This window comes from Ictidomys tridecemlineatus, chromosome 6 (assembly GCF_052094955.1).
Source record: "Ictidomys tridecemlineatus isolate mIctTri1 chromosome 6, mIctTri1.hap1, whole genome shotgun sequence".
Classification (NCBI taxonomy): domain Eukaryota; kingdom Metazoa; phylum Chordata; class Mammalia; order Rodentia; family Sciuridae; genus Ictidomys; species Ictidomys tridecemlineatus.
In genome coordinates, this window is record NC_135482.1 from 94,124,150 (window position 1) to 94,196,238 (window position 72,089).

The 72,089-nt window shown below is 40.1% G+C and overlaps 1 long non-coding RNA gene across 1 annotated transcript; it reads right to left on the reverse strand.

Annotated features, from left to right (window-relative positions):
* Window positions 1–12,814: 12,814 nt before the first annotated feature.
* Window positions 12,815–44,655, reverse strand: LOC144364923 (uncharacterized). Its single transcript, XR_013423069.1, has 4 exons — window positions 44,396–44,655; window positions 15,501–15,576; window positions 13,418–13,916; window positions 12,815–13,328 (listed from the first exon to the last, which is right to left on the reverse strand). It is a non-coding gene; the product is annotated as an uncharacterized LOC144364923 (long non-coding RNA).
* Window positions 44,656–72,089: the final 27,434 nt, after the last annotated feature.

Consider the following 72,089-nt stretch of genomic DNA (forward strand, 5'->3'; position numbering starts at 1 on the left):
ATATAATAAATTAAAATTTAAAAAAATAAAAAAACAGAAAATTAAAACAATGACTTAAGTCATTTCCAGGTATTAAATTGTTCTCTCTTTAAAAAAAATTTCAATTCCAGTGCCTGGAATTATAAAAATTGGAGGGTATAAAATGCATTTCCTGGGCTGGAGTTGTGGCTCAGTGGCAGAACAATTGCCTCGCACATGTGAGGCACTGGGTTCAATTCTCAGCACCACATGAAAATAAATAAACAAAATAAAGATATTGTGTCTATCTATAACTAAAAATCTAAAAAAGTTTTGTAAAGTTTCAAAAAAATGCATTTCTTAAAGGATATGGATTGCCAATATATAGTTACAAAGTGTGGGTGTGGACATAGGTGGGGAAAAAAAGAATTAGCTCTCTCCAAAATAATTACCACAATGGGACATTACTGGGAATGCTGCCTTGGTTCAAATCCCAGCTTCGTCACTTTGAAGAACTCTGGTCAAGTGCTTAGCATTTCTGACCTGTACTATTACTACTACTACTACTACTGCTACTACTACTACTGCTACTACTACTACTGCTACTGCTACTACTACTGCTACTACTACTGCTACTACTACTACTGCTACTTCTTCTGCTGCTTCTTCTTCCTCTTTTTTCAATTTAAAAAACTTTCTTTACTGCAAGTTTACATAGGTGTACAGATACTTTATAAGCACAATATTTTAAGAAAAAAGTGGATGGTCTACTAAGCAGCCTTTGTGCCACTTCAGTCTAGAAAGTTAAAGAAAAAAACGCTTTGGTGATTTAATGATACTATTTCTGTGGAATTATACAAGTATGACCTTTTAAAATCAGTCTTATGTGGATGCATCTGAACGAGCAGAGTGTGTTCTATTTTCTCTCTTTGCTAGAACTTCATCATGGAAGGAGGATTATTACCTCAAAAGTGGTTACAATTCACACTGAAGCAGTTTCTCCAAAAGCAGCAGCAAAACTCCCGCACACGTCTGTGTGCACACATGCCCTTGATTTGGAAGCCCAGTCTGGGCCTCCTCTGCTCCCAGACTTCCTAAATCCATCTTTGTATTTGACCAACCGGGAGCGCCTGTCTGCTGAGGTGCTTTACTTCACATCTTTGGTTTTCCATCCTGAGGTGACCTACGAATTTAGAGAAATTCCAACCCAGACCCCACACCTACCTGCAGAGGCTGCCCAGCCTTTCAGGTCTGGCTCACATTTGGTGATTTTAAAATGTCAGCACACCACCTGGCCAGGCTGCTCTCCACCTGGGATGGCATGCCCGCTGTGCTCAGTGCCAGAACGCAAGGCAGGAGGCCTGCTGGCTCCTGTGGCAGCAGGGCAGGTGACAACAGCAGCTCTGATCTTCGAGCTGCTGGTCAGAAGCAAGCTCCCTGATAGCTTCGAGGACTGAGATCAGTTTTATCTTCCCACTGACTTATCCTAGAAAGTAGTAGCACCTCTCAGATCTGCTCTGACCCACAAAACAAACTCCTGTGGCCAAGATGAATCGGTCTCTAGCTCACCACTGAGCTACAGAAAGCAATAGTCCCTCCTTCAAATTGGCACCCACAGTTCTCCCCTTTTGGGACATGTCAGGACCAGGCTCTATCCTGGGACAAACTTAAATTACTCATATAATGATCATGTTAATAGTACTGCAGGTTTTCAGATCAACTTTTGTTACATAATCTAATGTAAACAAACTGCATTTACATGCACAGTTTCTATAATACTGTATATTCAAACCAAAATCTCTCAAGATATAAATTATGTATACCTGCCAAGATACCTTCCCCAGAGTGTCTATGCTCATTTTAGGTTAATCCACATAATAGAAAAATAACTCTATGTGATTGTTGATTTCCTGAATTTACACATCTCAAAAGGAATTATATGTGGTACTTAAGTTAATAGAATGATGATTTTTTTTCTTAGTGAACAAGAAAACATTATCCAGTTGGTCTGGCAATGACTTTTCTGTGTGTAGGTCACCAATACTGATTTTCTCATTAGCAATTTTTGTTTTGTTTTGTTAAGCATAGAATTAATGGCTCATTGTTTATTCACAGTATTTAAGTACCCAACATGAGAACAATACAGTTAACATCAAGTAACATTTAAGAAGACTATATTATAAATTCCAGATTATAATTTTTAAATATACTATTTGAATTTTTGCTACTTTAGTTTTCTGATACTCAAACAAGATCTGCTTTATTTCATGGAATCTGCATGGTTCCAAGAAATGTGATCATACTTAATCTCTTGTAACATTTGAACTGGCAATATTTAATATTTAATAGTGGTATAAATGCTCGCTTCAGCAGCACATATAATAATAGTGGTATAAATGAAAACACTTATACGTAAAGTCTTTCTTTTTAATCAGTTTCACTTTTATAATTCAATTAAAATATCTATTAAACAAACAGACTCCCAACTTATATCTAAGCTGAATTCTAAAGGAGTTTCTGCATTTTTCTAAGCTTTGAATGCATTTTTCTACAGAAATCATTTTTTACATGATGGTAAATTACTAGATCAGTCCACAAAATTCACTGGATTATAAATATATTAGAGCTGAGCAGGACCTATTTTTGTTTTCTAAATGCAATGTTTCACACTACAGTCTGTATGACTATACACATTCACATCATCTATGTTGTTCTTCCTTTTGTGCTTTCCTTTTAGACTTTATTAAAAACAACAAAACAAAAAAGTTCCTGTGATTTGCACTTTCACCCAATCCTTCAATTTCTTGTACAACTACCAAAATTACTATAAAAAATAAATATACTGGGGCTGGGGTGGTGGCTCCGTGGTAGAGTGCTCTCGCCTAGCATGCGTGGGGCACTGGGTTCGATCTTCAGCACCACATTTTAAAAAGTAGAGGGCTGGGGATGTGGCTCAAGCGGTAGCGAGCTTGCCTGGCATGCATGCGGCCCAGGTTCGATCCTCAGCACCACATACAAACAAAAACGTTGTGTCTGCCAAATACTAAAAAATAAATATTAAAATTCTCTCTCTCTCATTCTCTCTTTTTTAAAAAAAGTAAAGATATTGTGTCCGCCTAAAACTAAAAAATAAATTTAAAAAATAAATAAACACACTATTGCACTAAGGTTGTGGTTCTGATTATGAACACTGAAAACTGAATGAACTGAACAAAAAGTTGCCAAAATTAATCTAACAGAGGTTATTTAAGACACCATAGCCAGATTTACCTCTATAAAATGGACCAGGTAATATCTGTCACCAGAGAGGATAAATGCTCCTTTCACTGAGCTCATTTGGCTTGGTTCCATTTCCCTAAAGTATTTTCAGTATCTCAGTAGAAACATGTGTATCATTTCAGAATTGTGCCAAGTGTCCCAGCTGGCTGCCATGAGCATGCCTATGAGCCTGGAGTGGAGGCCTGAGCTCTGCTTGTGTGTCGTTGGGAGCAGGAACCCTGGGGGCTGAGCCAGGGAGGACAGGGGCCCCACACCCCATCTGGCCGTCTTGTGGCCATAGGCCTGGGGATCCTCTCTGGTACCCCAACAGTGTATTGACAAGCAAACAGCATACTAAGTCCTAGAGCAGGAGGGAATTTGGGTTTGGATAAAGAACTGAGCCAGGAAACCTAAGCTATCCCTTCTGCTTTGGGAAAGCAGATTTAAACTTCAGCGCTGAGCCCCCTTTGGTCTCTCCAGTGGAAACTGGCCCTGGTTCCTAGAAGGCTCCTGTGTTGGCTCACCCTGCATCTGAACAGCACCACACTTCCATCCACCAAGTCCATCCACCAGCCATTGTAGTTGCCTCTTCCCTTCCTCCTCACCCAAGAGTCCTCCCGAGCCTTTGCCCCCCAAGGGCACTGACCTGAGGTTTCTTTTGGGCCTCTTTCATGGATGACTATTAGTTTGTTTTGTTAGGGGAAAACAAAAGTCATTGGAAGACTTTTCCTTTTGTTTGATCTTGCTTTGAGGCATTTTAGTAGCCAGAGAGCTGGATGTGCTTGTGTCTATAGCCATGGTGGACATCTGCTGGTGGGTATGCACAGGGGCTGCCTGAGCTCTGTGGGGACTTCAACAGATCTGATCACTTCAGCTCTCAAACCACTGTGTCTTGCTCCTTCGTGGTCCCTGTTCTGCATCTCCCAATCCTCATTGTTTGATGTTTCAAACTATAACAGTCACTGTTCAATGCTTCTGCTCTGGAACTCTCGGTTCAGAGCAATTCTGAAACTTTAATATGAGTCTTCAAATAAATACAGAAAAGAAAAGCAACAACAAAGTGTGTGCCTTGGGAGTTTTGAAACTGATCTGCATAAAACTATATTGTACTCAAACACTGTGTATTTTTTTTTTGGTAGATGGGCACAATACATTTATTTATTTGTTTGTTTGTTTATGTGGTGCTGAGAATTGAACCCAGTGCCTCACACATGCTAGGCAAGCACTCTACCAGTGAGCCACAACCCCAGCCCCAAACGCTGTGTATTTATTTTTTTTTTTAAGAGAGAGAGAGAGAGAGAATTTTTAATATTTATTTTTCAGTTCTCGGCGGACACAACATCTTTGTTGGTATGTGGTGCCGAGGATCGAACCCGGGTCGCACGCATGCCAGGCGAGTGCGCTACCGCTTGAGCCACATCCCCAGCCCCGAAACGCTGTGTATTTAATGAAAGAATAAACGTACCTTCGATGTGTCGATGTAGCCGATAAATGGTCCTAGTGTCTTGTTTTCTGAACTGAGAAGCACATATCAATGCACAACGTAAAGACAAAGGCGATTCAAGCAGTGAAACGTTGAGAAGACCTAGCCCCATGATTTGGATCCTGTCTCAGCCTAAGACTGTGGATGCCCACAGTCGCTTAAGCTCTCAGCACCTAGCACACAGGCAGGGACAGCTCCTCTTCACTGGCCTCAACCTTGGCCTGGCTGGTACCACTGCAGACTCCAGCCGCTGACCAAGAGGCCCGTGCACAGGCCAATGGTCCAGCGGTTCAAGGTATGCAAGGTGTGCGCCAGCAGGAGGAGCCTAGGCCTGGCCATGCTTCAGCATTTCCCTGCTGGTCGTCCCTTCGCCCTCCCAGCCTGGCGCTACCTCTACTTCTTTATCTATGAGAGGATGACAATAAGATCTATCCAGAAGGTTGATAGGAAGATGACATGAGATGACACCCCCAGAGATCTTGAACAGTACCTGCCACTAAAGCCTAGATGTAACGTCTGTAGACTATTAGTTATAATCCATAGGCATTAGGTATCAGAAAGAAATATCAACTTACTTTAAATGTCACATTGCTAATATTAAGATAAAGGCATAATATGTATTTCCTGATGGGGGATGAAGAGTGGCTTGGTGTTGAAAGCACTCTACCCAAATCAAAATGCTCTGCAGTCCTGCCCCTTGGTCTCTCCAGGATCCCTGTAGTTGCTTCCTCTCTGGTTTCCCTGACGCCAGACACCTCTTCTAATTCTTCTCTGCGATTCTCAGAGCCGTTTTCTAAAACTACTGCATCTCTCCTCGATGGAAAGCATTTCAATGGCACCCCATTGTTTTTACCCACTTGGCCAGCATGCAAGACCCTTCCACTTTCAGACCTTCATATTCTTCCAATCCCACCTCTTACCCTTTCCTCATCTCCAATTCATGTCTTCTAGCCCATCCATATAGAACTCTGTGCCAAGTCTGAAACCTCCAAGTCTTCCATTTCCTGCCCTGGTGAAATGTCACTCTTCCTGGTGTGGTCTTCTTGGCCTGGCCTGGTCTTCAACACTCAGCTTGGACATCGACTTTTCCAGGAACACCCACTTAGTCCTTTTTGTCCCTCCATGGGTGCTCCCATGGCCTTTGAGAACATCTTTAAGGTCATCACAAGAATATCTCAATATTCATTTACTTGTTTGTCTCTCCTTTTCTATTAGATCTTAAGATCCTGGAAAGCAGGGATGGTTGTATGTCTCTGAATTCAAATTACCAACCATGCTTAAGCATACCTAAGCAGGATTAGTGCTCTAGTATTGAATGAAATGTGTTTATAAGTGAAGGAAAGATGGTAAAAATGTATTTGTATTATATGAATGTACTACAAATAGGTTGATCTCCCTACCCCATTCCCCTAGTAAATCACTTGTCTCCAATCTTTAGAAACCCACTTTTACAGACATAAACTAGTCAAGACTTAAACAGTAGTGGACACTGAGGCCATAAGGCTTGGTGTTCAAATGCACAGATGTTGGTGTCGGGCAGAACCTGAGTCTGAATTTTGGCCCTACTTCTTACTAACTGTGAAGGGCATATTACCTAACCTCCCCCAAGGCTAAATCTCCTCCTCTGCAAAACAGATATGAGTACATGCATCATTAAATGTTTATGAGAAAAAGGTAAGATGATGCAGGTAAAGCCAAGTGCCTAGCATGTCATTCATGTTTAATAAACACTAAAAATAGATTCAGATTTAAGAAGTCCTAGTAAATGCCTTGCTGATCAGTGAATCAGCAAGTATTTGAAGGCCTGTTTATGAAACCTGTAGGAAGACAAAGAGAATCCTGGGTCACCATCTTGATAGAGAATCTAGACTGTGGATGGGAGGAACCATGTAGAAAACCAGAAGCATCCCAACTCTGTGCTGAAAGGGAGACCAGAGCTTGGAGTTGGGCAGCCCAATGGACAAGGACATCGACATTCAAGAACCTGTGGCCTTTGCAGCAGGTCTTGGCCTTCCCACCACCCAGAGGGTGTCAGCTTCTGTTGCACTCTCTGGACTTCTAATTTGCTCTGATACACTCAGTGTGCTTTGCCCCAGGCTTCATTTCCCAACCTTCTTTGGGGTTTCTGGCCTTCTTGACTCATGTACTGTAGATCCCCTCAGGCCTTATTGAGGCCAGTTTTAAATGTCTGAAACTTCTCACAGTTTCACAGTAGGCATTATCAGATTGTTATATGGCGTTCAGTGTTCACATGGGTGACCATCAAGGTCAATAAGAAAGGAGGAGAGAAAGTGCATGAGGAGTTCAGAAATACCAATACCCTCTCTCCAGGCCCATCCTAAGTAACACTTCAACTCCATGATGAACCAGAACATTCTGGAAGGAAGGTTTCCAGGAGCTTGTGGTCCCTTGGCGGATGCCTGTTTCAGACCTACTCTTCAGTGAGCACCACGTACCTTCTTCCTGCCTCTTGTAGACTCCCCTTCCCTGGAAGGCCCTAAAAGTGCTCTGCTGTAGTGACCCCAGGTCAGAGTGTTTCATCCAACCACATCTCCAGTATCAGATGAACAAGATATGTCACTTAACCTCTCTCTGTCCCCCATTTAGTCACTTACCCCAGGCTGAGGGTTCCATGATGACCCAGGTCAGCACTCCTCTACTTAGGACATCATTTCACAACAGCAAGGTGCCGTGACTTTATTTCACATTGTTGTGGTATCATGATCATGATAATAATAATGAGTATGACTTACTGAGCACTTAATATGTGCCTACAACAAGTTTTACAAAAAGGTAACGTTCTCAATTTAGAAATGCGGAAACTGAGGCTCAGAAAAGTAAGTAGGTGTCAGGTCATAGGGTTAGGAAGTGGTCAAGCAGGCCTGGAACCCTATCCCTCCAGCTGAAGGCAAAGCCACTGTCCCCTCTATCCTGGCCACTCCCCATGAGCACTGCTAGAATGAGGAGCAGCCCCCACTTGTATTGCCCTGCAGCTTAGGAGCAGTGACGGGGACCACTAGACATCCACAGGCATTTCTAGATGCTGACATATCTGCCCAAGTGTAGAATTAGGCAAAATATCTGTTTTTCCTTAAAATGTGAAACACATGGGACATAGAAAATATTCATTGCACTGTACAGAATTTCATGGTTATATCAATTTGATCTCTCTTATTCTCTTCTTCTAAATAGATAAAGCTTTTTCCACTTTCAAACGTTTAGATTTCACCTCACTCCTGCATGAATTTTCTCTGTCTCTTCACTGATCTGCCTCTGTGTTAGAGTATTGTCCCTGATGGGCCGTATAATTTGAGCACAGTCAGCCTCCCATATCTGCACGCTCTGCATCTGCACATTTAACCAATGGAGATTGAAAATATTTGGAGGAAAAAATTGTGTCCATCCTGTACACAGAGAACTTTTTCTTAATCCTAAACAATATGGTAAAACAATTATTTATGTAGCATTGACATTGAATTAAATGTTGTAAGTAATCTAAGGGATGATTCAAAGTGTCTGGGAGATGGGTGCAGTAGCACACACCTGTAATCCCAGCTACTTGAGAGACTGAAGTTTGAGGCCAGTCTAGGCAACTTAGGGAGATCTTGTCTCAAAATAAAATTTAAAAGTCTGAGGATATAGCTTAGTGGTACAGAGCCTGCCTAGCATGTGCCAGGGCCTAGTTCAATCCTCAGGATGGTGCAAAAAAAAAAAAAAAAAAAAGGTATATGGGAGGATGTGAGTGGATTACATGCAAACACTATGACATTTTATATAAGGGACTTGAACATCCCAGATTTCAGTATTTGAGGAGGTCCTGGCACCACTCCCCCTGGGATGCTGAGAGGTGACTGTACTTGCTTCTTACACATTATTCCTCACATCACCTTCTCAGTGAGAACTTTGCTGGTTGCCTCCCCCAGCACTCCCTCTATGCTTTTGTTGCTTGATTTTCCTCCCTAATGACCCAGCATATTGCATACTTCCTTCTTTATCCTGGCCATCACCAGCCTCACGTATAACCACATAAGTCCCTGGAGTGCAGGCATTTCTTTGATTCTTTCTTCATGGCTCAATTCCCTAGAGCAGACCATGGTAGGTGCTTAGTACTTATTGGTCGAATGCTAGGCATGGTTTGTATTCAGTTTACTTTAGCTGAGTAGTTCCCTCTCCTTAACTAAACTATAAAGTCTTTGCTATAGTTCAGATCTGGAATGTCCCCCGAAGACCTCTATGTTCAAGGCTTTTTCCCCTAATGGCACTTTTGGGAGGTGGTGGAAATTTTAAGAGGCCTAGTGAGAGCTCCTTATGTAATTGGGGGTGTGCCCTTTTAGCGGGACCTCAGCCCCTTCCACTTTTTTTTGCTCCCAAGCCACAAAATGAATAATTTTGCTCTGCAACACACCATGATGCACTGCCTCAGCACAGGCCCAAAGCAACAGGGCCAACCAATCATGGACTAAAACCTCCAAAACTGTGAGCCAAAAATAAACCTTCTCTTTATAAGTTCATTATCTCTGGTATTTTGTTATAGTAATGCAAAGCTGACTGACATAATCCTCAAAAACAGTAAACAGCTCTTAATGTATCTTCTATATCACCACAACACCTTGGGAGATACCACACACATACTAATTATTTTTAAATCCATTTATCTGATAGGGTAGCAAATTAAGCAAAACTAGGACCATGAGCCATATACCACAGGATGTGGATCTTTCATAACTATGAACTGACCTATGAATTGAAGAATTTTAATTGGCATGTCAAGCAGTAGTGAAGAACGCTTTATAATAAAAATTAATTTCTCTTTCACTTCTCAAGACTAATGTTGATGACCCTTTGAGAAGGCATAACTTCTCAAACTATTTCGCTCTTCTTTTAGTCTTCAGAGCCCCTTGGGGCCTTCCATACCCATCATTCTGACAGCACCCTATGCTGAGCGGAATTGAGAATATTCTACAAATCCTTGTTCCTGACAGAGTGAGGTGAGGATGCACATTCTCCAGGGCATAGCAGGAGTGACTGGCTCAGGAAGCAGAGAGGTTTTGCCCACAGACTCACCTTCCAAGGCTGGGATGGGCATTGTGCAATCTGTACTGCACACAGGCCCTGCCAAGGGGATCTTAGATTTCCACGTCTGCCTTACCTGACGGTATGTGCGTGCACATGTGTGCACACGTGTGGTGAGCCAGCTCTGCCTGATTCACCTCCCTCCTGAGATGAGCTGGCTCCTCGGAGATACCAGGTGTTGAAATCTGCTGGACTGACCAACCTTGACCCTACAAGAATTCTCAGGGTGCCGAGTCAGGGGATTAGCCCCATCTGCAACCACCCAAATCAGGCCACAAGTTACAGTGGTTAGACAATGAAATCATCTTTTCTTCTGGTTTTGGTGGTTACTATTTTTAACTGCATTGAATGGCCAGGAAGAACCTGTGGGGAAGGTAGCCAGAGCAGCAAAGACCAATTTCCTGGCTCAGGAGCCCACAGCTCTGGGATAGTTTCCTGTTTGCCAGAGGAGAGCTGTATTAGTATGCTGGGGGAGGGCTGTTATTCCCTTATGGTTTTAAGGTTTTGCAACACTTAAAGGAAAAGAAAGAAGAAATCAGTTATGCCCAGGCTCAGCCCTCATAGCAATTATTTTTCTTCTGGGGTGGAAGGAGGGTGGTGAAGAGGAGGGAGCGAAGGAGGGAGTGCAGAATGGGGAAAAAAAAAAAAAAGCTCTAGTGGAACAGGATGTACTTAAAATTCTCCGTGTCTGTTAACCATCCAAAAACTGGCCTCTCCATGGGTGTAGGAGGCCACTGCAAACTCATACATATTTATAGTATTTGGCAGATTTGTCGAGCACAGCTCTAACAATGTATTTTAAATAAAACTAAATGAAATGCATTCCCATCCCATGAAAAAAGGATTTAAACATTTTTTTTAAAATAATAAAATGTCGTGTGGAGATATGGTGCTGGCTGAAGCATTGTGGGTGATCACAGTGTATGAAGCAGAAGTGAATCTGAGCGGAGGCCAGATGACCCAGACCAGAATGCAACATTCTGGAAAATAAGCCAGCTTCTCCAGCCAGCCTGACTGTTCCCAGATCCTGGAGCTTGGGGGACAGGGTGCAGCTCCAGGATCCCTCCAGTCCTTCAACCCCAAATGTTTCCCAACTTTTTAGAACCTGAGGGCTTTTTGGATCTTTTTGGCTTTTCCACGAATCCCACACAAAGTAAGTAACTCATTGTCTACCAAGTCCTCTGAAAATTGGGGATTAGTAGAGGTCAAGTTTTCTGGAATCAGTGCAGAGGTCACAAGGCCAAATCTGGTTTTCTGTTTCCTCTGATCTCCCAATTATATTACAGAAATTTCTGTGTCTGAAACCTAAAATATATTTTGTTAATTTTCTAGATAAAATAAAGAACTAGTTAAAGTTCATTAGCCTAAGTATATGTCTATAGGTACAACTTCTTCATCACTTTCATCAGGCCCTGGTTTCTTCATTTATAAAATAAGGATATTGAACTAAGTTCAAAAATTTCAAGTTGCACCTGGCATGTAATCCCAGCCACTATGGGATTAGGCTGAGGCAGGAGGATCAAGAGTTCAAAGCCATCTCAGCAAAAGCGAGGCACTAAGCAATTCAGTGAGACCCAGTCTCTAAAATACAAAATAGGCTGGGGATGTGGCTCAGTGGTGGAGTGCCCCTGAGTTCAATCCCTGATATGAAAAAAAAAAAAAAACTTCCAAGTTACAACAAAAATACATTCAGTATCACTCCTCCAATCCCATAGCCATTTCTTGACCAAACCCAGTTAATTATTTGTCCACTTTTTTTGTTTTAGGATCCTTTTCACCATTCCAAAGATAGCCACACTAGTTCAGCTTTCATTTCTCAATATTAGACTACTGGAACTGTCTTCTTATGGGTTTCTTTGGTTTCAGTTGTTTTTATGCTGGTCGATACTATGAGCAGCTGCTCACAACTAGCTTCAACAACCGTTTCATATCTGATTCAGACCCTGTGTGCAGCTCCTTGCCGTCCCACTCCACTCTCCTTCAACTTCATCACCTGCTGCAGCACATAGATCCCTATGGATCTAATTATGTTCCTTCTTTGCCTAGTTCTTCACTTACCTGAAGATCCTCGCCCCTTTGCCATAACTATAGCATTTCTATATGGCTTCCTGTCCTCTCTGAAGCAGTCTTTGTCCATCGTTCTTCAGTACTCAGCCTGAAGCCAATCCCAAAAAACCAAAGGCCAAATGTTCTCTCTGGTATGCTGATACTAACCCCCAATAAGGGCAGGAGGAGAATAGATGTTCATTGGATTAGACAAAGGGGAATGAAGGGAAGGGAGGAGGGATGGGAATAGGAAAGACAGTAGAATGGATTGGACACAGGTTTCCTGTGTTCATATATGAATACAGGACCAGTGTAACTCCACATTATGTCAACCACAAAAATGGGAAGATAGACTCTAGGTATGTATGTCAAAATACATTCTATTCTCATGTATAACTAAAAAGAACAAATAAAATTTTAAAAAGAACTCAGCCTGACTACACAGCCAAGAGAACAGAACTTGTTCTCTTTAGTGTTCCCTTCATCCTCCTTTCTTTGCCATTTTGAAGACATTCTCTGCTTCATTCTTTAACGGTTTCATGCTTATTTGTTAACTAAGGCAAAGTACAGATTATGCTGTCCTTTCTTCTGCACTAGTTGTGTTGAAACGTCATAACCCTTGCATCCCCTCCTTGATGTAAGGTGCAATATTTGGCATATAGATATTTAGTGGATGTTTGTTAATCATTAAGGCAACTAATAAATTTCAAATTGCAACTAATTCAGTGACTACACTTGCTGTATCCCACTCCTGTATTCAGTGCTAACCACATGTGCCCACTGCAGTAAAGGATGCATACTGAGGGCTTGGAGTAACACCTGGGTCTTGCACTGAGCCCGTCTCTTGGCTACAAGCCAGGTTGAAGAAGGCTGAGCTGTCAGCTTCTCTGCTGATGACTTATTCTTCAACTAGTGACCTCTCTTGGTTTTCATTCTCATCTCTGCAAATTAGGGGGAAGATGACTTGGCCCAGAAATCTCATTAAGAAAGACTCTCCACAGAGGCAGCATTTTATTTTTGTAAATATGATAGTCTCTGTACAGTCAACCAGAAAGACAATAAATACATGATGATAAAGATTATGAGACATTTGCTCATATTTCCTGAGCAAGCATTACGTACAACTAAGAAACAAGAAGCTTTGGTCTCCCTCCCCCAATTACCACCCTCATCCCTAAGTACAAATCAATGCAAGAAGAGGATTCTGAGGTGAGTATGGCTTCGTCTCCTTCATTTGTAACCAGTAAAGGATGAACAGTCACTTTCCTTAAAACTTGCTTGGAAGGCTCAGAATTGAAAACCTTTTCTTTGCAGTCCTGGATTCAACAATCTCCTAGCTGCCCTATGAAAAGTGTCCTGTGGATCTTCCAGCAATTCCACTTCTTATGGCAACCTTCAGAATTACACTTGGGCTCTCAGCTTTCAGCTTCTGTGAAAAGACCTGCTTGAGACCTTCAGGATTATCTTCAGAGTTCCAGGGACAACACAGCAAAGATATTGATTGTCACTGCTGGGAGGAAAAAATTGTCACTGAGGGTGCCTCTTGTTATTGTTTGTGCTGTGTCAAATGCTTTCTAAAAGGAGGAGGAATGAACTTACCTCTACTGTACATAGCCATAGGCTTGTCCTCTGGTGGCCCAGACAGGTTATTTTTCAAGGGATCAGGAATACGGGGTAGCACAAGACAACGGGCTGGGGAGGAAATTATTTTCTTTTACCAAAAATGCTATCTTGTTACAACTTCTAGAATGAAGGTCTACTCTGAATTGTTTGATAAAATGAGGATCAAGCCCTCAACCCCGTTGTCTCACTCTGATACCTCCGGCTCTTCAGTTATTCAAGGAACTATGATTAAAGACTCCTCATCTCCAAGATTAGGGTCATGAACCGGAAAGGAATCTCCTCAGTCAGGTTTAGTCACAGGGTTCAATCCATTCAACCAATGAAAAGGGTGGTGGTAAGGTCACACCCTTATGGCAAAAGTCATCCTGAGGGAAACATCTCATTTGGAACCCAAAGTGTTCCTTTAGTGTCGTCGGAGTGATTTCCAAACTTTCTGGCTATCCACTCTCTTCTTCCTTTCACTTCATTACACCACCTACAAGACACACAGGCATTATTATTTTTATTAGTAAAATGAACTTAAATAGACTGGTTTGGGAAGTTGAGAATTTCCTGACATCATAAGGGTCTGCTGGGGCAATATGAATGGGAGCTGGAAGTCCTTGAAACAGAGGCTTTGGAGTCAGACCAGGTTTCATCTGATTTCTAGCTGCAAGGCAAGGGATCAGCCTCTCTGACTTTTCATCTAAAAAATGGGAATGACACCATCTAGCTGGTTATATCGTTAGTAGCAATAAATGTTATATTATATTTATTTATATATATATCACCCAAGAAATGGTAGGTTTGATCTAATATATTAATAGTAGAGGATGAGGTATCAGAGCACACCAGGAGAAGTCAAATAGGTACAGAGTCCATTCCTGAGGCATCTTCTTTAGTTTGGGTCACACGAAAGGATTAGAATTAACACATGCAGGAGAGCAGAGCTAAGCATAACAGACAGGTGAAAAGAAAGGCAGAGAACAAGTCAACGGAAACATTCCAATGAAATTACACCCCTGGACTCCACAGACAAGGGCTGGGTTTTGAGGCATTAGTCACTATTGAGGATTAATGAGTTACAGAGCATGTGGCTGGGATCCCCTCTCCAACAGGAATGATATCTGGTAGAGTTCTGAGTTGACAGAGGAGGAGGACCATGTCCCTTCTGTCTGAACAGTCCTGCTCACACCAGGGAAGCAGATGAACCAAAATACCCTCTCCTGATTCTGGGCAGTGGGTGGAAGGGTGCACAAAAGGCAGGGAATCTTTATGATCCTGATGCTTGATCTAAATGTAATGATTAACAGTCAACAGTGCAGCACTTATGGGAAAGATGGGCTAATCGTAGTGTTAGGCTTTAGAAATCTTTTCAAAATAATAGAGAATCCAAGAACAAAATAACATGCCTTTGCCATGACACATGTCAAACACAGAAATCTATCCAATTCAGAGGCATAAAATATACTTGATTTATAGTTAAAAACCAAGATAGAGTGCATACATTTTCTAGACCATATACTGAACTAAACCTAATTTTTTCCAAGCTTTCAATCAATTCAAACTAATTTTCCTAAGTTTTCAATCAGTTCAAATGGTTTTAAGTATAATAAAATTTAAAGATATATTCACCTAGTAAACCAGGACAGAGTCAATCCCATAAAACTGTGAATTGGGTACTAATTGGAATATCAAGATAGACTTAGGATTAAACTTAAAAAAAAACAGCTTCCAAATTCAATGGCAATTCGACTAAGAATAAAAGGAGTTGGGCAATATGGTGTATACCTGTAATGCCAGCTATTTGGAAGGATAAGGCAGGAGGATCACCAGATTAAGGCCAGCCTAGGCAATTTAGCAAGGCTGTAAGCAACTTAGTGACACCCTGTCTCAAAAAAATTTAAAAAAGATGGGGATGTGGTTCAATGATAGAAAGTTCCAATATGCCATCCCTTGTACCATGAAAAAAAAATAAATTCTTAGCCATTGATGATGATGTGATAATGATGATGGTGATGATGCTATACTTCCTGGTAGCAACACTGATCTGCCCACAGGGGGCTGGTGCTGGGCTTACCCCTGCAATGGTCTGAATGCCTTCCAACTGGAAAATCTGCCTTCTGGTTGATATGGCACTTGAGAAATGCATTGCACTGGAGATCCCAGAGGAGAATCAGGCCCCACAGAGGAAAAGAGAAGACAGCCAGTTAACTTTTCAATTTATCGATTATTAAACGATATTATTAGCATATTAACCAGAGATTATGCCAGTTTGTGTGTATGTGTGTATCATCGGTATATAGGCATTATTAAATGTGCACATCTTTAATAATGCAAGTAATTAACAACTTACTTTTTGCTGGAATATATTCTTTAGATTCTGGGAACCCTTAGAGAAAAATAAAACTGTGAACACCTTCCACCAGCTGGACCCACTCAGAGAAGTCATCTTCCAGATGTCATGGAAATTGGGACTTAGGGACGCCTCTAAGTGGAAGAAGAGGGAGGTCTGGAAAGTGGAGAGGTGGGTAGATGGACACCTAGAACAGTAATTTGGCAGGTGAGGTGCTGGCAGAAGGAAACAAAGGGTGAAATTCCATGCAGCCAGGAGTTTGGTGAAGGTAGGGATTTGCAGATTTTGAGACAAACCAAGTGGACTTGGCCACAAGACCTCCATTTTCTTCAGTTTCAGATTTACTCATTTGAGAAATTTGGGGTCTCCTGACATCATGAGAAATAAACCTAGTGATCCTTGAGAGAACACATTGCTTATTTAGAAGTTGAAAAAAGAAAGAACTGTGCCATTCCTGGCTGCTTCTCCTTCCGCATTCTGGAATGGGTTCCCTTCTCCCCTGAATAAGTCCCCAAGCCTGTCCTGCTGGCTCTGCAGCCTGGGCAGTTCCAGACTGGCTCCTCCCAGGGCCCAAGCAGGTCCACTCAGGTCTAAGAAGAAGGGTGAGTTTCTACAGGCACAATATCCTCCAAGTGTGTGCTCCAGCAGCACTGTCTGAATGTGGCCGCCATGCATACTGCACATTTAAAGCATCAGTCTGCTTGGGAACCGTTCTTTCTATTCCTCCTTGTTAGTCCAGCTCCACATTGAAGAGTTTAACTTGGACTCCATTTCTCTTCCTCTTGTCCTACTTTCCTCTGTGGCTGAGAGAGGTTTTTCCATTTCATTTTGCAGACATGTAAGGCATCTCATTCCCCCCTCTTCTCCCACCACACTCGTCCACACATCTGGAAGAGCAATGTTCACATCTGGAGACCATTCTCATCTGGAAGATTTCTTTCGACATTCTTTTCTTTGAAACTCAATCCATGTACCCTCTCGTTCAAAAAGGCCTCTGAACTACTGGAATAATTTGCAGAGGCTCAGGAAAAAGTCCCTAGTTTCAGCCCTACGTGGTGGAATTTGTGACTCAAACCAAACCAAACATTATGTTTCTGATTGCCTTTTAAAAAAAATAATTACTTTTTTGAGCTTTGTGTTTTAAAGGACTAAAAGTTCTAGCTCAGGTCACACACAAAAGGAAGCAAGAGGCGATGTTCAATAATCACAAGGGTGAGTCCAGTTATTAGGTCTGTGACCTTGAACAAGATAAGTCATTTCCAGGATTCATAATCCCTGCTTTATTACCCCTCAGGAGTATGTGCAAATAAGGTGAGATAGTGTATCTGAACAAGTCTTGTCTCAAACCTGCAAAAGGAGGAATGGGGGAAAAGGGGAAGAGGCTGATGTTAGGCTAAGCCTGTCTTTGCATTTGCATTACACACACACACACACACACACACACACACACACAGAGAGAGAGAGAGAGAGAGAGAGAGAGAGAGAGAGAGAGAGAGAAATCCATGAAAGATCCTAAGGCTATAGCTTCATGATGCATCTCTGAGTAGGAGAAATGCAAGTCTGTGGAATACAGGATACCACTGATGGCCACATACTTTCATTTCAACCAAGTGAACACCAGGGTATTTGATCAGTGGTTCTTAAATGTAATGTACATACAAACATCTGGCCATTCCATCAAAATGCAGATTCTGGTTCCATGGTGTGGGATGGGGCAGGGGTCTGCACTTCTAACAAGCTCCCAGAGGGGGGCCCATGCCACTAGTCCCACTCATATAACTTGATACTAGTTACCAACTCAAAACTTCCAACCTCTGCTAACAAGTAAACTTGTCATTCTACAGTGTCAAGTCTAGTTCTCCGGCACTGCCAGTGGAAGGGTGAGGCATGGAGGGAAATGACATTCACATTCCTGAAATGCACAAAGACCGATTCAGCTCCACTTTTACCCTGTTCTGCCGGAAGGCAGGAACCACACAGCCTCTTGGGTGTGAAGGGAAAATTAACTGCCCTACTTGACCCCATTCCCTGCCCTCAAGTCTTTCCCCTCCTGAGTCAGGTTTACACCTAGAGAAGAGAATGCCGCGGCTGTGGGTGCCTGCCTTTGACCTTCAGCAAGTTGCCCAACATTCAGCCAGGCTGCCAGAGAGGGCAACAGGGCGGCTTTGGCAGCGAGGCACCCCCAGCCAGTTTTGCTTGCCCCTGAGCTAGGTTGCCTGGCAACTGGAGGGCAGGAGAAAGGGAGGGTGGAAGTGGGGAAGAAGGAAGAGAGGACATAGTGATGACAGGAGAGACAGAGCTGAGGCTCCTCCTCACTCAAGCACCCGCCCTGTGGGGTGAACGCTGTGAGTCTCAAAGGGAGGGTGCCAGTGGGTGTGAACCTAGAAAGCAGGAGGCCAGAAGTGCAAAAGCTTTCATTTTTTCCATTTTTTTATTTTAAAAATGCTAATAACAAAAGGAGGAGAAAAGAATTCCTACTTCTTAGATGAGCTGGCAAGGCAAGAGGAAAATACTAAAAAACTACTTATAAAAACCAATGGAAGGGTGTGGAGGGGTTAGAGAGGGATTGGTAAAAATCCCGTGCTAAAGACAAAGGCATGTCTTTAAAAGTGGCAAATTATAGGAAAGTCTAAAAGTTGGAATAAGATGCAGTCTTGTAGTAGTTCCATGTGGCCTACCCACTGCTATCTGCCTGCTGTCCCATGAAGTTCTTCTCCCTGAGCAGGTGTCACTGTGGCCAACAAGAGCCCTGGTCAGAGGACCACCGTCCAGGCAGGCAGCTAAAGAATGGGATGAGTTCTACTCCAGGTGCAGTCATGAAGCATCATTTTCTACACAGGTCAAGAATGTGTGTGAAGGCTGAGATCCTCCATGAAGACCCTGGTACCTGCCTCTGACCTGGCCCTCCTACTTCCTGCCATCTCCACACTCCAAACCCTGTTCCACATTGCCGTGCCATAAGGATAGTCCTTTTGAAACATAGATGGCATTTTGCTGCTCAAAACTTTTCATAGCTCCCCACCACCAACAAAGGGAATTTCATGCTCCTTAGTGTGGCATTCAATGCTTCTCACACTCCTACCCTCACCTACGTTTCCAGAATCATCTCCAGTTACTCCTACCCGTCCCTACCCACCACCCCACAGTCTAGCCATGAAACTGCACTTTTCCAAACCAAGCCACAAATTAGCTCTTTTATTCCTTTGCACATTGCTATAATTCCAATTTGACTTCCAAATAAGCTTTATTCACCCTTTTTTAAATATACAAATTAAAAGTTTTTAAAGGTAATACAGATACATGATTTAATTTTTAAATTTCAGGTAATTAAAAATGCAAAGCAAAGGCCAGGCATGGTGGCACATACCTACAATCCCAGAGGCTTGGGAGGCTGAGAATAAGGATTGCAGTTCAAAGCCAGCCTCAGCAACTTAGAGAAGCCCTGAGCAACTCAGTGAGAACCTGTCTCTAAATAAAATACAAAATAGGGCTGGGGGTGTGTCTCAGTGGTTGAGTGCCCCTGAGTTCAATTCCCAGTACCCTCCTAAATATATATATTTTGTAAAAATATATTTTATAAATACATCTGTATTTTTAAAAGGGATAGGGATGTGGCTTAGTGGTTAAGTGCCCCTGAGTTCAATCCCTGGTTTAAAAAAATGCAAAGCAACAATATTTTGCCTGTCTTTTCCTTTCTCTTTCCCTGTATCCACCCCCTCTACCAAATCATTATCCCAATTTTTCTGAATTTTCTCTCCCAGTGGTTACCTTCATTTCTCTAGAAACTATATCTTGACTTCTATACAACTATTTAACTTAGCAATTTACATAGCATCTTTTGCATTCTGACTCCAATTTTTAAAGTGATTATTTAGTACACATGGAACACATCACTATTTTTATTTTCCTAGTGGAAAGCTTTTGTGACTTTCAGACAGGTTACCAGGAGAAACACCGTATGTTTAGAGGTTAAAAACTCTCACTCTGAAGCCAGTAGATCCAGATCGTTGACTTACTACAGTCAGTCCTCAACATTCAAGAGTTCCACAACCATGACTTTAATCTACTGAGGATGGAAAATTTCTGAGAGAGAACTGTATCTATACTGAACATGTACATACTGTTTCTTGTTATCATTCCCTAAACAATATAGTACAACGATCTTTACACATCACTTGCATTGTATTAGGTATTATAATCCAGGAATTAACTAGAGTATAGAGATGTGATAGGTTATATGAAAATACTATACCACTTTATATAAGGAACTTGAACATCCTTAGATTTTAGTATCTGAGGGTGTTCCTGGGACCAACCCCTATGGAGCTTGAGGGACGACTACACTCACCACCTCTGTGATTTTTTCTGTGAGGAGAAAAGATATGGGAAGGAATTACAAAGAAACATTGAAGGAGAATTTCCCAGAGTTGAAGGATATAGAATTCACAGTCAATTTAACTAACACTTCTGTGCCTATGATGTTTTCAAAAATATCTAAGGACATAATTAGTGTTTCCTTCATCTGTAAAATCTGTACTGGTCTCTCTCTAGACCTGCAGCAAAACTGTCACCGTGTGTTTCCTTTCACTACTACGCTGGGTTGGATGTGCTACTTCCGGAATCCCACGTTCCTCTGACTTGCTTTAGTCCCTCATTTTGTAGGAGTGCCTTACCAAGTGACGGGCATAGTGGCATATGTCTGTCATCCCAGCCTCTAGGGAGGCTGAGATGGAAAGATCCCAAGTTCAAGGCCAGCCTCAGCAACTTGACAAGGCCCTAAGCAACTAATGAGAGCCTGTCTCAAAATAAAAAATAAAAAGGGCTGGGGATGTAGCTCAGTGAACTCAGCACCCCTGAGTTCACTCCCCAGTACCTCCCTGCTAAAAATGGCATGGAGAATTAAACCTGACTCCGTGTCTGTCTCAAAATGTCCTTTCTTCCACTTTTAAAATTTACAGATATTTTTCTGAAAATAGAATTCTAGTTGAAAAATTATTTTCCTTTTATGTTAAAGTAGTTAAAACTACCTTCTAGCAACCTCTAGCTGCTAGATATCTTTGATGTCCATTTATTTGTAGGTTGGCTTTATTTTTCTCCATTTCCTTCTCTCTCTGAAAACATTTAACATCTTTTTATTACTGGTACCTGAATTGAACAATATTGCATCTATCAACTTTCATTCATTATTACTGAGTACTAGGTGAACACTTCTAAATTCTGTATCCTTCAACTCTGGGAAATTATCCTGCAATGTTTCTTTGTAATTCTTTCACATATCTTTTCTCCTCAGTCTCTGTGGAACTCCTGTTAGATGTTGAGTCCCTGGGATAACGTATATATTACCTTTTCTGTTCATTGTTTCACTGTTTTATTTTTTTCTCTATTTTAGGCTCCAAAATTGTAATTAATATTATTCATAGCATCCTCTTCTTCTTTTTATTTCTTTTGTTTTAATTGAAAAATGAAAATTGCACATTTTTATCATGTGAAACATGATGTTTTAAAATATGTGTACAATGTGGAGTGGCTAAATCAAGCTGGTTAGCATATATATATTACTGCACATACATTTTGTGTGTGGTGAGAACACTTAAAATCTACCTTCTTAGCAGTTTTCAAGTACAGGATACATTGTTTTTAATCATATTCACCATTACATATAACAGATTAGCATCTTCCTTTTGTTGAAGTGATATTTTCATGTATGTTTCTGAGGATACATGAGACTTTCAAGCTCCTGTGTACCCCGATCACATCTTGCTTTCCCATGCAGTCATTTCTCTACTTTCTAATCTTTCACATATGCTAACTTCCTCAAATCCCTCCTGAACAGGGTGCAGTGGTGAATGCCTATAATCCCAGCAGCTCTAAAGGCTGAGGCAGGGTGATCGAGTTCAAAGCCAGCCTCAGCAACTTAGACGCTAAGCAAATCAGTGAGTGAGACTCTGTCTCTAAATAAAACATTTTTTAAGAGCTGTGGATGTTGCCCAGTGGTTATACACCTCTGAGTTCAGTACCTCCCCACAAAAGAAAATCCAAGCCGATAGGTGGCATTAACAAAGCGGACTGTGAACTTGGAGTTCAACGCAGTCCCTGTTCATGGTGGGAAATGGGAATGAGCCTGGATGTGGCCTCAGCTCCTGCAGGATAAGCAGGCTCTATAGTGTTTTTAGAGAAGGGCAACCCTCCCAGGATCTCAGGGGAGAAGTGGGGAACTGTCTTAGATGAGCTATCTTAGCCAAGAATGAGGGCCTCTATCAAACAGAGAGTTTTCGAGACCTCTAAATCTGAGTCCTCAAACAGTCTTCACATTTAGAGTTCTGAAACTTCCAGGGTTCAGTAAGAAAAAACAGGCTCTTGACAGCAGCTCCATGGTGTGTATCCTTCACCATGTTCCTTTCACCCTGCGAGCCACATACCACACAGCTACGTGGCCTCTGGACACCCTCCCCACATTTTTTTAACTGTTGGAAATTCATACCCATTTTTACTCCTTTGATGTCATGACAAAAGGCTTCAGACGGCAAAGAAAATAAATGCATGTGTCAAGAAACCAAAACAAAAATGACAAGTCTGAAAGTTTCCAGAGAGAAGGTACAGAGCCCCTGGAATGAAATAGGAATCCTTAATATCAACTCTGGATGCTAGGCAATATAATAATTTTTTTCAGTGCTGAAAAGCAAAACTCCAGCTTAGAATCTTAACTTCAATGAAACTACATTTAAATCAGGGGGCAAATTAATGGTATCTCAGGCATATGTAAACCCACCATTAATAGTCTAGCTCCAGAGTAAGAAGATAAATAAATACAAGGCAACACCACGAAACTTGTGTTAATTAAGAGTTTTCTAAAAATCATACAGATTTTAATTTTTTAAAGAAATGAAAGTTCATTTAGTGGGGTAGAGAAGTAGAAGATGATTCATGAGCTATCCAATTGGAGTCCCAGAAAAAGACAACAAATTGACAAAGGACAATATATTTAAAGAAATAAATATTATTTCTCAGAATTAAATAAAATAAAAGCATTCGATTGAAAAGACTTATGGAGTGTTATATGACATAAGGAGAAGGTCCTGTACTTCGAACATTATATTTATAAAGTGCCTTAATTTATAACGTACTGGCAGAAGAAGAAATCAAAAACTGCATAAATAAATATCATTATAGAAATTAAACAACAATCACTTTATGAGGCTAATAAATATAACTTTGATTCTAAAACTGGATAAGAACAATATTAGGGGACTGGGGTTGTGTCTCAGCAGTAAAGCATTCACTTAGCCTGTATGAGGCCCTGAGTTCCATCCTCAGCACCACATAAAAATAAATAAAATAAAGGTATTGTGTCCAACTACAACTAAAAAATATTTTTAAAAGAACAATATTAGAAAAAAATTGTATTGTCTACATTTATAGGTAATTATATGTTTAACATATATAAGAAACTCCTGTAAATCAAAATAAAGATTGGAAACCAAAGAAAAATGAGTGAAACATGTAACACACAATTTTGAGAATAAACACCAAGCACAAGAAGTGAAATCAGAAATCAGAAAAAATTAAAATGTAAAATCAGTGATATATTGGTTTATATCCAGTATATCCATACCCAGTATACAAAGATTAGAAAAGCAGATAATACTAAGTACTGGAGAAGATTCATGGAAATAGACTCACCCACACATTGCTTCAGTGATAGTAAATTGACACTGCCATTCTGGAAAGCAATCAGGCAGTATTCAGAGAAATTACTTATTTATATTCCCTGTAGCCCTGCAAATCCCCTGTCTAGAGCAGCTTCACCTGGATCCACACACAGGGATGCTCTTATCCCATCATTAGTGTGCCATATGCACCAGGGTTGGATGGGGACAGGAGAGGGGGACAAAGGGTAATGGCAGTGAAGATCAGGGCTGAGGGCAAATAATCAAAATAAAACCAGACATGACCTTGCATAGCCTTCTAAGGAGAGTATGCCACAAACTGAGAGATATGTTCAACTTGTCTGTGCATTTCCATTCCACAAAGCCACTACACACAGTCATTTACTTACAACCTGGTCAATGGTGGAGGCAGAAAAATGAACGAGCAACTTCTGCCTGGCTACTTTACTTGCTTTGCCCCAACAGGTGAGCCGTGGAGTAGGACACGTTCCACAGTGTCCCTCCCACTCCTCTCCATTCACCTGGCCTGATGAGGAAAAAGGAAGCCTTGCACTCTATAAACATACCATTTCCTAGCCCTCAGTCTTCTCCAGACTTCATTTATGCTAGAATTGTGAGCCCATATCCCACCCAGCATCATTTCCTTCCACAGAGCTCTCTACTTATCCTTGTCAGCTTCACCCCAGAGCCAGACTGGATCCCTGTCTGCATATCACCAACATTCATTGGAGCAAAGCTGCAGCGATCTTATGGACCTCTGATCCAAGCAGGGAGGGTGTGCTAAGGAACCAGGTGGAAGCAAGATCCTGGGTTTCCTGGGGAAAAGAAATTATTTTAGCAGCAATAACATCTGACCCTCCTAGGTAATCAAACTGAACAACTGGACAAAGAAACCTTGCCTCCCAGAGATAAGGTCCGGAAATGGTGACTTAAGTGACGTAGTAGTAACGCAGAAAAAGCAGAGCAAAGGTGAACTCTAAGAGCAGGTGCAATCACAAGGGATAGATTTTTTTTTTTTTTTAAAAAAGGAACATCATCAGTGCATTTTTTTTCTTGAATGTGCCCGAACCAGACATAATTTAGTACCAAGTCATTCATTTTTCTATTTTCCCTAGATTCTTAGTCCAGAGATCCTAATTTTCCTGGTTTCTCAACTCAAATTCAGACATACCACACTGTCTGGGGAATGGGGACACTCAATCATGGACTACTCAAGACACTACAAAATGTCCCTAAAGGCTTTCCAGCTTCCTTGTCCTCACCTACCAAACTGCTGGTCAATCCACAGTAGCTGCTGAGCTTACACTGAGGGCAGAGCAGTGTACTGGTGCTTCAACCCCCACCCCCCCCAAAAAAAGGGCAGAAATAAAAGTTAAGCGACAACCACTAGCTGGGATGGTGGTGTATGCCTGTAATCTCAGCAATTTGAGAGCTGGGGCAGGAGGATCACAAGTTCAAGGATAGCCTTGGTCACTTTGCAAGACCCTTTCTCAGAATTTTAAAAGGGTGGGGGCAGGGGTTGGAGGGCAAGGGTAAAGCACCCCTGTGTTCTATCAGTACCTTAAAACAAGGGAGGGGGACATTCTTATCCCTGGGACTTTTTTTTTTTTTTTTTGCACATTCCTTTTTTAACTCCATCATGAACCAAGAGTTAAAGTCCCAGTTTCTCTGGTTTCTAAAGAAGTGAACAGAGCCTCTCAGAGGTTGAGGAACATGCCTCATGTAACAGCTAGTGAACGAAAGAACTAGACTTCTGGCTCCAAGCCCACAGCTCCTTTCATGACACCCTAGTTACATTAAAGAGAATCCATCCCATCAAGAAATACAGAGCCCTGCTCTTTCAAAATAGCTTGTTCCTAAGAACAACTGCACGAGAAAAAATGAGCTGAGGGTTCTCACCTCTTCTATGAAAAGAAGGCATTCAACAGAGAAAGATCCCTGAAGGAAATACTTTCAAAATCCAGTTTGAAAGAACAGAAGGCTGTCGATTAGCAGCAAAGAGGAATAAAGTCAGAATTAGCATCTTCTCTCCAGGTTCCTTAGACATTCCTACCACCATGGAACGAAGTTTCCACTCTGTCTACCAGAGAGGAATCATGCTGAAACGTGGCAGGGTGGATTCAGGTTAGACAGCGCAAAAAAATGTTTCTTGGGATGAGGAGGTTCAATTCCAAACAATTTCATTAAAGGAAGTAGTAAAATGTAGATTTTTTTTCCCCTCCTTGGATGTTTTTGGCTTACTTCAGACAGAGTCAGGAGATGGAACACAGGAGCTTCGGAAATGACATCGGAAAATGGCATTTCTGTGATTATCTGATAACTTTATTGTGCTCACATAAAAAAGGGTCAGGGCCGCCCATATAACAACAAACCATCACCCAACCCCAGGCCCTCCCAGAAAATCACTGCAAAGTCATTTCTCACCTGGCCTCCCCAGTTCCCATACTCCGACAAGCAGGAACCAGAAAGGCCCTGAGTCACCAGGCCATGTGACTGAAAGTGCACATAGGGCCTCTCTCCACACTTGGCACGGCCACACGAAACTGACATCGCTGTGCCGGGCAGGCTGAGGAGCACTAAGCCCTTGCAGGCTTATGTCAGGGGACATCCCAGAGTGGCTGTTCAACCGTGCAAGCTGGAATAAAATTTATAAGTGGAAATGGTTCATCCCTGTCAGACCATTTCAGTCGGCCATGTAAGTTACTGCCGTCCACATCTGGGTCCAGGATTGCCACACCCTGCTTTAGCCGCTTTCACTCTTTTCCACTGGGGAGGATATTGGCAATGGCTCCTTCCTCTGGCTGCTGTTCAGGTATAGGTTAATCAGAAGATTAGTTGGATAGTTGATTAGCTGGTTAGTAGAATAGTCAGTTGGTGAATCGACTAGTTGATTATCAGCTAGGCACGTTAGTTAGCTAGCCGGAAGAAAATAATGCTCTTTTATTGACCCATTGATGGCATCACCACCCAAGTGGGAAAGCAGAAAAGTTCTTGAACAAGACGTTCCTGGGAAGAAACTTTTCTCTTCCTGCTCTGATGACTTCCATTTCCTAAGAATCACAGACTCAGAGACGTTTTAGTCAATCACAACTCAGAAACCATCTAGGCATTTTCCAGGAAAGGAAACCCGAGGCCAGAGAGATGACATGACGTGTCCAGGGTCATACATCTGGTCAGTGCCCTTTACCTGGGAGTGAACCTGCAACATCCAAAGTGAAGGAGGAAGAAGTAGATGGTATTCCTTTTGTTCTAGTCATATTAGCTTAAGATTGGCAAGAATAGAGTTAGGGATGCAGCCCAGTGGCAGAGACCTTGCCTAGTATGTATAACATTGTGAGTGTAAACTCGTATTGGGGGGGCAGGAGGCAAGCACAGTTTTAGACACTCTTCTTCCTGTCCATATCCCAGCCCTCACCATCAGTACCAAACATGCATAATTTGCCTGCCCTGCTTTTATTTCCATGAGAAGATTTTTAGTTTATAGGCACCATCAGTTCCTTTTAGCAGAAACAGGATTGCTTCCTGACCTGCAGAAGGAGGTGGCTCACCTTGGCAAGCTCAGGCTGAGGGCAAATACAGGCTTCTTGCCATCCAGGTATTTTTCCATTCTCATCTCCCAAATCCCAGAGCCCATCTTCTCACCACCAAAATAGATCAATCAGGTATCGATACCTCCTCACCATCAAAGCAGACCAGACAGGTGTAGACAATGTGAGATGGTTGAAAAGCACCTGACCTTCCAATCAAAGACCTAAGTGTGTCTTGCATGGTCTCACTCAAGACATTTATTAATTGGCAGCTTTAAACGACAATGCTGTGGTGTGGTGAGAATGAAATGAGATCATATTTTGGGAAAACCCTTTTGAGATTACTATGGGAGCAAATGATGGGATTTTCATTACCAGTTTCAAGTGCCCCAGGCTCCACCATGCAGAACAGTTCACCGCCCACAGGAAGGGTGCCCGCGGCTGGGCTGAGCCAGAGGCAGGACTGGAGATTGGACCCAGGTCTCCTCCACCTGTGTATACAGGAAAGCACCTCTTCCCACAGCCCTCAGAGGGGCACAGCTTGGGGAGGTCATGGCTGGGGCCAGCTGCAGGCACGTCCCAGAATGCTGCTGCTCTGCATCTGAAGTTGCTTTTTTTTTTTTTTTCTTCTTCCTTCCTCTTTTTCTTGGTTCTTGCAGCTTCTGGAGAATTACTAATGGCCTGGCAAACAGGCAGATGGTTTCAGGGCAACAACTCATTCCTTTTCCCACTCTGAGCTTGTGGCAAGTGGAGAATGCTGGGACACAGATGCCTCTGCTGCCTTACTCTACTTCCTTCCCGCACTCTATTTTCCTCTCCCACTCAAAAAACATCAGCAGTCTTGATAAGAAACGATAACCTCCTACCTAACATGGACCCCCATCTTCCTTCTCCATCTCAGAAGACACAGCTCCCTGCAGCTGGAGAGTGAGCCTTGGTTTTTACTCAAGCTAGGCACACCCCTATTTCCTCACTGCCTCTGGAACCCTCCCCACCCAAGAAGTGCTGCTCACGCGGCCCACTCCCCCAACCTCACCCAACTGCACATTTGATTTCTCCTCCTTACAGATCTTTCTCTGCTTTTGAGCACATTCAGACTTTTGATAATTTAAGAAATATTCCCTGATGTTCTTTCCACTATTTACTCCACTTACTGTCTTATTTTTATATTCTTTACATGGCCACACTTCTATTAGTGGGCTATACCAACAGTTGCTTCTTTTCCTGAAATCAGTATTTTAACCCATCTAGTATTCTATAGAAGCTTTACTCCCAAAGGTCACCAAGGAATTGTCTAAAGATCAATACCCAGTTTTTGGTCCTCATTCTTCCCCATGGTATTGATGTTCCATTCAATGGGATCCATCTCTCCTGTGGCAGTGCACAGCCCTCATGTCCCACCTCTCTGTCTGGTCCTGTGTCCCTGTTGACCACTCCCCTTCTTTATACCACCTCCGTAAGAATATATATGTCAAGATTCAGTTCCTGACACCTCAGTATTCCATTAATTCTTTTTCCTTTGTTAATCACATACCCTTCCTCAAATTTATTGTTGCTTCATTTTGAAAACCTGTTCAAAATCTCACTCTCTCTATATATGATTATCTGACCAGATTCCTATAGGATATTGTCCTCCTCTAGGTCTTCTTAGAGAGTTGATATACCTAAAATTAAATTCCTCATCCTTGTGGATTCTCTATTTCTGTTAACAGTATAACTTCTCTATTAATAAATCATTTAAGGACTAGTTTAAGAATCATGCCCAATTCCTCCATCTCCTTCACTCCCATGTTTAATCAATCTCCAAATCAGTGCTTCTTTCTAAATATTTATGCATTCTCCTTTCCTCTTTGTTTATTTTATTCCCACTAATGTCACCTGTCCTTTTTCTGATAAATCACCCCTTTATTCACTCTTTAATGAATATGTATGAGTGTCTACTCTGTGCTGGGTCTTGTGCTACCAACTAGGTAAACAAAAACAGATACAGACTGACCTTGATCCAGCATTATTTATAGTCTGGTAGAAGACACAAGGATTGCTCAAGAAAACACCAAGGAATATATTCAAATTTGTAGTTAACAAATTGGAATTAGTACCCTGAAAGAAAGGCTGAATGTTCTTTCTGATTTGAGGATGCTAACCCAAAACAAGGGAGGTTGGGGGGAGAAATAATAGAATCCATTGGATTAGACAAGAGATGGGGGAGGGAATAGGAAAGGCAGTAGAATTAATCTGACATAACTTTCCTCGCCTTGTATTTGAATACACAACCAGGGGAACTCTGCATCGTGTACAATCACAAGAATGGGATCCTAAATAGAATAAGTTATACTATGATTATGTATCATTTGCCAAAATACATTCTGCTGTCATGTATACCTAAAAATAACAAATAAAAACATGAGAGAGAGGGAGGGGGGAGAAACACCATTAATACAGGACGGGAAGTGTGAGTAGAAAGTTGACTAGAAAAATGGAGGGGCCCGCTCAAAGGAGAAAGAAATAACCTCCCAGCACAACAATATTCAGACTATTTGGTCAGAAGGAACATAGGAGATGTTCAAAATCACTGGGAGAGGTCAATGAGGCTGGAGTTGAGAGGAAGAGAGGCAAGATGAGCTGGAGAAGGAGAAGGGACAGATGGCATCAAGCCTGACTGATCATAGACTAAGATTAGCAAGGAGCACATGAAGAGTTCTCGCTGCTGCCCACATTGATTGAAGCAATGGCTTCCTGCCTAAAATTCTGGTTTTATTTAATCCAATCTGTACTTCACATCATCACAAGAGTTTTCCCAGGATAATCCAGCAACCCATCTCTCTAGATTTACCTTCTAACACCATCTTATGCGATTATACACCACAACCCACTGATCTGCCCTTTGGTTCCAGGGTGGCCTGGGGCTTTCCTGACTGACTCTGCCCCACTCCTCTTCTGGTTCAATGGTGTCGACTGACCCTGTGGATGTCATGCCCTCTAACCATTGAGGGGATCATTTAGAGCTATATTTCTAGGATCATAAAAGCTCTTGACCACCCTAATTTAAAATGGCTGTCCATGTTCTCAAAAACCATGATAGGTGCCATTTACATACTGCAATAGCCTGACTTTAGAGCTAGGAAGTCTTGGCTTGAATCACTTAATTCTAGAAGGTTCCATTATCTAATCTATAAAATGGATAAAATCACTGCACTTACATAGTGGTTGGAGAATTAAGCCAAAATATATTTCTGAAGTATCTAAGAGTTCCTGACACATAGTGAATGCTGAATACTTGTTATTCTCCTGCCCCCTTCACCTTCTCTTACTTTTCTAAGGAAATGGTAGGCTTTTAAAAGAAAGGGGCCATGAGCTAAATATTTATCTTTATATTTCTACACTTAAGCACAGTGCCTGACGCAATGTGTATCCAAACAATAATGGTGAAAGATTTAAGATGATGAATGGATGCTAAATAATGTTAAAGAACAATTTAATCAAGTGATTAAATTTTTTCCCCTTTATGAGAAAAATCTCATAAAGGGGAAAAAATTCGATCATCTCAATAGATACAAAATAGACAAAATTTAATTTTATCTTGAAAAGCATTTTATCAAGAAATATTATGTTCTTAATTCAAAAAGCATACTCACCAAAATATAGTATTAGAAGCAACATCATATTTGATCATAAAACCTTAAAAGCAATTATATCAAAGTAAGGAATAAGACAAGGACATGTGTTTCAGCATTTTCATTCAGTACTAGAAATCCTAATCAATGAAATAAGGATTAGAAAAAGAAATGTACAAAATGAAAAAGAAATTTATAACACTGCCCTACTGACAGAGGATAGAGTTCTCTATGGAAAATCTACATTGAAAATTAATATCAATAAAATTAATTATTATCATTATTAGAAGCAAAAGCAATATATAAAAATCAACAGTATATCCACAATAAATATTATTCAGCCTTAAAAAACAGTGTACTAATAACATTCTTCAACATGGAAACCTTTAAAAATTATGCTAAGTGAAAGAAGTCAGTCACAAAACACTATACAGTGTCATTCCTTTCAAGTGAAAGTTCAGAATAAAGAAATATAGAGACAGAAATTACTGTAGGCAGGGAGGGACAGAAGGATGAGGGAAAGCTAAAGGATATTGATGTTTTTCTTAAAGTAATGAACTTATTCTAAAATTCACTGTGTGGGATTAGGGTGTAGCCCATCGGTAGAATCCATGCTTGACCTGTACAAGGCCTGACTTCCATCATCAGCACCAAAATAAATATATAAATAAAAATAAAAGGCACCATGAAGATTATTGCACATATTTTTGAATATTCTAAACTAATAACCACTGCTTTATACATTTAAATGGGTAAATTGTAAGATATGCAGATAAAACTGTCAAAAATCAATCAATGCCTACAAATAAGTAATAATTAGAAAACAATCACAAAAATTCCATTTAAAAAAATCAACAAAAACCGTACAAAGTCTGGAAAACATAAATATTGTGTAAAAACCTTTACTGATAAAATTACAATAATGAAGTAAGAAAATATCTCAGTAAATGGAGAAATAAAACATGTTTGTGGATGGAAGACTGAATGTTGAAATGATATCAGTTTTTCCTATATAAATCTGTACAAGGAATATGATTCCACTCAAATATTTATTTGATTCACATGGACAGGAACAGGCCCAAAAGTAACCAAGTACTCCTGAAGTAGAAAAAATTCAGTGAGAGCCAGGCACCGTGGCATACACCTATAATCCCAGCAGCTCGGGCACCTGAGGCAGGAGGATCATGAGTTCAAAGCCAGCCTCAGCAAAAGCGAGGCACTAAGAAACTCAGTGAGACCCTGTCTCTAAATGAAATACAAAATAGGGCTGGGGCTGGGGGTCAGTGGTCCAGTGCCCCTGAGTTAAACCCCAGTACTGCCCCTCCCACCAAAAAAGAAAAGAAAAATACAGTGAGAGACAGACCTGCTCCCCCAGAGGTCAAGATTTGTTATGAAGTAGACCTATTAAGACAGAGTGTTTTAGTAAGAGATGGACAAATAAACCAAAAGGACAAAGTAGAGTTCTGAAACCAACTCACATATAAACCAAAACTTATTAAAGGAGAGAAATGACCTTACAGAGTCAGACCGAAAATATAACAAACGGTCATGATACAATTGAGTATTCACAAAATTACATCTCCCCCTGCCACCAAATGAATGACGTAGAAATTCCAAATGAATTACATAATATTTTAAAGAAAACTTCATGAATTTTAGAACAGAATCAGGAGGAATTTTTTTGTAATCACAGAATAGAGATTTTCTTTATGCAAGACAAAAAAGCATTAACTTTATACTTAAAAATTACAAAGTTTTATTAATTTTTTAAAATAATCAGTGAAAGATTAATATCCAGAAAACATGAAATGCTTACAAAATTTAATATGAAAAACCAAACCTAATAGAAAAGATAATTAAAAGAAACAATGTGAAATTTACTGAAGAAAAAACAAATAACCAATATACTTCTGACAAACGCTCAAGCCTGTCCATATCAAACCTTCTCAAGGATTCAGAGGATCAGGAACTCTCATAAATCACTGGTGAGAATGTAAATTGGTATAACCCTTTATGGATTAAAATATAAACATGTAATAAAATTGAGGACATGCATTTTCCAGTACCCAGCAAAACTCCTTCTAGGTATATATGTCTAAGAAAGACCAGAACACAGGTGCCCAACGAGAATTATGACAAAAACTTGTATCGTTATTTATAAGAGCAAAAGTAAATAAAATGTATAGCAGAATGAATAGTTACAATTCAGTATCTATAGAAGTTAAAGTGTATTAAAAATAACTGGGCGCCATGGTACAAGCCCAGTTATTTTTTGAAGCAGTTCTGGAGAGTAAGGCAGGAGGATCACGAGTTCAAAGCCAGCCTCAGCAATTTAGTGAGGCACTAAGCAACTCAGGTAGATCTTGTCTCCAAAAAAAAAAGACAAAAAAGTTCTAGGGATGTGGCTCAGTGATTAAATGTCCCTGAGTTCAATCCCTGGCCCACACTCACACACACACACACACACACACACACACACACACACACAAAGGTATTAAAATATATAAATTTCAAAAACAATTTAGTTATTCATCAACTAAAATTGTTATTAGTTGTTGGAGCAAAAAATAAAATATTAAAAAATCACCTCCTGAATGACTTATACAGTTTAATGCCAGTTCTAAACATGAAAAAATACTATAATTTAAGACACATAAGTTTGTAGCAAAAGTATGTCAACATGCATAAAAATGACAATCAGAAGTCTAAAGAAGTGGCTCTTCTGGTGGAGCTAGGGAAGAAACTAGTAGAGGATGGTGACCAGAATTACATGGAGTTCCTTGGAGGAGCCAATTATTTCTAAAATGTTTTGCAAAATATAGCAAAATTTAAGATTTTAAAACTGGGCCAAGTGCCAGGCTGCACACATAATTCAGGAGGCTAAGGCAGGAGGATCACATCTTTGAGGTCGGCTTCAGTAACTCAGCGAGACCCTGTCTCAAAACAAAAAAAATCAAAAGGGTATTGAACCCCTATTCAATCCTCAACTTAAAAAAAATGGTGGTGAATATAAAGAATTCTTATAACTATTCTCTATTCATTTATATGTTTGAAATATTTAACAATTCAAAAGAGAAATAAAAGCCTAAGTTTTAACAAACACACTAAACAAAGGGTTAATTAATTAAAGCCTCCTACAAATAAAGTACAAAAAATTCACCATTGATAAATTAAAAACATGAATAGTGAATTCACAGAAATTTAAATATTAATAGTTAGAAAACATCTTTAACCCATTGTCAAATATACACAACTTAAAAATAAATATATATCTTGCACATAAGATTATCAAAATAATTTTTTCTTGATAATAGTCAATATTGATAAAGGTATGATTCCATGAGGTCATATGCTAGTATAAGAGCATAAATTGCTAAAAATATTCAGAAAAACTATTTGGCAGTTTGTATTAAAATGTCCATAACTTCCTACCTTGTAACTAAATGAACATCTAGATACCTATCAGAAACAAAAACAGGAATATAATAAAGATTTGTGTTCAGAGATGTTACATACACATCCAATCACAACAGAATAATTCCATAAACTCTTAAGATTAGGATTTATCCATAAGAGAAATTGTTGCATAGTCATTCATTTAAGATGATATTTCTAGAGAATTTTTAAAGCTATTGAAAAACACATGTGATGTAGTGTTAAGGCAGAATAGATTGTAGACCTATTTTACAGTGTTACACACCATGAAGATACACATAAGGGCCCTCCTTACCCCGTATTCATTACCTAAGACTCCAGAGTTGCAAGATTTCATGAAATAAGGAAGGGGACTTTGGAAGCTGCAAAAATCGCATTCAAAGCCACTAGCCAATGAGAATCTGGAGAGGAAAATCAGTACAAAATTGGAGTGAGCCAACAAAGATGTCACAATGAGCCATGCAAAGAGAATGGTCTGACTATTCAAGTTTTAGAAGTCATTGAGGAAACTGATGAACTCTTCAAACATTTTTTATATAATGTGTCTCTTTATAAGTACTATTAAAAAATCAAATGTAAAGCTTTCATTTTCTATGAAAAAAATTTCCTCCTACTCCAACCTGAATCATTATTTGACTTTTTTTTTCTAGGAATTGGTGTCAAATTTCAAGCACCATTTAAATTTTATTTGAAAGACCTGTAAGAAGATTATGCTTATAATAAAATTGTGCTCGTAATTTTTATTAAATTTTCAAGATAAAATCACAATCTTTTTAATTAATTCTGAAATTTGATTCCCTATTCAATTTAACTAACAATGACTTGCTGCCTATTACATATAAAAAGTAAAGAGTAGAACAACACTGTCTAGTAGATATTTAATGTTATCAACTTGTGTAATTTGAAATTTTCCAGGAGTCACATTTAAAAAATCTTTGAAAGATAGGTGAAACTAATTTTAATAATATATTTAACACAACTGCCTCAAATATAATTTCAACATTTAGTAAATATAAAAATTACTAATGAGAAATTCTACTAAATCTTAATCCAGTCCATATCTTATACTTCCTAGATCTCAAGCTACACCACATATAACTCAGATCTAGAGGAAAATGTACCAAAATGCTTAAAAAAATTCATACAAAATGGTTATGTATGAATAGAAGGGTTGAGTGTAAGAAATTATTTCATACTTAAAGTTATTTCAATTTTTGACCTTTAAGTAGCCTACATTTTTGGCTTTCTTTTTTTACTTATAAAGATTAATGTTTTGTACTATAGCTCATTTATGTCTTCAATATTTAAATAGTACATTGCTTTTTTTTTTTTTTTTTTTGAGACCAGTTTTGCTAAATTGCTCAGGCTGGTCTCAAACTTATGATCCTGCCTCAGCCTCCCAAGTCACTGGGATTACCAGTGCACACCAGCTTTGTCTTTTTCTCTTTATGTCCTTTGCTGGTTGCATTTCATTTCCTGCTTGGACTTTACTAGTTTTTTCAGCAAATTATTTCCATTTTTTCCACCCTTTTCACTGGTAGTCTGGCAAACTTTCTACCTCTGAGATCATCTGAAAGTATCTCTTGGCCCTGCCAAGTTAGCTTAATGTTCTACCCTTCCCTACTTTCTGGGTATTGAAAACATTTTCATTTATGTTACTGGCACCATAGTCTTGTCTTATGGAACAAACAGTTCTTTGTCTTAATATATACATAATGCTTCTTAGGGGATCTTTAAGCCCCCGGAAACCACTTGGTTGATAGTCGTCCCTTTTCCCTATAGGTTTCCTCCCTTCTATTCATCAGCACCATACATTTTTATGATATGTAAACATACGATCACTTTTAACTAGATTGCCAAGTTTAAACTCAGTCACTTCCTAAGCATGAGTATCACACCCAAAGCATGTTTCACTGCACTGGCTTGCTCTATCACTTTCCATAAAGGCCTATTTCTCCTAAGAGAGCTGGAGAATTGATTTTACAACACTTCCATGTCATCTTTCAAAGCAGATGTAAGCAGAAATTGTTGGGCTGACATTATTGCATCCAGTAGTCAAGAGCTGTGGGTAATTTGTTCAAAGAAAACTGTGCAGTTTGGTCAAGGGATCCTCTGTGTATCATTTTCTGGAAGCTAATTGCCAAATTATACCTTTCTAATATCCTTAAAGTCCCTTAGTTGGTTCAGAACAGAATTGTCAGTATATGATATAATCTAACTAATTTTGAAATCTCTGGACAGTAGGTAAATGCTACTCATTACTGTAAGGAATTAAATTCTCAGAAAGTAAAAGAGCTCAATTAGTAGAACTGAGCTGAAAAGAAAAAAATTAAGAGGTGGTCAGGGGTGTTCATGGAGCAAATTACCGAGTCCTCACATTTTACCAAAGTGACCCAGTTCAGTGGATCTCTATGGATCCTGAAAGTAAGTAATCCTTGTCATCTGCCCAGGAACCCTCTCAGGCCACCCTCAGGAAACTAGAGGCTGTGTGGTTTATGGGAATGGAGGGCTATGAAAATAGCTTTTAAATGTAGAGTAGAAAAGTCAAATAGAACCATCACTAAGATTTGGAGTGCAATGAATTAATGATCATTTATAGTTGATAAGCATGGTGGGGAAATAAGGTGAAAGTTAGAGACTCATTTATATTCTGCACTTCTCTGTGGGGTTTGAAAGGGACTGGAAGGCTCTCTGAGAACAGTGTCATTTACATACTTGCTATGGAGGTACAGAAAGAGGTGAGGGGGGGAAAGGAGAAAAAAAGAACTGGGAGGAAAATAGGGAAAGAAGGTGGAAGGAAGAAAGGGAGGGAGGAAGAAATTTTATTAAAGTGTGCTTCATTTGTTGAATAGGTTTTCACAAGGTGAGGGGAAATGAGACAATTCAATAAACTGAAAAAGGATGTGAATAATTGTGATGGCTTGCACTAAGTGCATAGGAGGGCCAGGAGACCACAGCAGTGACCCACCTCTGCAAAGAAAAAGCTCCGCCCTCCACGCGCTCACCCTATAGTGAGGCAGAAATCCACACCAGGATGAAGCCCTAACCCTAACAGGTGCCCTCTGAACAAGCCACTGGAGGAGCCTCAGCACGTGGAGTCGACTCCAGAGTTCATCTGTGGCTTTCCAGAGCTGTCTTTATGAGTTCCTGTTCCAGTAGTCTCTAGCTATTCCCAAGATTTGCTCTGTCTTTTCTTGAACTTTTTAAAGACTAGATCAGAGCTGCTAGGAATGACCCAAACCAGAAAGGAGTGTTTAGGGAGAATGTCTTCCACTGCCTAAATAAATGTCACCTATTTCTATATGAATTACTTGTAGCAGGTCACTGTCTTCTCAAGGAGGAGAGATGTTGTAGGTTAAGGGAAACTTTACATGTCTGTGGCCAAACAAAAAAGAAGCATTCAGGAGGAAGCCCAGGGAACCCAGGCTTGGGACAAGAGCCAGTTCCTAGCTCTATGCTATCAAATTGATCCACCTTTCACATCTCCAGGGATGACAGCAACACTGACATCACAGTAGGCATTGATGATGAAACATGATTCCTGAAAATTCTGGAAACATCTAATGAACGTTCACTAGCACTTACAAAACTATGAAAGAGAACATCTGGATAGGTGAGAGCACAGATTGCTTAGACAGCTGAGAAAATAAGTTTAGATTAAGTGAGCCAGATACAAGGATTCTTCCTGAGAGATCTCTAGAGATAAAGGATTAGACTCAAAGTTGGAAGGCAACATTCAGGCCAATTAAACTACCCAACTAACCAGATTCTGCCCTTAACTTGTGCAACTCATAATCAAGTTGAGCCTAAATTCTATATGCTGCCTGTGAGAGAATCCCAACCAGTGAACCCCAGGAGACATCCTGAAATCTATGATGGTTGTCCTGAGCTGTAGGGGCTACATTTCTGAAGCCATAAACATGGGAGGGAGAGGTGGCTGCAAGGGCAAGGAGCTGTGGCTTGCAGACATCTGGCCACAGTTCTACCACACCCTCATCTCCATCCTGTCTGAAACCGCACCCCTGGGGCCGGCCTGAAGCCGAGCCAGACTCCACACAATGGGGGTGCAAAGTGCTGCCTTTCCCTAGACATTCACTAAGGGAAACTCAGTGTTTCTTTTTGGGTCACATCCTGAGTTTCTTTTCCCCTTTGTTAATTTTGTGACATACCTTGTTGACTCTTTCCAGCACACATAATAAAGCTGTGAGGAGATAAATGAGGTGCTTAATTGACCAGCAGGGCTACAGAACTGAGCTAAAATGGGCCCTTTCCATCTCACTCCTGGCAAATCCTAGGCCTGCCAGCTTCTCCCTCATATTTATGTTTTCTTCTGTCAACTAAATGCCAATAGAGACACATGGACTCAAAGTCATACCTCAGTTTTGCAAATAGTATTGGTAAGTTAGACCAGGCCAAAAATAAAATGAACAATATTGAATATTTATGTAACAAGTTTAAGTTTACAAAATGTTTTATACTCATTGCTTCATTTGATACTGAAAGCCACCCTGTGAGCCTGTGGTAGTCAGCTTCCAAGTCACGCCAAATGACTCTCACCTCCTAGTACCTATGCCCTTCTAAGGCTACTCCCACACTGAGTAGGGCTGGCTTGTGCAGCCCATAGAGTAATGCAGAAATGATGGAGTGTGGCCTCCAATATTAGGTCATAAAAAACATTGTGGCCTTCACCTCATTCTCCCTTGAGTTACTCTCTCTGGGAATATAGTTGCCATCCCATGAGGAAGTTCAACAGCCCAGGGGAGAAAGATGCATGATGAACTATGGCTTCCTAATGGCAGTGGATCCTCCCATCCCTAGCAAGCCTTCAGATAACTGCAGTCATTCCCAACATCTTTTTAAAATAATGTCTTTATTGAAATATAATTCAGAAACCATATGATTCACTCGCTTAAAGAGTACCATGTAGTGGTTTTTAGTATATTCACAGATATGCACAGTTATCCCCATAGTCAAATTTAGAACATTTTCTTCAAGATAAAAGGAAACCCCATACTCTGTAGATATCACCTCCTTATTTCCTCAGCTCCCCCATACCTAAGCAACCACTAAATTACTTCTAGGTTGTCTTCATAGATTTGCCTTTTATGGACATTTCATATAGATTTGTATAATTTATGTTTTCAAAGTTCACCCACATTGTAGCATGTAACAGAATTTGATTACACTTTATTGCTGAATAACATTCCGATGTACTGATATACATTTTTCTTATTCACTCATCTGTTCATGGACGTTAAGGTCATTTCCAACTTTGGGCTATTATGAATACTGCTGCTATAAACAGTCATATTCAACTTTTTATATAGATATAGCTTTTAACTTCTCTTGGAGGTATACTTAGGAATGGAATGCTGTGTCATAAAGTAACTCTATGTTTAAACATTTGTAGAAATTCCAGACTGTTTTCCAAAGTGGCTGGAACCCTTTACATCCCCACTGGGAGTATATGAGGGTTTTGATTGCTCCACACACCCACCAACACTTGTTATGTTTGACTTTTTGACTCTAGCCATCCTGGGTGGGTATGAGTGACATCTCATTGTGGTTTGGGTTTGTATTTTCCTAGTGATTAATGATGTTGAACATCTTTTCATGTGTTATTGCTCATTTGTATATAGTCTTTGGAGAAATGTCTATTCAGATCCTTTGGCCATTTTTAACCAAGTTATTTATTTTTTTACTAAGTGTTCTTTATATATTTAAGATACATATCTTTTATCACATATATGATTTGAAAATACTTTATTCCATTCTGTAGATTTTACTTTTAAAATATTATTTGAAACAAAAAACACTTTAATTTTAAGGAAGTCCAATTTGCCTATTTTTTTTCTTTTGTGGTTCATGTTTACTGCCAAATTTAAGGTCATGAAAATTACCTCTATTTTCTTCTACTAGTCTTATAGTTTTAATCTTTACATTTAGGCCCTTGATTCACTTTGAATTAACTTTTGCTCATGGTAAGACTCCAATTTCATTATTTGCATGTGGATACCCAGTGGTTCCAGCACCATTTGCTGAAAAGACTCTCTTTCTCCCATTGGATATGCTGGCACCCTTGTTAAAACTCAATTGAGGGGCTGTAGTTGTGGCTCATTGATAGCGTGCTTGCCTAGCATGCATGATGCACTGGGTTCAATTCTCAATACCACATACAAATAAATAAAATAAAGGTCTATCAGCAAGTAAAAAATAATAAAAATAAATAAGATTTTTAAAAATCAATTGACCATAGACAAATGGGTTTATTTCTGAACTCTTTATTCTATTTTATCAGTCTACGCATCAATCATTATGTCAGTACTCCATTGTCTTGAATACTGCTGTTTTAGTGAGTTTTGAAATCAGAAAGTATGTGACTCCTCCAACTTTGTTCTTGATTTTCAAGATTGTTTTAGCTATTCTGAACCCTTGCAATTTCAAATGAATTTTAGAGCCAGCTGAGATGTTAACAGGTATTTAGTTGAATCTGTAGGTCAGTTTTGGTAATACATCTTAACACTACTAAGCCTTCTGATCCATGAACATGGGAGGGGATAATTTCCATTTATTTGAATCTTTTTTATTTCTTTCAACATTTTTTGTATTTTCTTATATATTGTGTATTTTGTATTTTGGGATATTTTGTACAATAAATTTATGTGTATTGATTTTGTGTCCTGCAATCTTGTTGAACTCATTTATTGATTCCAATAATTTTTTGGTGGATTTCTTAAGATTTTCTGTACACAAGACTATGTCATCTTTGAACAGAGATGGTTTCATTTCTTTTTCTCCAGTGTTACTGGATTTTATTTCTTTCTCTTGCCTAATTACCCTGGATAGAACTTCTGGTACAATGCTGAATAAAAGAGGCAAGAACAACATTCTTGTCTAGTTTCTGATCTTCAGAAAAAACATCCAATCTTTCATCACTAACATGATATTAGCTCTAGGAATTTTTTAATAGATATCCTTTGCTATACTTCCATTCCTGGTTTGTTCTGTGTTTGTATCATGTAAGTGTGTGGAATTTGTTGATTGTTTTTTATGTATCTGTTGAGATGATAATGGGATTGATGTTGTTGTTGTTGTTGTTCTGTTAATATATTATACTACATTAATTGATTAGCCTTATCTTGACTGTGGCCTTATGAGTGATCCCAAGCTAGAACCAACCAGCTAATCTTCTCCCTCATTCTCAACCTACAGAAACTGTATGACATAATGCATGCTTGTTCTTTTTAAGCTGCTGAATTTTAGGGTGATTTGTTATACAGCAATAGCTATGTAATATGGTAATGTTATGACTTCTTTATGGATAACAAAACCCAGCTTTCGAGTGTTTACTCCTCTCCTAAGCCTGCTCTAGGTTAGAGTCAATAATTTAACTGATTTGAACCAGATATTTTGAATTAATGAGAAGATTGTCTCCACAGTTTCTACTATATTTAATAACAGTCCACATTTACTGCAGATTGTAGTCTTTTTGGTTGATGGGACAGGTGGTTCACTGCACAGGGGCAAGTGGCTGAAGGAGAAAATTGGCTTCTGATTCTCCCTACAAAGCAGAGCATCTTGGCTCAGGGATGCATCTTCCCAGGGGGAAAAAAAAAACTTGGTAATTTTTCAAATGTGCTCAAAAGACTGATCGCCAAACCATATGCTGAGTTGATTCTCCCCAATGGAAGTACCTCTTCAATAAAATAATATAACCAGAAAAGTGTCAACCAGAGAATATTAGTCAATGGGACTGATCTCAGATAGATTTTTACTATGACAAGATTCATTCTCACCACCTTTATTTTCTCTACCATCCCACCTCCAATAGCCTGATTACTAGGATCTTGCTCTTAGGAAGGAGAAAAGTATGGGAAAGACCTCAGTTTGAGTGTCTCCTATGTGCTAATTCATGAAAGAACACCTTACATACTCAGTATCATTTAATATTCATGAGTTTGGGAGGCAGGTATTATTAGACTTATTTTGCAGATAAGGAGCCCACCAAGAGAGGACAAATAACTTGTCCAAGTCCCACAGATGATGAATGGTGAAACTCAGGTTCATCAGATTCCAGATCTAATGTTCTTCCCTTGGCACCTTGCTGTTCCATTTTACTAACAATCCATAGGGGGTGCCTCCCTCACCTTGCCTAGAATAGTAGCATGCTCACAGAGAACTCCTGCTATACAAAGAGCATTCAAGACCCAAATAAAGGGCTGGGGATGTGGCTCAAGTGGTAGCGCACTCGCCTGGCATGCGTGCAGCCTAGGTTCGATCCTCAGCACCACATACAAACAAAGATGTTGTATCCACCAAAAACTGAAAAATAAATATTAAAAATTTTTTTTAAAAAGACCCAAATAAATTCATCTAAAATGTTGGGCTGTTGAGTCTTGAATTATAGGATTACCTGGATGTTAAGAACCCCCAACAACCTTCAAAACACACATATAAATGACCTTCTAGGCTTAAGACTAACTATCCATGGATACTGTCAGACAATCTACTGAAGTACTTGTCCTGGATCTGAGAGGTTGGCTCACTTTCTAACTCTGAGATGGAAGAAAATATATGCTGCTAACCATGTTTTAGAAGCTGTCATATATGTTGGCATACAATTATAATATTTTCTTAATATATTTTTAGCATCTGTAAGGTTATTTTGATAGCTCCCTTTCCATCAATATTAATTTTTGTTCTTGCTTTTTTTCTTGATTAGACTTGTTTGATTTTTATCAAATTTTAACTGTAATATTTCTTCTCTTTTTCATATATTTCTGCTCCTACTCTCATTTTGCCTTCCTATTACATAGTTGGAAAATAATTTGATTGTTACTCTAGCTTCTTTCTGATACAAGTACTTTAAGTTACAAGTGAACATCTGGGTATTATTTCATCCCAGAAATCCCGATATTTTAAGCTTTTATTATCACTTATTTCAAAGCACTTTATATTTACTTTTCTGGTGCTTTCTTCCTTGATTTCTGAGATATTTATAAATGTGCCATTTAATTTTGAAATAATTGGCTTGTGGGGGTGGGGTTCTATATATCTAAAGGTGACTGATTTCTAATGTAATAAATTTGAAATCTGCATGATTTCAAATTTTAAAAAAGTAATGGAAATGTTTTTTACCTTTATTGCATTGGTATATACATGTCAAAACTGATCAAGTTGCATACTTAAAATATGTGCATTTTATTGTAATTCAGTCTTATCTTAACAAAGCTATGGGGGGGGAGGAAAGATGTGCTCTAGTTTGGCTATGCAGTATTCCCCCGTGGCCCACGTATTAAAGGTTTGGTCCCATGGGGGGGCCATTGGAAGGTTGTGGAAGCTTTAAGAGCTGGGTCCTAGTGGGAGGTCTTCAGGTATATCCTTGAAGGGGATTGTGGGATCCAATCTCTTCCTCTCTTTTTCACTTGCTAGCTGTTATTGTTGGGATCCTGAATGTCTTCCAAAGGTCTGTGTGTTAAAAACTTGATCATCAGCCTGTGGCGCTAGTGGGAGGTGGTAGAACTGTTAGGAGGTAGGCCTAGTGGGAAGAAGTTAAGTCATCGAGAACATGCCCTCGAGTAGCTACTGAGACCGTGGTCCCTTCCTGTCTCACACTCTTTTGCTTCCCAACACTAAGAAATGAACAGCTTTCTCCACCATGTGCTCCCACTAGGATGTGCCACCTTGCCACAAACTCAAATGTAACAGGGCCAACTGATCAAGGACTGAAGGCTCTGAAACTGTGAGCCAAAGTAAACCTTTTCTCTTTATCAGTCATTGCTTTCACCTAACAGATAACTAACACACTAATCATGAGGCAAGTAGTCTTCATCTCCCACATGCCTCTACCATGACATGCTACTTCATCAAAAGCCTAAAAGCAACAGGAAAAACCAATCATGGACTGAAACTTTCAAGACTGTGAGCCAAAAAAAAAAAAAAACTTTACTCTTTATAAGTTGATTATCTCAGATATAAGTTTTAGCTGACCAATACAATGTACTGATACAGGAAGGCAGACATTCATTTATCCCTTCAACCCATTCAGTATTGGTTGGGTACTAAGTTCAGGTATGTGCCAAGCCCAGAAGACACATCATTAAACATGGTAGGTAAGTTCTCTGACTGCATGGAACTTAGAAGATAATAAAGCTCCTTAAATTTGCCTTTCCCCTTTACACAAACATACACACACACACACACACACACACACACACACACACACACACACAGCACATGGATCCTGAGGCAGGAAAGAAACTACACATATATCTCTCATTAGAACCTCTACAGTGGAAGGCTCTATTGACCTGGCTGAGCTTGGTGGTTTAAAAGCAAGTAGAGGCTAGGAAAGGTAAAGTGGAAACTTTACTCACCTTCTCAGGTCAGTGGCCAGAACATGTGCACAGATGCCTCCAGGAAGCACTTAGGGGCCGATTCTTCGAAAAGGCTGGGACCATTGTTCCCCCTGACCTTACGTAAAGAGGAGGATATGACTGGGAAAAAGAGCATGGAGAAGAGATGGCCCTTAGGAACACTTGGCTTTAAAATCTGGAATGTCTGCTTCTTATTGCCACAATTTCCCCAGGGAATCTCAGAAAGTGGCAGGGTTTGGGTTCATTTCAGAACAACATGTAGAAAGAACTGATAGGCCACCCACAACCTTATGTGAACCTAAAATGTCTGCAAAATTGAGCAACAGAGTTCAACAGAACAGCCCTTTCTTTGCAGGCTTTTGGTGCCAAGACCCTTCTGGCCCAGTTGTAACTGAGTAAATACAGAAGCCAAGAAAATTAAATGGAGTTTAGGGAACTCCATCCTAGTGTGCTGCAAGCTGAGGACAGAAATGCTTGGATTGAAGAAAGCGGGGTGTGGGCTTGTTTGCTTTAGGGTCCATCCCTCTCTACAGAACCTTGGCTAGTGATGCAGGGTCAAGCTGGCTTCAGGCTTCTAGAAGAGACCAAAGTTCAAATGATATATTCAAAAACCTCACCATTTACAGTGCATCCTAGGGTGAGTATTAGTTGACAGCTCCCTTGTAAGAATAGTTTCAGAATTTCTAACCACGAAAACTGGTTAGGAAAAAAAAGTTTGAAATCTTGCCAAAGAAACAGAAGCACGTGTCCCGATAAGATAGTAATATGGGCAGTCTCAAGGGCTACTGAATAGTGCAAAGAAAAGACCAGAGTGCAGGAATCAAGGCCCTGCCCTTCGGCCACAGCAGCTCACTTCCCTTCTCCATAAACTGGAATCTGTAGAAGATCTAATGTAGGGGAAAAAATAGAAGAACTTGATTAGACAACAGATGGACAGATAATGATGATGATAGGTGGGGGAGAGAGAGATGAATAGATAGGTAGATAATAGGCAGACAGATTTGTAAAATATGAAAACATGAAGCATTCTAGTGGGGTAGGAAGAATGCATTGGGGTCAAAAAAATGGTTTTTAAGTCATACTACCACTAGTCCTGATGCGATCATAACCTGAAAGTCTCTTTATTATTTTTTTTATCTGATGAGTGAGCTAAACAATGTCTAAAAACTTCTAGTTCCAACATTATTTGATTCTCTGATTGTGAGGAAGCTTCAGAAAGAAGCTACAGTTGCCTTCAATGTGCTTAGTACCTACCCTCATCTCCTCTTCATGGGAAAATGGGGTTTATATGGAGAGAAAGCTGAGATGTTAAGACATCTTCATGCTTAGAAGACTCCTGTAACCAATTGCAGAAAGAAATTCATAGATGAAATCGGCACTTGTGTTCCAAAGAGGACTACGCTGAGCTCTAAGCCATAATCATAACCCAAGAGCGGTGATGATAAAAGCATAGTTACCACACACTCACGATGGGTCAGACATGAGGCCCAGTATTTTGCATGTATTGACTCATTTAATTTCCCCCAATAATCATATGAAATTGGAACAATTATCATTCCCATTTTACAGATGAGGAAACTAAGTTAGCTCAAGAAGGGTTAAGTGACTTATCCAAAATCATGTTGCTGCTAATATCAGAAAAAGCCTTGTGCTCTTAACTGCTATGCTGTGATTAATATGGAGGCCCTGCTGATTTTAAAAGTCACGAGGAAAAGGAGATGCTATAAAAGCAATTAAATGCATTGCCCAACATACAGTAGTAATTCAATGAGAACAGGAAGCTAGAGGGAGGCCTCAGAGATACTGAGGCACACATGTGAAGGCTGGCCACACATACTAAGTGGCTCCCAGGGACAGAGGAGAAAGAGACTGAAAAATAGCTCCCTAAAGAAATGATGAAATCAGTCACTGGCAGCAGGAAGGAAAGATAAACAGACAATTTCTTATAAACAGGGTGAGGAAGGCATGTGGGCAAGGAAGCTGCCAGAAACTCATGCCAAGTGTCCAAGAGTCTGTCTGCATTGCTTCATGGTTATAGGACTATTTGAATTGATCTCGTATACTGTTAAATTCTGACAAAGGGTCAGTTCTAGGTCAAGTGAGCTGAGAGAATCCTCTGCCTCCACCTGCTGCAGCAATTTTTCCTTTATATTTGTGCCGTTTCCTTATGCAAGGGGAAAATGACAAGGGACATGAGCTAGTATTCGGATATTTTTCTCCCTAGAACACATGACTACATCTCATACATTCCTCTTTACTGTTGACCCACACGCAGCCTTTGCCTTCTTAACCAGGATTTCTGGAATCCCTGTATTTCCTTCCACTCCTCCGTCCATGAGGTTAACTGCTTTGGAAACACTTTACATCTCACTTCTTTCCTCCTTAAGCAGTAATGGTTGCCTGCCAAGCCACAACGACACAACACTGTTCCTCCAAAAAGACTCAGGAAGGCTGGTCTTACAGGACAGAGAGAAAGAGGTGGCGAAGAAGGGCCACCTGAGAGCTGAAGCCAACCAGGAGCACACGGCTAGCCCGCTGCCTGCCATTGTGAAGGACTCAACTCATATTTGCTGAAAGGAAGAAAGGAAAGAAGGAAGTGGGAGAAAGAAGGAGAATTATTTTGGTTGATGATTCTATCTGATCTAAGGATTTGGAGACCTCCAGACCACACTCAGGGCCTGCCAACAGCCATTGAATTTTTTTATAAAGTGAGTCATATGGTACATTCGGTGAAGGGCCTTGAAGGCCGCTCTGCTAGGTTTTGTTTTTTCAGCCCTAAGTCTTTTAAAGTTAGTAGGCCCACTGAGTGGTCCTACTAACTCTCCTGCTTTATTTCCCTCAGCTCCCAGTGGGGATCTTCTACCCCAATGAAGTCACCTTGTCTGACCTTCTCCTTGTCTCCAGTCACTGCCTTCTATTGGAATTTTATGCATATAAGTCTGTCTCTGGAACAACTAAAGTATAAACTTCTAAAAACTTTAGAAGTGGGGCTAGGGATTGTAGCTTAGTGGTCCAGCACTTATCATGTGTGAGACCCTGAGTTCAAACCCCAGGACAGAAATAATAAAAGCTACTGCGCTAATTTTTTTTTCCTTTGATGTCCCCTGTCCACCTCTCTCTATCCCACCCTTGGAAGAATGAGTCCTTCAGACTATGTTACACAGGCTCCCTTGTGCTTTTGGCTTCCAGTGGGTGTGGCCAACGGGGTGGCCCTGTGAAAGATTGTAGAGTGGGAATAGAAAGAAATTCAGGTATTTGTCCCTTCCCATGAGGCTGCCTGTTGGGTAATGGCCGTATTGTCCAGAATGTCACGACTACCCCACAGCCTCAGTGTTCTCTGGATCTGCAGCCACACCTTCCCTTTGCCTCTTCAGGCTGGGAGCGGGTAAGGTTTTTCACCATGGTCAGTCTCTACATACTCCATCACCCACTCCTGAACCTTACCCCTCAGCTCTACTCCTCCTGTCACACATTTATTCACTATGAATTAGTCACTTATTATGGCGCTGACACTGTGAGGGCACATCCCCCTTCTGTGGTAAAGTGAGCCCTATGTCACCTCTCTGTCCTTCCTCCTGGGGCAGTAGAGCCCCCACCCTGCAGGGGCACCTCCTACTAGAATTCCTTTGCTAGGACTCTTTTGAAGCCAACTAATGTATCTTTGGGTTTACGCTTGGAAATATCCTCTGCAATGTAAATATGACTTCTAGGAGAAGCATGTTCTTATTTGGATCACTGCAGAAGCCAATAAGCTTATAGAACTCATTGGGGAAAGTGGGTAAATAAAACAAATTTTGAGAACCTACAATTCGCTAGTCATTATTTAAATGTTATCTTGGTATGTGAGTTCCTATAAACAGTGCAGCGGAGATCACTTTTGATTTGGACAAAGAAAGGGAGAAACTGGTCACTGCAATTCTAAGGATGACCCCAAGGTGACTAGCAGGGTGTGGGGACATGGGGATAACAGAAGGGGATTGTGTCCAAAGATAGAGAGGTCCTGAAAAGAAACTGATTCATTTCCAAGTTTGTGCAGAGCTGGCCAAGGCCCGGCTCTTTCTCCCTCCTTCTTGTGACCCACCATTTCTTCCCTCTGTGAACTGCTACCTCCTCTTCCTCTTCCTCTTGTCTCCATTTTCCCTGCTGTTTCCTTGGTCACTACTGCCAAGGATTCAGAGAATATGTATGCTCAGTGCTGCCAAAAAGATTCTATGAACCTCTTGTGTGTCATTCAAAGACCTGAAGATTTGGGGGGAAATTAGAAAATCTGAGAAAGTAGTTTCCTTAAGTGCTCTGGTGTTCAGGGCTTCACTTGGAGTGGCTGTGTGTTATGGGATGAAACTCCAAGAGGCAAGATTTTTCCACGTTGAAGTTCTCAGGACAACTGGAGGGCTAGTGTGGGAGCAAACTGGGGTGACCCCTCCTTAGCATTTAAACAGGACCAGTGAGAATCAGCTCATAGGGATCAGACCTCACAAGTATGGGGTATGGCTGCTGATGACTCTAGAGGGGCCCCTATAGCGTCATGCGATTGTGTGAGGTGAAGGCCTCTTTGTTACCAGGGGTAAGGGACAGGCAGCTCTCTGATTCCAGGTACAGTGTTGGGCTCTTGCTCTTGGGATTTGTAACAGAGGCTGTCAGGGTCTACTGCATTATTTATCTATTCTCATCTTGCCATCTGGAGAAGTTATGACCAATATGCAATAAACAAAAGTGACATATAGTAGCTTCAAGGAAATCTCTGTATAAGAAAATTTCAGATGCCTTTTCCTGCCTTTTTAATTGTCTTATCTTTCTTTCTGCTGCTTAGAATGTAGATGTGATAGTTGGAGCTGGAGGAACCACCTAGGGCCATGAGGCGGAAGATGCATCGAGAGGATAACAGAGTATTATGATTAAAGTCCAGTCCCTGACAAGTTGCATGATCTAACAGCCCTGGACTTCCTTCCTATAGACTTCATATAATTGAAAGGAAATTTCAATTTTATTTAAAACACTATTATTTGTGTTTATATATTATCTGTGACTTTATCTGATTCTAACTGGTCACTCTCCAGGCTTTATATATAACCCATAAGTTATTTCTGAATGATTTTTAGTCCAGAAATCCTGTTGTTTCTTCCAGAGGTGTCTACATATAGAAATCATTTTCCCTTTCATTCCAAAGACATGAAGTTCATAATTCCATGGCCCCAGAGATGTCCATTTCATAGTCTGAATGAAAAAGTAGAAAGCGAAATCTAATCTAGGTTCCCATCCAGATTCATGAGATTTTCCTGAGAGCAGCCATGCCACTAACTATTAAGTAGAAACATGAGCCCCATCTACATCTACAGAAAGATTAATAAGGATTCAACGTCTCCAGATAATTTGGTGTTTCTTAGATGAAAAGAAGCTTAGGATATAGAAACACATCCTTGTCTTTGGCTAGAAAACAACACTGCCTGAGTCAGAACCAGCAGGACTCCTCTGAGGCGGAGGATGGTATATCCGGCCATTTCAGGAAGCAGTGGAGGGAAGTGGCAAGGGTAGGGAAGGGAGGGTGGAGGCTATGGGCTGGCAGGGAGTGGACACAGTGTTCCTGGTCACTCTTTCTCCATCTATGCCAGCCATGAGGTGTGTTTTAAACCCTTCATGACCTCCATGACCATCATCCTTCCCCAAACACAAATTCTAGACACTCCCTGAATGTTCTTCCATGTTCTTCCATCACTGCAGCTGTTCCCTGTGATTAGATGTAATGCCAGATTCATGGGACCCCAATAGACCTCCAGGAGCCGAATCCGATGCAAGCACACAAGAGTCTTTATTGCAAGCTCGAGCCTGGACTCACAACCGTTCCCGACGCAGGGTCCCAGGGAGTGAGTCCTGATCCTTTGTTCAGTGAGATTTTATAGGTTTGGGGGGATACTATATGTGTCACAACATCACACAGCAAATCATCTCATACCACGGAAAAGTCAAACAACAACTCTTAACATTGATTAGCACATTCACTGGCAGGAACAAGTTGGGTAAGGTGATTGGTTAGTACAAGAGGGGGATTCCTTTGAACTGATTGTTTTAAGCCACAAGGGGTATATGTACCAAACTACATGGTTTCCCAACATGTTATCAACCACCATAAACTACTGGGGGGGGGCGGTCATTTGGCATCTCAGGTATTTTCCCTGTCTCATGCTGATTGGTGGTTGCTAGGGGGTTGCTATGGGTCCTCAACTAGCCTGAGTCAGGGACACCTGGCACCACAGATCTCTCCTGTTATTTGCAGACAAACAACTCAGCAGAGTGGGTATGTGCCTAGGAGTGCTCTGTGAGTTTTTCCAAGGACAAGGGTCACACCCCTTTCCTTAGACAGGCTTTGAGGTAGAAGCTGTTTTCAAAAATGGAATCATATCAGTTTCTCATAGAAAGTTCTAAACCCTCCACAAGTTCAAATGATGCCTCTTCAGTCAAGTCTGCCTAAGGTTCATCAGGCAAAATCCTGTGTGCTTCTGGAGCACTTTACATATTCAAGCAAACTCCTACTTTGAAGAATAGCCAAGGCACATTTAACTTGCTTGAGCTTAACTGCATGTTCAGTATACAGAAAGAAGGGGGGAAAAAAAAGAAGAGAAAGAGAGATGTCTTTTATTCCCATCCCCTGTAAAATATAACTTAGCCTGGTTTGTTTTACTCTAAAGGAAGTTGTAGCTGAAATACAAAGAAAAACAAAAGAAGTTACTTACAAGGAGAAATTTTATGGCCTACTTGTCATTTTACTTTATAAGCTGATGTTGGACTAAATCTCTGGATGAGATATGACCGCTGTACACAGCATCATGTGATAATTTCTCCGACTGCTCCCCGCACACACACTTCCTTCTTGACTGTGAGCTTCTGAAGAACAGCAACGTATGTTATTCACTTTGAGATCTGCTGGGCCAAGAACAGTATCTGCTACACGGTGCCCACTGAACATTCGTTGAAAAGAAAGTGGAATGATTTCAGAATTGCCCATTGGCTATATCCTAATTAGGATTTAAGGGAAACTGTGCTACCCAACTCAGCTGTTTCAAACTATCATCCAATTGCTTCTCTGAAGACATATAAACATGAATTCTTCACTTTCCAAAGCAGTGCAAGTCACTGTAGGTAAGTGCTGTGGTTAGAAAAAGAAGAGTATCCAGAATGCCCATCATGGCGCCCCGAGCAATAAAGAGCTTAAGTGACTTCTGGGACTGCCACTGCAATGATGACTCACTAATAGAATCAGAATCCTTATGCTATTTAATTAATTACACCCACTTTCTGTAATCAGGGCTGGGGATATTGCTGGGTATTAAGGGCCCATTCTATTCTCAATCATGCTCCTGAGAAGTCCATCTGCTCCTCACGCCTGGTTTTCTAGAGGTCAGCCTTCCACAACCCTCTGAATGGCAAAGAACCTGGAAATAACAATAGAATAAAAAAAGGGAAAATCTTTTGGTGGGTGAATCAACCCTTGGTGACCCTAGAACCTGAAGGCAGCAGGCTGATGATGGCCCAACGGTGCCAAGAAGAAGTGGAATCTGATGCAAGTGACACAGAGAACGGCCATGTCTTTGTGAGGAGAGCAACAAGGCCACCTTACAGCTTTTGTTTTCCATTTCTTTCTCCCTCTTATCTCTTCCTCCTCTCACTCCATTTTATAAAGGGATTAAAAATCCTTGATTTGGGGGCTGGGGCTGTAGCCCAGTGGCAGAGTGCTAGTCTAGCATGTGTGAGGCATTGGGTTTGATCCTTAGCATCACATAAATATAAACAAATAAAATAAAGGTATGCTGTCCATCTATAACTACACACACAAATAAAAAGAAAAAAACTTTGCTTTGTGCTCATCCTTTAGTTCAAGGAATGTATTTTGATTACATGCTCTGGGCCTAGCACTGTGCTGATCATTTGGTTTCACTGAAGAAAAAGCTCACGATCTCATAAGGAAAACAGAAAACAAGTGGGAGATTATTCAATAGAGAGTGATTAAGCATTAGAATAGGATGTAATCCAAATAATGGTTAGGCAACCTCGAACTGGAAAAGGAAATAAAAGAACAATGAGGAAAACAACAAATATATTTAAAAAAAATAAAAATAAAAATAAAAAAATAACTAAAAACATAGCATTTACTATATGCCAGATACTACTTTAGGTATTCTATGTATATTAACTATTCAATTCTCAAACAACTTTATGATAAAATTAAGCTCATTATCATCTTCATCTTACAAAGACAAACAAAGCAAGCTTGAGCCTCAAAGAGAAAGCATAATTTATCCAAAGTCATGCATCTGCGGATTGGGGAGGTAGCTGAGTGGTGGAGCACTTGGCTAGCATGATTGAAGGTCTAGGTTTGATCCCATTCTGGGGGAAAAAAAAAAAAAAAGACATGTAAAATATAACTTAGCCTGGTTTGTTTTACTCTAAAGGAAGTTGTAGCTGAAATACAAAGAAAAACAAAAGAAGTTACTTACAGGGAGAAATTTTATGGCCTACTGTCATTTTACTTTATAAGCTGATGTTGGACTAAATCTCTGGATGAGATATGACCACTGTACACAGCATCATGTGATAATTTCAAAAAGTAGTCAGTAGCCATTCATAGCCAAGCTGTGCTTTGAATATAGTCAATCTGAATTCAGAAACTGTGCTTTTAACAACTACTCTGCTCTGCCCTCTAGAGAGAAGGTGACAACCTTCCAAGGGAGGCAGCTACATGATATCTGATGTGGGATTTAAAGGCCAGGTAGATCTTTGCACAGGCAAAAGAAAAGGTAAGTGTGGGAAAGGTGCTGGAAGGTAGTGAGGAGTAGGTCTAGAAAGGAAAACAAGGGGAAGATCAGGAATAAGAGAACAGGCCTTTATTTTCAAAAAGATGAGGAGTCATTGAAGAGTCGTATCTGCATTTTAGAGGGTTTGCTTGGGCCATAGTAGGGACAACAGATTAATCGAGTTCAAACCATAGGCAAGAAGACCAGAGAGGAAAGAGTTGTAGAAATCTACCTGAAAGCTGACAGTCCCCTTATTGTGCTCCTCCTCAGGAGGAGATGTGAGCAGGTGAGGAAGAGGGAGTCTCCTTAAGGGGACACCTCGGCTTCTGACTTGGGTGACAAACGGATGGTGATGCCAATCACTGACAACCAGTTCCAAAGAGGATTGATGCCACATCCAGACACCATGAAGATGAAAAGGGAGGGAAGTCAGCCTTCCTCAGCTCTCCCACTCTGATTTTCCACCAATCTGTTGCATAGAACCATTCTGCTGCTATCTGCAATCCAACTCTTATGGAGATTCCTGGAGGAGGAATCCCAAAGATGATGTGACAATGGAGAAGAGACTCAGAGACAGAAGACAGATTCCATCTAGAGTCTGATCAGCCAACCACACAAATCCTCTGGAGCCTTACCACTGCCAGTTCTGAGTACGTCCTTGCCCATTTACACAAAATAACAGAGCTGGGGTGGATCCATCCAGTCCTCAGCCTAAGGTTCCAGATACTAGCTAGATCCTCAGGTTTCAGCCTCTGTAACCCAGGAGGGGAAGCTGGTTCCTGCAAAAACTATGGCTCAGTGTATTGATTGTAATAGTTACCATCCAACTGAAAGGTTCAAAGTCAAAGAACCTGAATGCATCAAGAAAGATAGAGACAAGAAGAATCAACTGAATAACTTTCCAAACAGAGAACACCTTGGTGCTTCCTGATGGCAATCCAGAAGAAAAGATCAGAAGCTCAGGGGAAGCAATGTAGAAAATGGTCTGGGTGAGCTTTGGTGGAAACTAGATAGAAAGGGAGGTGAGCGTTCAGCGAAAAGAGCAAACTTTCTGCTGAAATCAGGGTCTTCTTGAAGGCAAATATGGGGGAAGTCTTTAAGAACCAAGGCCCAGAAAAGTAGGAAGTGGAAGATCTAAACAGCATAAATTTCAGAGGGATGATCTAGACACCAGACAGAATGAAAGATGACAAAGCACATGGCCCTGGCCATTTTGTGACTATATGTACAGAAAGAAGTATCTGGTTTAGGTGATGGTAGTAGTAGAAGCAGCGTGGATGGTTGGAAGTGGAAGCTGGGTGACTGGCCTACAACAGGAAAACTGGGGTAGAGGGCTGGACATGAAAGGAGGCAAGAAAGTAGGTGGTAGCATAGAAGACTGAGGGCTAAGTCAATGCTGGGAGGGATATTTACTAAATGTAGCTCTAAGATTGATTTGAAAAAAATCTCAGTGTATCTGGGGAGTAAATGCTTACTTTTGAAAAACATTATCCATGCAGAGAAATCACAATCCTCTCCAAGACATTTTCCCTGATGGTCTCACCACCAACAGATTGGTAGGCTTTGGGAGCCTGGCATGGCCTGTCATAGGTCATCTAGTTCATCTAGTCCAGTGGTATGCAGGAGACTGTCTGCTACAAGGTAAGAGGCGTGCACCAGAATGCAATAAATAGCTCCCGCAGAGGTCACTAAACTACAATCCCCTCCTTCCTTCTGCAAATAGCATTCTACCTGTGTCAGACTTTGTTAGGGGGAAAAAGAGAGAGAGAGAGAGAGAGAGAGAGAGAGAGAGAGAGTCTAGAGACCTATTGGAACACAGCCATTTCCCCAGGTTTATGTGTTGTCTGGAGCTGCCTTGGTGCTTCTGAACAACATCTAATCCTTGGAACAGAGACTGTCCTGCAAAGCCTAAAATGTTGACTTTTTCTGGCATTCTACAAGAAAAAAAAAACTTCATCAACTTTGAGCTAGAAAATCTTATTCTAAAAAGTCAATAGAACCTAAATGTAAGTTTAGTGGCAGAGTTGATTTACATTTTGGTGCAAGCTCCTAAACTGGTTGTTGACTGGTTACAAAGTATGGACTGGCTTCTGCAGCTCATGTCAGGTAGTGCTCTCTCTACTGCAATGGAGAAGGACTGCTGCAGCTTAACTGTGGACCAAAGTCAGGCCTTCAAGGAGGCAGAGTCAACATTCTTCCTCTACCAATTCAGTCTCCCACCACTGCGGGTAGCTGGAATCCAGACTCCATATTGAAAAGGTGTTTCGAAGCCATGGAACAGAGACCTTGCCTGGAGGTTATTTCAATGAGAGAGGCACTTATGTATATTTATGCTTGTTTGTCTTCATTATAATTAGACTGCTAATTCTTCAGGGCAAAATCTGTCTAACTATAAACTTCTGAGTGTACACTTCGTTACTGAGGGTAAATAAAGTATTAACAGGAAACCATCAAACCCTTTACTAAGAAAATGAGTAAATATTTATTTTGTGGAAATTTTTGAGAAGTAGTGGGCAAATGTATATATAATTTTCTATTTCTTTCCATTTTAACATCTGATTTATTTCCTTGGATCTACTGTGTGAGAAATCCTAGGTCAGAGTGGGTGTTGTTTGCTTTATTTCTGGGGGCATGTGTGTGTGTGAGGAGGTTTAAAACTACTGGCAAGTAGTTTCAGAAACATATGTTGTTATTTTTAAGAGGACAGCAAAGAATTTTCCTTAGTCCATACATACATAAATACACACACACACACACACACACACACACACACACACACACACATACACACACTCTCACCTATTAAACATTATCAAAAATTTAACTTATGTCAAGAGCTGGGCTAGGAACTAGCAGTATAATATGAGTAAAATACACAGAAAAGGTTGTGGCCTCAGTCAGTTGATGACAAGAGGCCTCTTGCATTCATTGATGGGGGCTCTGGACCTGATTCTGACTTTGAACTGGCTGTTCAGTTCAGTCACCTCCAGCCTATTTGGGCCCAGGGTATTCTGTGACACTGAGATGACCCTGCAAAACGTGGTCACATTCTAACCGGATCCCTCAGCTGGGTCAGGCTCATCTCAGGCCCTGACACCCCTGGTGCGCTTTGACTCACTCCCTCAGCCAGTTCTAGGCAGGGTGTGGATGCCTGGAGGAGCTCTCTTCCAGCCACACCTCCCCCAGCTTTTCCAGAAAGGCCCCTCAAGGACTCCTGCATTCCAGCAACCAGCCCTTCCAGTTGGGCAGAAATTTCTTGCCCTGGCAATCAAGAGGCATTTTGTTTTGTTTTATTTTAAGTGCATAGTACAACCCCAGGCAGCTCCACCCTCTGTTCTAATTCCATCCCATCTATTCCTTTTGGACCTTCATATTCAGAAGTAAGAAAGGTGAACTGGGAAAGAGAGTGGGAAGAGAAGTTGGCCAAAAAAAAAAAAGTTCCTCCGTAAAAAGTTGAAAACAAAATTGAGGGTCCCTTGAATTCCTGTTCAGCCTCTGCACTTTTTCTTCCCTCAAATGTGTCACTTCTCGTCACCAAACACTCTTGAACTTGTGCCCAGTCTCCCCACCCCAAAGAGAAGTAGGCTGCATTAATTGAGCTGAAATATATAATGTCACAGGAGTTGGCAATAATTAAAGGATAACGCAGACATCCGTGTCTTCAGACAATAGTATGTATGCAGGCCATTCTTATTTAAAACTAATGACAATGTCATGTTGATATAATTAATGCCTCATTTATTAGATCTTGTGGGAAATGAGCTGTTCCTCATAATTCATTCTTGTAAAATCCTGGAACTTAAAATTTGGGGAATCAAATTATTTAAACATGCTTAATTCTTATAGAAATCTTTATATCATATTATTGTCTGTTTTTCTAAATTTAGTTCATCCAAAGTAATTTATTACCCTCCATCTGTCTGCCATTATATACCCAGTGCCTGATGGAGCACTCAGGTTCCCAATAGATGTTTGTAGAAAAAATAATTATAACCTCCAATATTGAACTTTGAAGAAGAAAAATCATGATATCTTGGACTTTGGAATTGTAGAGAGCTATTTGCCCTTACCTCAATTTACTGAGTTTTTTCCCATTCTTATTTGTGCTGTTTTTATTCTCCTATCTCCTCCCTCTCTATGAAGCTGCTAACTTCTTCTGTTTCTGCAAATTCCTCCCTTAATGTACTGATTCTAATCAACTGGAGATCAGAATCAAATTTCCTAGGTGGTATCTGACATAAAAGTGCCTCTCACTTAGTGTCTAAGAAAGACAGAGTTGCACTATGAATTTTTGATGCCCCTGATGGCCACCCAAACTCCTTTTTGTTTCCTTCTGGTCACTTAGCAGTGTTTGAGATGGCTATGTCTGCTGTATGAATAACCCCTAGGTAAGCCAAGTATTACCATATGAGCCATAATAGGAACTCACATCAAATGCATCATACATCAGTTGGAACATCTCACCTATGCCATCCGGGAAAAAGATCACTTCTGATGACAGAATCTGGTATCTAAATTAACTGTTCACTCCACACTTGTGTGACAAAGCCAACAGGATGAGGAGGAGCCCCTGTTATATCTGAAATCTACAACATTCCTCTGGACCCAGAGTTATACCTCTCCCAGGAAATGCCAAATGTTCCATTCACTGGTACTTTGGTTTAACAGTCTTCCCCCCTCTGGGTAATTAATTGCATAATTAATCCAACAGGATTGAGAGTTTCTCAGGTTTTGCATGGAGTTATGAGAATCTCCCTTTTATGCTACAAGGCTCTCTGAAAACAGAAGGAAAGCAAACTGATGAAAATCCTGATTTTTAGTTTACCAAGAAATCATTTTGATTTCAATAATGCCTAATATCAGGCACCAAGAATTCAGTGAAGACTGCAATGAACTAATTCAACACAAGGACAGAGAAGGAAGGAAATGAGATGGGCTTAGCTTGGGATCCAGTGCTCCCACCCCCGGTGTGGCCTCTAACACCATCTAGGTTCCAAAACAAACTGGTTGAACCAGGAGTTTTCTTCCCTCTGGAGGTCTGGTTGAGAGCCAACTCTTCATTGGTTGGAGTAAGTCAGGGCAGGGCCAGGAGACAGACTTCTTAAGCCTCACCCCTGAGTCAGCAGCCACCTCACCAGGTGACCTTGGGCAGGCTGGCTGAGCCTTTGGGATTCCAATTTGCCAACTATAAAACAACTGATGATCACACCCTTCAGCTCATAGTGTGGTGTGAGATTTTGTTAATTGGTGCTTGAAAAGACATATCTTCGGATGAAAGCCTTTACAAGTTTTGAGCTCTGTTCTTAGTTGAGGTCTTCGTGTAGTTAGGTTTTATTAACTATGGCAATAGGGCTTGTATAATTTCCCTTTGGAGAAACAGTTCTCTAACCCTACAAATACCGTGATGAAAAGCCACATTTATAATTATACCTCTTATTCCCTTCTGATTTGTTTTCTATCTCACAGATGATCAACATAGATTCCCTCAAGTCTTAAGAAAAATTTTTGAAAATTTTTAATTCTAAAATTAATTCTAAAAATTCTAAAAATATTGGGGATAGACTGAAATTTTCTAAATCAAATTGTGGATTGAATGCTATAGTAACTCTTGCTAGCTTAAAAAAATGTAGGTTCGAATCTTTTAGAAAAGATCATTCTTTTAAAAATATATAGCTACCTTTCAATGCTATCTCTTTTGGGGAGGTTTTGTTGTTGTTCTTTTTTTGGTAGTGGGTACTAAACCCAGGGACGCTCTACTACTGAGCCACAACTTAAGCCCTTTTAATTTTTTTTTTTATGTCAAGACAAGGTCTTGCCAAGTCACTGAGGGTCAAAGTTGCTGAAGCTGGCCTTGAATTTGCAATCTTCCTGCCTTAGCCTTCCAGACTACTGGGTTAACAGGTATGCACCACCATACCTGTCAATGGTGTTCTGTTTTGTTTTGTTTTTAAGAGTCATTGGTATGAAATTGATAAACAATAAAATAATTTGAAAAGTTTTGACATGTATATACACTTTCATGCAACCACAATCAAGCTCTGGAATATATCCATGTCCCTGCAACTTTTTGCCTTATTGTTATCCTTTATTAATTTTCCTTCAATAATTGGCATTTTCTAGAATTTTGTATAAAAGTAAAAAACATGTGCTGTCTTTTGTCTGGTTTCTTTCACTGAACATAATTATTTTGTAATTCATCCATGTTGTTGGTTTACCATGGAGTTCATGCTCCTTAATTCCTTTTTATTGCTGAACAGTATTCCAGGTGTGGCTGTGTCCCTGTTGTCCATCCAGTCACCTATTGATAGACATTTAGACCATTTCCACTTTGGGGCTATTAGAAATATAATTGCTGCAGACATTTTGTACAAGTCTTTGTACAGATATATTCTTTCATTTCTCTTGGATAAATACATAGGAAGTGGAATGTGTGGGTCATATGGTATGATATCATCTTCTGAGTGGATCCTGAATAAATAGATATTAGGAAAGCATGATACATGTGAATGCCTACATACAGTTCTCTTAATGACTGAAAGTGTTCATCATGGAACCAAAAAAAAAAAAAACCTGTATTTTCTTCCTCCTTCCTTCCTTATATTTTGATTATAATAAAAAGAATTTGCTTTTGTCTTGCAGGAAATGCTTTGCATCTATTTTCTTATCATATTCTTATAAGAAATTTCTTCCCTTTCTCTAATTTCCTCTAATTGATTATCTCCCTAAATGACACCAACATTCTGAAGCTGAATAGTTATTCTAGATGAGTTCTCAAAAGAGCTATTATCAAACTTCCTTCTTGTTCCTGGGATGACAACACCTACCCTAGATAATGCCCTTTGCCTATGGTGTCCCTGCCTTTATGGTGAATCAGCAAAGTGTAAATCAGACCACCTGTTGACCTGCTCCTGGCTGCTCTATTCTTCCTGTCATTTCGGACTCATCAATCACCATTGCTGTAGTTTAAAGCTTTCAGATTTTACATCTTGACTTCAACTCTTTCACTGATAAGTCTCTGCTAGAAAAATACTGAAACTGTTCCTTATGTAATTCCCAAGCACAGAATCACCTTACCTTGCTATTTAAGTTAGAAAATAATCTCATGTAGAGATTATTTAGATACTGTTGAAGACAAAACTTGCATTCTTAATGTTTGATGCTAGAAATAACCTCATTCCATTGTTGTAGAAAACTTCAAGTGAGACCTTTAGAATCTTCACTTCAAAAATGTTGTCCTATTTTTCCTACCCCTTCTGTCCTTCTTATGCATGCTTTCTTGCTGCCCCTTCTCCCTCTGTTCTTCCACTAAGTTTTGGAGGTATTTTTCAACCAAAGTCTACAGTAGAAATGCAAATATATGAAAAAGTGTTCAATGTCTTTAGTAATTAGAGAAATACAATAAATAAAATAAAAACTACTCTAAGATTTCATCTCACCCCAGTCAGAATGGCAGTTATCAAGAATACAAGTAATAATAAGTGCTGGAGAGGACATAGGGGAAAAGGCACACTCCTACATTGCTGATGTGACTGCAAATTGGTGCAACCACTTTGGAAAGCAGTGTGGAGATTCCTCAGAAAACTTGGAATGGAACAAGCCTTTGACCCAGTTATCCCACTCCTCGGTTTATACCCAAAGAACTTAAAATCAGCATACTATAGTGACATAGCCATGCCAATGTCTATAGCAGCACAATTCACAATAGCTAAAATGTGGAACCAACCTAGATGCCCATCAATAGATGAATAGATAAATATACAAAATGGGATATTACTCAGCATTAAAAGAGAATAAAATTGTGGCATTTGCAGGTAAATGAATGGAGTTGGAGAATACTGTACTAAGCAAAGTAAGCCAATCCCAAAAAACTAAAGGCTAAATATTTTCTCTGATTAGGAGATGCTGATCTATGATGGAGGTGGGGGGCAAGGGAAGAATGGAGGAACTTTGGGTTGGGCAAAGGGGAGGGTGGGAAGGGGTTATGAGGGTAGGAAAGATGGTGAAATGAGATGGACATCAATACCCTAGGTACCTGTATGATTGCACAAATGATGCATCTCTACACCATGCACAACCAGAGAATTGAAATGTTGTACTCCATTTGTGTATGATGAATTGAAATGCATTCTGCTGTCATGTACAACTAAGTAGAACAAATAAAAAAAATAAATATAATAAAAAAAGAAAATTCTAAAAAAAAAGTCTCTAACTTTGGAACAATGGATTTCTCATTGCAAGTTAAGTTCATTTGGATTTTAAAATTGAAACAATCAACACACTGAAAAAATTAAATTTCCAAGCTAATAATGTTGGGATGGGAGAAGTCTTCCTAAGGAAGTGGCAAAATCTAGAACATAAAAATGACAGCTTGACATCTAGTTTTCTAGTTCTGTATATGAAAGACATCATAACAAAATTAAAAGGTGCTTTATTTCACAGATGTGTAGAAAATATGTGCAATATATGTAAAAGGGGAAAATTACTACTTGATGTATAAAAAGCTCTCCACACTGAATTAAGATTTTTTTGCATTTTACTATATGTTAATTTTACCTCAAAAACTAAAAAGGACCATAAATAATATTTAATTCTGTTACAGATAAGAATTAAAAATGTTTACTATACTAATATTTGCAGCTTACTTAGAGATGCATAAAAATGTTGAGCATAGTGATGCACACCTGTAATCCCAGTGGCTTGAGAGGCTGAGACAAGAGAATTGCAAGTTTGAGGACAGTATTGGCAACTGATAGAGGCTCTAAGCAACTTAAGGAGAACCTGTCTCAGAATTTTAAAAAATAAAATAAAATAAAAAGGGCTGGGGATATGGCTCAGTGTTAGTTAAGCCTTCCTGGGTTCAATTCCTGTTACAAAAAAAAAAAAAAGCATAGAAACAAGGCAGGTTGATAAACAAATAAAGCAATGGCTAGATGGAAAGATATTTGATAAAATCAGAGTAGCAAAATTATTTATAGAATCCCAATGGCAGATAAAGACCAAGCATTGTGGCTATGCCTGTAATTCCAGCTATTCCAGAAGCCAGCTTTAGCAACTTAGTTAGACCCTGTCTCAAAATAAAAAATAAAAAGATCAGGGGATGTAGCTCAGTAGTAGAACATCCTGGTTTCAATCCTGGGGGAAAAAAAATTACAAGTTCGAAATGAAGCTCCCTAAATTATTAAGAAAATATGTGTAACTCCTTAAAACAGTAAACAAAGCAAATTAGCAGACAATTTAAAATAAAGAAAAACAAATAAACCAAAAGAAGGAAAATGCTCAATGTCACTTGGAATCAGCAAAAATGTGCAAAACTTTATAATATTCACAGAAACACACATGGGCAAAAATACATGTGTAAGGATATTTATTGCTTTATTGTTTTAAATAAGAAAATAAGAAATGAAACAATGCAAGCAAGGCCCCTTGGTGTGATGTTAAATAAGCCATGGAAAGCCCAAGCTTGAGGCCCTACCCAGCAGTTAAAGAAGCAGCTCTGTACTAACCAGAGAGATCGCCAAGCTCCAGTGTTCACTGAAAAAATAAAATCACAGAATGTAATGATCATTACACAAAGATGATAACAGACTATGAGTGTGTGCAAATGCACAGAAAATAGCATCCTAAAACCCACAAATTCAATCCACAAATTCATCTCACGAAAGAGTGAAACTGGGGGCAGGGAAATGGGAATGGGAAAGACAGTGGAATGAAATGGACATAACTTACCATTTTAACTCCTCATCAAGTCCAACCACAAGAATGGGAAGTTCTACTCCATGTATGTATGATATATCCAAATACATTCTACTGTCATGTATAACTAAAAAGAACAAATGAAAAAAACAGAGTGAAACTTGAGGGAGAAAGAGTCTGAAGTGTCTGAGGGACATTTAAGCTTCTACTAAGCCTCTACTCTGTAGACTTCTTACAGCAAGCATACAATACCTTGATAACTTTTAAACTACTTAAACTGACCCAAGACACTAAAAATGGCTATTATCTAAATGTCCCTAAAATACCCTGTGAAGATTTCCAAATTCAGTCAAGAATCCACATATTTTTTCAGCCTAACATCAAACGCCTCAAATTTTGCAGACAAACATCTGGTAATCTTTTATGCGATTTTTCTTTATTTTTCATGTGAATGTCTCAGCAAATGATCACAAGCCTATAAATCATGTGAAAGTTCTTTCTTCTCCCAACTTATCCCCCTAGGGCTTAGCCCAACTCTGGATGCACAGTCTGATCCCCATAGAAGCCCCATTGAAAGGAAGTTTTCTTTAACATAATGGAAAGCATTTTGAGATAAATGCCAGGGATTAGACAGGGTCAGAGAGAAGAGAATTTTACAAAAATAATGCAAGCCAAAGGCAAGAGAAAGCAAAAATGAAAGGAGAAAAAAAAGAAGTTTGGTCAAGGTCGAGGAAGAAGAGAGCAAAGAAAGTTTTGACCTAAGTTTGCAATATTCTAACCCATGAAAGAATTCAAGAGGAATTTTGTCACCTAAGTATGCACATGTCCATGAACGTACAGCTCCATTCAGGAAATGAGAGAGATTTTGTGGAGCCAGACATAAATGAAGTGAAGATGCTAGCTGAGACAGAGAAGTGGAAAGAGGAATACATATTTTAAAAGATGAACATGCAGGAGATAAACATGTTTTTTTGACTACAGAGATCATCAGAACATTGTATAAACAAACATTATTCCCCTGACTGGAGAGGGTATTCAGTCACTTGCTCAGCTAAGTTTCTCAGGTGGGGCTGGATGGCTTGCCTCTGGTGTCTGTGGAAAACACCTGTGTCCAGGTAAGGATGTAATGCAGTCAAAACAAGAAGGGTATTCCCAGAGTGTGTTTCTCTGTGTGTGTGTTGAAAGAAGAATTCATCCCATGCTTTTGAGAAAAATAGGAGTAGTAGGTTTATGTGTGTCCTCATTTCACACCTTTTGTTCCCTTAACACATAGGTACTAGGTATTTCATGAGTTACAAATACTGTGTTTCACTCTGGAAATGCAAAAATAAATAGCATGACCCTTTACCAAAGAATTTTGGTCTGGTAGGAATTTATTTACAATATGACAGATTTAAGTCTGCTTTAAGGTTTGTTTAAGGTACAGTAACATCACAAGGTCATCTGCTATGATCATCCACTGGGCTGGAGACAAGACAGGCCCAGCACCACAGACTTCAGAGGTTCAGACCTCTGAGTTGCACTTGTAGGAGCTTGAGAGAATGAGAAGCCACAGGCTGGGGGAAAATATCTGCAAAGGCAGGAATAAATTACCATATCTAAAATATACAGAGATGACAGCAACCCTTGACCTGCCAGGTGCACGGTAGAAGGAGGAACAGATGAGAGTGACCCCTGGCTTGCCCACGGTGGGGTAAGAGGAGAGTAACCACACTACAGTCCCATCTAACAATTCGTGAGGTGGCTTTCCCTGCTGGTTTCCATCTAGAGACAACAGCCAGGACCTACAAAATCATCTTCCAGGTTCCTGCAGGCAAGGTATTGGTACCTTGCAGGGACACTACAAGATTATAAGGTAGAAACCATAATACCTTGAATCCACACTTCTGGAGAGGAAGACACACAGACAACATGAATAAACAAGGGAAGAAAGTGCCTGAGACACACCAAGCTGATACAATAATAGATTCCATTGCCAGCATAGCAGATTAAATGTCAGAGAAGGAGTTCTGAATGTACATAATTAAAATGATCTGGGCTGGGGATGTGGCTCAAGCGGTAGCGCGCTCGCCTGGCATGCATGCGGCCCAGGTTCGATCCTCAGCACCACATACCAACAAAGATGTTGTGTCTGCCGAGAACTAAAAAATAAATATTAAAAATTCTCTCTCTCTCTCTATCCTCTCTCACTCTCTCTTAAAAAAAAAATAAAAAAAATAAAATAAAATGATCTGTGAAGCAAAGAATGAATTAAGAGAGCAAATGCAGGCAACAATTGACTGCTCTAACAAAGAGATATGAGAGATAATACAGGTAGCAAAAGATTACTTCAAGAAAGAGATAGAGACTCTGGGGGGCGGAAAAACAGAAATTCTTGAAATGAAAAAATAAAAGCAATAAACAAATAAAAAATTCAATAGAATGCATCAACAACAGACTAGATCACTTGGGAGACAAAATTTCAGGCAATGAAGACAAAATATAATCTTGATAATAAAGTTGATCAGGAGCTGGGGTTGTGGTACATACATACATATATATGTGGTGTATATATATATATGTTTAAAATATAATATAAAGGGCTGGGGACATAACTCAGTGATAAAGTACCCTGGGTTTAATCCCCAGTACCAAAAAATAATATAAAATTAAAATAAAGTTGATCACACAGTGAAGATGGTAAAAACCATGAACAGAACCTCCAAGAATTATGCAACAACATGAAAAGACCAAATCTAAGATTTATCAGGATAGAGGAAGGCACAGAAATACAAACCAAAGGAATTCATGATCTCTTCAATGAAATAATAACAGAAAATTTCCCAAATGTGAAGAATGGAATATCAAATACAAGAAGCATACAGGATACCAAATGTACAAAATTAAAACAAATCCACACCAAGTCACAGTATAATGAAAATGCCTAGCATACAGAATGAGGATAGAGTTTTTAAATCCACAAGAGAAAAGTTTCAGATTACATATAGGGGAAAAACAATTTGGATCTCAGCAGATTTCTCAACCCAGACCATCAAAGTTAGAAGATCCTGGAACAACATATGAAAGAAAATAGATGCCAAACAAGATCTTATATCCAGCAAAATTAAGCTTCGGATTTGATGGTAAAGTAAAAACCTTCCATGATAAACAATAATTAAAAGAATTTACAAGGAGAAAGCCTGCACTACAGAATATTCTCAGCAAAATATTCCATGAGGAAGAAATGAAAAACAACAATGAAAATCAGCAAAGAGAGGAATTGCAATAAAGGGAAATCCAATCAAAGGAGAAACTTAGTCAAGTTAAAAACCAAAAATAAACCAAAATTACCAGGAAGACAAAACATGTCTCAATAATAACCCTGAATGTTAATGGCCTAAACTCATCAATTAAAAGACATAGACAGGCAGATAGGATTTGTTAAAAATCCACCAATATGCTGCTTTTAAGATCATTTTGTAGGAAAAAACATCCACAAACTGAAGGTAAAAGGATGGGAAAAAATATGTCACTCACATGTGTCACGTAAATAAGCAAGGGTTTCCATCCTAATATCAGATAAAGTGGACTTCAAACCAAAGTTAATCAGAAGAGATAAAGAAGGGAACCAACCATATATCAATAATACATAACAATCATAAATATCTATGCCCCAAACAATGAAGGTTCTGGAGTATTAATCTGCCATAAAGAAGAATGAAATTATGTGCAGGTAAATGTATGGAATTAGAGACCATCATGCCGGGTAAAAGACTCAGAAAGTTAAAGGTTGAATGTTTTTTTCTGATATGTGGAAACTAGTTCAAAATAAGGGGGAAAAAAGAAAAGAAAAAAAGGGGGGATTGGAATTTCATTAAAATAGAAGATCAGTGGAATAGACAAAGGAGGTTGAGGGGAATAGAGGAGGGATGGAAAAAGGGAAGAATAGTGAAACGGTTCTGACCCAACTCTCCTACATATATGTGTGGATACAGGCACTACTTAAAAAAAATAATAACTATAAGTAAAATAGCAGTACAGGGAAGGGAACAGAAGGAGGGGGGGAAAGCGAAAGAGGAAATATTGGGGATTGAATCAGAGCAAATTATATTAAATGCTTTTATAATTATGTCAGATGAACCCCCAATATTATGTACACCTGAAAAGAACTAATAAAATAATAGTATATATCAGATTTTTTTAAAAAAAAACCCAACAGTAAGAAAACAATCTAAGTTTAAAATGAGCAAAAGGTATGAACAGATTCTTCACTGAAGATATACAGATGGCAAATAAGAATTTGGAAACATATTCTGCATCATAGAGAATATCAAATAGAGAATTGCAAATTAAAACAACCATACATTCATCAGAATGGCTGTAATCCAAAATGGTAACTGTATACAGTGCAGACAAGAACGTGGAGCGACGGGAACTCTGGTTCATTGCTGGTAGGAATGCAAGGCAGAGCAGTCACTTTGGAAGACAGTTTGGTGATTTCTTACAAAACTAAATATACTTTACCAAATGACCTAGCAATTGTATTCCTGGTATTTACTCAAATGACTTAAAAGCATTTGCCTATGACCAAAACCTGCATGCAGATGTTATAGCAGCTTTATTCATAATTGCCAAAACTTGGAAGCAACCGAGATGCCTTCTAGTAGGTGAATGGATAAACGAACTCTGGTGTATCTAGATGATGGGATATTACTCAGCACTAAAACAATGAGCTCTTAAGACATGAAAAGATACGAAGGAAACTTAAATGCATATTACTAAGTGAAAGAAGCCAGTCTGAAAAGCCTATATGTTGTATGATTTCAATTATTTGGAATTTTTTGAAAAGATAAAACTCTGTAGACAGTATAGAAAATCAAGAAGGAGGGAGAAAGGGAATGGATTGGTGAAGCACAGGGGATTTTTAGGGTAGTAAAACTACTCTGCATGATACTATAATGATGGATACATGTCATTATACATTCACCTCAACCACAGACTATACAACACCAAGAGTGAACCCTAATTAATGTCAACTATGTGCTTGGGTGATAACATGTATGAGGGTAGGTTCATCAGCTGTAACAAACATTCCACTACGATAAGCAGTACTAATAGTGAACAGAGAAAGCTGGGGCAGGGGCAAAGGATATGTGGGAACTCTGTGTTTGCTGCTCAATTTTGCTGTGAACCTAAAACTTCTCTAAAAACTAAAATCTACTTAAAATAAGCAAGTGGGAACAACAACACTGACTATCACATACACCAATATGGCCTCCCCTTGTGGGTAAGGGACACAGAGTCAAGCCCCCTGGATTACAAGTGAAACACTCACAGAAATACACACAAATATATACTTATTGCTATCTTCCTCTTCTTCTTCTCCATCATCATCATCGTCATAGTCGTCATCATCATTGTCACCATCATTGTTCTCACCATCATTAACAACATTTCAGGAAAAAAGAACAACATGCCCAGGGCACAGGAAACCCCTTGCAAAGCTATCTAGTTCCCGGAATGCCCTGTTGCTGAAACACAGGAGCGAGGTAAGAGCAGGAAAGGAACAGACCAGATGTCACAGAGCCATAATTGCTTCCAAAGGAATGTGGCTAGTTAAACAAGGCAACATTGGATAACCCTAGGCAAGAGAATACATGAGATCTGATTTGTGTACTGAAAGATCAGGGCTGTGCCAGGAATGGTGGTACATACCTGCAATTCCAGCAACTCAAGAGACTGAGGCAAGTTCAAGGCCAGCCTAGGCAACTAAGAGCCTGTCTCAAAATAAAAATACAAAAAGGGCTGGAAAGCTGGGCACAGTAGAACATGCCTATAATCCCAGTGACTCTGGAGGCTGAGGCAGGAGAATCACAAGTTAGAAACCAGCCTCAGCAACTTAGTGAAGCCCTAAACAATTTAGTGAGACCCTGTCTGAAAAGTGAAAAATAAAAAGGGCTAGGGATGTGGCTCAGTGGTGGGGCACCCCTGGGTATAATCTCCAGTAGTACAAAATGAAAAATAAAAATGATTAGAAATAGGAGCCACCGTGGAGGCTGGTGGCATTATCCATGAGAGGAATGAGGCTCCTCTGGGCCCAGCAGCTCAGGTGAGATGGGTGGGAAGGAGGTAGAATTCATAGACTTTAGTGACTGCTTAGATGGTGGAGGTGAGGGAGAAGGAAAGAGAAAAGTCTGGGATGGTATTTGGATTTCTGGTTTTAGTAACTGAGAATGGTGGCTACATTGAGGGGAGCCACTGGAGGGGACAAAGCAGTGTGGAAATAAGGAGGAGAGAGAAAGTACAAATGAGATCTATGTCCACAGTACCTCCTAGAAGGTCATGTGCTTCATGGCACCAACGATAATCATTACAGTCAGTGTTAATGCAGCCCTGACACTCCTCCGCTTTGTCTTATGCTTACTTTATCTCATTTGATCCTTCCAGCAACCTTATGAAATGGGGATTATTATTATTGCCATTGTTAATCTTTGTATTATAGATGAGGAAACTGGGATTTACAAACTCCCCTTAAAGTCATGCAGACAGCAGTGGGTCAGGTGTCTAAACCTATCTCCTGCAAAGTCCACCCTCTAAATAATCACCCTTTACTGGCTCACTAGACAATCACCATCTCCAGCCCTTTCTTCATTGTGTGCACTGGAAACATATGGCCTGGTCCTCCCACTAGATCCAGACCCATCCTGGGCATAAAACTTGATGAGAGAACTAACTCACTGCTCTGCTGGGGAGCTTTGGCAGGGTGCAGCCTGCACAGCTGTCCTTGGGTCCTCATGCCCCATTCCCTAAGCATGGTCATGCGTGGTTCTCTGGTTCTCACCAAGAGGCAGCATTGGACAGATCTAAAGACATCATAAATCCATGGCAGTGGGCGGGGGTGTGTTTCTGCTGTGATAGGAAGTCATGTTCCACTTGGGTTAAATGTCACTTCCCGAGGGAATAGTTCTTATCTGCATATGCTGCTCTCTCTTTCCTGGACAGTGTGCAGTACCCTGGGAACCAAATAAACCACCACAACAAGGTGGTGTTTTCATTCAAGAAAATACTAGGGGAAAAAATAAGTAAATTGAATTAATTAAAATTTTACTAGGGGTAAAAATTAAAGCCAAGAGGAAATAAAATATGGATGTATACTTGGTAAATTTGTCATGAAAACCTTTGGGACCTGAAACCTGCTTTCCTCAGCAATGGGGAACAATGGCAATTGCTACAGTTAATTAATGGCTGAGACTTTAGTATAGCACTTACCAAATGCCAGTCCTTGGACTAAGTAGGTCCCTGGTGAAGTGTCACTGTCACTGCAAGATGAAAGGAGACAAATAAAGTCAAAGCAACCTGCTTATCTACAGGTAGGTATAATATGTATTAATAAATATGTGCATATTAATATAACTTTTCTAATGGGCTTTCTTGGGAACTAATCTCCTTTATTTTGAGATCATCATCTTCCAATTTTTAGAGTATTTTTTACATCCTAAGCAGCAACTTTAAAATTCCAGAATAATTATTGTGGCTAGCAAGCCTTATGTAGTCATCTGATCTACCCTCTGCCAGGCTCTGGGGATGTCCCTCCCACTGGATCAGATCAACCGTGATGTGCTCTTACAGTGATCACCTAGTGGGAAAGACTGGTACTGATGATGTTATAAGAAGCACAAGGAACGCAGTGAAGGAGGTGCAGCAGGCATTATGGCACATACAACAGACAACCTTGCCTCACTGGGAGCGTCTGCAAAGGCTTCCCTCAGACAATGGCATGGAGCTGAAACTTAAGGATGAGCGGGAATTGGCTGAGCGAAGCAGCTCTAAGTAGCAACCAACAGTGATGTAGTTTTGGGGAGCTGAAGGAAGGCAGTGCTGAAGCACTTTACTGGTTTAACATGTAAACATTCAATGGCAAGAGTCCCTGCCATGGTATGATATATATATATATATATATATATATATAGAGAGAGAGAGAGAGAGAGAGAGAGTCAGGATTAGATATACAGTCTGTGTCTCCAGAGGCTGCTGCTGATTGCTGGCAGCAGTCACCAATGAATAGATGCCTGACTGCGCACTATCAAGCAGCGTTTGATAAATAATGAGTGTTGGGTAAGATTGTGTCACCACTGGCAAGGTTGGATAAGCAGGTCACTTTGCCAACTGCCCCTATGCTTCATTTTTTTCTCATGTCTAAAATCAGAAGGATAGCATGAAGCTAGCATTCCACAATGGTAAATACACAACAGCTACTTTACTGAGCAGGTTAGCTCTGAAGTCACTGTGCTAGTCTGGGTATCAACAGAACTCATAACAGCCCCAGGATATTGTGACGACAGGTTCTGAGAAACTCTAAGACAGAGTCAAAGATCCAAGGTCACACACCTCATATGTAGCAGATTTGGAACTCAAATCTAGTTCCATCTAATTCCAAGTCTCATGCTGTCCCCATCAGTCCACTCTATTGGGAAGTCCTTGGGCTGCTCTGTGGTGCAGTCAATATGTTCTATTAGCATTCTTCAGCTTAGCATTCAAAGTCTTTTTTGTCCCATTCTTCTCCTTGTCTCTTTTCAGACTGGCTTCCCAGTGGCCCAGTATACATACTCATTTATCTACAGCACTTGCTTACGGTATTCATCCTTGTTCTGCCCATTTCCACCTCCCTCCCCTATTGGAGTGAAATCAAGTAATCAAGTGGGCAATGATTCCTATAGACCGGAAGTCTGTGTCACCCCCAGATTTATACGTTGAAATCCTAACTCACAATGTATGGAATTAGGAAGTGGGCGAATGGGATTTGTGCCCATATAAGAGACTCCAGGGAGTTCCCTTGCTCCTTCCATCATGAGAGAACACAGAGAAAAGACAGGCATCTATGAACCAGGGGGGGAAAAATCCCTCACCACACACCAAATCTGCTGGCATCTAGCCTCCAGAAGTATGAGAAATACATTTCTGTTATTCATAAGCCACTCACTCAATAGCATTCTGTTATAGCTGCTCAAGCAGACTAAGACAATAACCTAGACACAAAGCACACTGTACAGGACGAGACAAGCACACAAAGTGTGATAGGAAAGAATATTTGAAGTTCAACTGAGCATATGAAGCAGTCTTAGAACAATAGAAGGAGCAAAGGTCATGCTGAGCAGGTCAATATCAAGGTGTTCCTGCAAGTGTGACAAGTAAAATGGCACATCTGGGATAGAAAACACAAAAATCCAAGCTCAATG